The 70804-nt window shown below is 43.2% G+C and overlaps 6 protein-coding genes across 7 annotated transcripts in view; 2 read left to right on the top strand and 4 right to left on the bottom strand.

Moving 5' to 3' along the window:
- LOC107276694 (23 kDa jasmonate-induced protein) overlaps positions 1 to 860 on the bottom strand; it is a 1340-nt gene extending 480 nt beyond the window's left edge. Inside the window, exon 1 of the mRNA XM_015779058.3 lies at positions 232 to 860. Within this exon, the coding sequence (XP_015634544.1) occupies positions 232 to 687 (456 nt within the window). The 5' untranslated portion in view covers positions 688 to 860. The remainder of the gene's footprint in view (positions 1 to 231) is intronic.
- Positions 861 to 1045: 185 nt separating this feature from the next.
- On the top strand, positions 1046 to 2309 carry LOC9267350 (23 kDa jasmonate-induced protein). The gene is made up of 2 exons (XM_015778844.3): positions 1046 to 1661; positions 1916 to 2309. The coding sequence occupies exons 1-2, from the start codon at positions 1212 to 1214 to the stop codon at positions 2096 to 2098; spliced, it is 633 nt and encodes a 210-aa protein (XP_015634330.1). The 5' UTR covers positions 1046 to 1211; the 3' UTR covers positions 2099 to 2309.
- A 9574-nt stretch (positions 2310 to 11883) lies between these two features.
- LOC4335448 (uncharacterized) lies at positions 11884 to 13431 on the bottom strand. The gene is made up of 3 exons (XM_015779123.3): positions 13363 to 13431; positions 12666 to 13270; positions 11884 to 12552 (listed from the first exon to the last, which is right to left on the bottom strand). The coding sequence occupies exons 2-3, from the start codon at positions 13238 to 13240 to the stop codon at positions 12039 to 12041; spliced, it is 1089 nt and encodes a 362-aa protein (XP_015634609.1). The 5' UTR covers positions 13241 to 13270; positions 13363 to 13431; the 3' UTR covers positions 11884 to 12038.
- A 14354-nt stretch (positions 13432 to 27785) lies between these two features.
- LOC4335447 (sucrose synthase 5-like) lies at positions 27786 to 32981 on the bottom strand. The gene is made up of 17 exons (NM_001419235.1): positions 32806 to 32981; positions 32120 to 32252; positions 31873 to 32027; positions 31551 to 31743; positions 31345 to 31463; positions 31045 to 31261; positions 30828 to 30923; positions 30509 to 30685; positions 30302 to 30418; positions 30029 to 30195; positions 29689 to 29913; positions 29220 to 29541; positions 28725 to 28969; positions 28466 to 28604; positions 28275 to 28366; positions 28156 to 28179; positions 27786 to 28032 (listed from the first exon to the last, which is right to left on the bottom strand). Exons 1-17 carry the CDS (start codon positions 32904 to 32906, stop codon positions 27987 to 27989), a joined length of 2568 nt encoding a protein of 855 aa, NP_001406164.1. The 5' UTR covers positions 32907 to 32981; the 3' UTR covers positions 27786 to 27986.
- A 1978-nt stretch (positions 32982 to 34959) lies between these two features.
- On the bottom strand, positions 34960 to 37467 carry LOC4335446 (uncharacterized). Its single transcript, XM_015781418.3, has one exon. The coding sequence runs from the start codon at positions 35786 to 35788 to the stop codon at positions 35159 to 35161; it is 630 nt and encodes a 209-aa protein (XP_015636904.1). The 5' UTR covers positions 35789 to 37467; the 3' UTR covers positions 34960 to 35158.
- A 6168-nt stretch (positions 37468 to 43635) lies between these two features.
- LOC9268902 (uncharacterized) lies at positions 43636 to 52097 on the top strand. 2 transcript variants are annotated; one of them, XM_015781317.3, is made up of 6 exons: positions 43636 to 43971; positions 44054 to 44102; positions 44205 to 44256; positions 49384 to 49538; positions 50857 to 50970; positions 51742 to 52097. In XM_015781317.3, the coding sequence occupies exons 1-6, from the start codon at positions 43664 to 43666 to the stop codon at positions 51892 to 51894; spliced, it is 831 nt and encodes a 276-aa protein (XP_015636803.1). In that variant the 5' UTR covers positions 43636 to 43663; the 3' UTR covers positions 51895 to 52097. The 2 variants fall into 2 exon arrangements, with proteins under 2 accessions (XP_015636803.1, XP_015636802.1); XM_015781316.3 differs by lacking the exons at positions 49384 to 49538; positions 50857 to 50970; positions 51742 to 52097 and having other exon boundaries at positions 44205 to 44835.
- Positions 52098 to 70804: the final 18707 nt, after the last annotated feature.

Raw genomic sequence — 70804 nt, 5'->3', positions numbered from 1 at the left:
TTTTAAGATTTAGATTATTGGTCTATATAAAATAAAACCCCCTCTTTATTAAGCTCGGTTGACCTTATTTAGTTAGTTAATTACTCCCTCAGGTTAAAAGTAATTGTTATTTTGGACATATTAATATTTGATTAGAACAAGATTTTACAAGTGTTTTATTACAATATCAACAATTATTAATGTTGGCATCTTGCGACGATGAGTGGTCATATTTGCTGGTCGTTTTCTTACAGAGTTCTGCGTGGCGCTCCAAGGAAGGGACCATGCGACCATGAAGTCCCGGACCTGGCCGTCGACGTCGCGGCCGCGGAAGACGCGCGCCGCCTCGCAGCCGATCGACTGCGCCGTCGGGTGGGCGTGGAGGAACGCCAGCCACTGGCCGTTCTGGAACGACGCCGGCGGCTGCTCGTGGTAGACGTAGCCGTACCAGTCCATCGACCCGCCCTCCCCGTCGACGAGCTCCAGCGCGGCGCCGGTGGCGTTGTAGACGAGCACCATGGCGGAGACGCCGTCGCCGTAGGAGGCCTTGAGCCCCAGCGCGTGCTGCAGCGCGTCCAGGTTCTTGCCCTCGGCGTGGATGAGGCGCATCGCCTCCCGCGCGCGGTCCACCTGGCTGATGCTCTTCCCGGCGTACCGCGACATCGCCTCCAGCGTCTCGTCGGTGATGGGCACGCCGAATGTGCTCATGCTTTATACTTAGTTACTTTGTAAAGCTAGCTAGCTAGGATCGATGATCTGTTATGCTTAATATCCCAATGTATTTATAGTACTGGATTGCTAGTTAGTGCTCATCTCTTCTGTTTACTAATTGGATTCTCTGTGTGAACTCTTACGTACGTTAATGAATTAAGGAGAAATCAAATGCATGTTAGGTAAGTCTCAGCTTACATGAATCACGTGATCATAGATAGGATCTCACAGACCTGCTGATACTACAAGATAACATAAATTATAGTGAGCCTGTTATTGTTTAATCTATATTGCTTATCACGCCACAACTAATTTAACACGAACAATCAACCTAGATTTTCCCGTTAATGTGGGAGTTCCTAGCTAGTATAGACACTAGCTAGACAGAGATCGTCCTCTTGGGGATAGAGTACTACTAGTACTATATAAGAGGGGGGAGTTGAGTTGGATCATGTAAGCTAATAGATCGAGCTGGATTAGCTAGATCGACCGTATAAGCTAATAGATCGATCGATCGAGAGATGGCGAACTGCTTCGGCGATGTTGTGGACAACTACAAGCTGGACGAGATGGAGAGGTACGTGGGGAAGGCCAAGAGGCAGGAGGACCGTGCACGGGAGGCCATGAACCTGGTGAACGAGGACGGCAAGGACAAGAAGGCGGCCAGCTACGTGCAGGGCGTCAAGGACTGGTACGGCAACGGCGAGTCGACGCTGTGCCTCGTCTACAACGCCACCGGCGCCACCCTCCGCCACGTCGCCGACCACGACTGGTGGGGCTTCATCGGCCGCACCCCGTACCCCACCGAGATCGGCAACGGCCAGTGGGCGGCGTTCCACCACGTCCACAAGTCCGGCGACTCCTCCGGATCCGAGGCCGCCGTCGTGTACCGCGGCACCAACGCCGACGGCGTCGAGCGCGACCTGCTCGTCGCCTGGAGCACGCCATGGAGCTCTTTCTACCGGAACAAGGTATATTCATATCAAATTATTCTTCGGCGCCATTGCTAATTAAAATTGTGTCGCCATTTCGCAGTCGATTTTTCCTCGGTATTTTCCAATTATCTCCAAGATTCATGCTAGTATTCTTCCTGTTCATCTACATCGTATCAGATGTAGAGGTCGGATTTAATATCCATTATCTGGTTTCGGCTGTCGCGGTAGAAAACGAGAATATTAATTAATAAATATATAAACGTATATATGTTTCTCTTTGTTAATGGCAGGCCTACTGCGCTGTTGGAGGTGTGGACAGCTTCCAAGGTGACTGGGAGCAATTGTACGACAAGGTGAATAACGCAGCTTACACATGCAATGCCGACTCGGATGGGTTCAAGATAGATGCCAGTACTGCTACCGGTGACAGCCCCGTCTTCACGGCGACCATCAAAATCCATTTCAGTCAATGAAAAGAAAAACAAGATCGACCACATACTTGCATGGCATTCGCTCATGTTGCACGGGGCAGGCCCGCTACATTCTATTGCTGTATCAGCCAGTCAATGAATGTAATGTTCTTCTCTTTCGCGAAATAATGTAGCTGTTACTATCGATCGTGTGAATCGATCATGTACACCAGCTCTCGTTTTATTACATATTATAATAAATGCGTTCAGCCATGTAATTTGCAGCATTAAAGCAAAAATATCAGTATTTACATCCTTATCTTTACTACTTAAAGAACCTTTTTTTTTTAAAAAAAGGTTTAAAGCAAGGTGATCCTTTATCTTCAATTTCTTCTTTCTATAAAGCTAATGCTCACTAAACACCTAAAGCACAACATGCAAGCATAGTATTTATTAGTACTCCTAAAACCTACATACAAGCATGCCACATTAACCCAAGCACATAAAGCTTAACATGCAAGCATATAGTAATTATTTCTACAATTTATTTCATTCTAAAACTAAACAGACATATGCTAAATCATCATTCTCAAATCATTTTCATAATATTTCAATCCAAATCATTTTATCATTTCTCCAATATCTAACATATATCCCGTAGAAAAGCATGGGGCATCATCTAGTTTTTAATATTATCATAGACATGTTAGCTATCCTAATCAAGCGTTCAAAGGAGGATGAACAAATTGCTGGAGTAGTGCCACATTTGATTGATGATGGTTTATCTATTCTGCAACATCTAGATGATACATTGTTTTTTATGGATCATGACTTTGAGAAAACTAAGAATATGAACCTAATACTTTGTGTTTTTGAAGAGCTCTCTTTTCAGAAAAATGAAATATTCTGCTAAGGTCAAGCTTAAGATAATGAAGAACAATATTCTATTTTGTTTGGGTATTGTTAGGGATATATCTTTTCTGGTTAATTATCTTGGTTTTCCAATACATTTAGGAAGCTGACTAACAAGAATTGGAAATTGTTACGGGAAAGAATTGAGAAAAGCCTAAGTAGCTGGAAAGGTAAACATATGTATGTGGGTAGAAGATTGGTTTATTTAACTTTGTATTAATAAGTCTAATTATGTTTATGATTTTTTTTGTTTGATATTCTTAGAGGAGTGCTTCAAAAGATTCATTATTATAGATCAATTTTCTTTTGGCAACGGATAAACTTAAGAAAAAAAATATAGACTTACAAGATGAGATGTCATCTGTCAACCAAAAGAATAGGGTGGACTTGGGTTTTATAACATAGATATTCAAAACCAATGTCTTCTAAGTAAATGGTTGTTTAAGTTAAAATACGAAGATGGAGTATGACGAGAAATGCCTAGGAGGAAGTACCTTAATAATAAGTCAATAAGTCAAGTAGTGAAGAAAACGAGTGACCCACATTTCTATTCAATCAATGCACTCAACATTAATTTTTAATGGGCATGAGAGAAATAAATTGTTGTGAAAATTAAGATGCCTATCAAATAAAGATTTATGTGGTATTTACTTAAAGGGGTAGTGTTAGCCAAAGATAATTTAGCAAAAAGGAATTGGAATAGTGGTACAAAGTGATGCATTTGTTTGCATGAAGAGACTATCCAATATCTATTCTTTAAATGCCATGCTGCTAAATTTCTCTGGAGAACCGTTTTTATTTCCTTTGGGTTGCAAACACCACATAATTTTCCTCAAATGTTTGGAAATTGGCTGGTAACCATGAATTCTAAGGCCAAGAAATATATTTTGTACGAGCATCTGCTTTATATTGGGCTGCATGGCTAAGTAAAATGACATGTTTTTTTTGTTAAGACTCAAACTAAATGTTTTATGCAGATATTATTCGGAGCAATTTTTTGGCTTCGGATCTAGGGCCAGCTTCAAATGTGAGAAGAGGAAATAAAAGTCATATGTGCTACATGCCATAATTTAGATTCAGTAGTTATGCAAGTTTTCGATAACTTTGGATAGAGAATTAGCAATAGACTTAAACTTTGAATAAGTTTTTATTTTCGCTTGGTTGGTGTAGTTTTATCAGCTTTTTATTTATCTTTGTTTATTTATAGTGTATTTGAGTTTCGTGCCAATAACTTTGTAATAAGTGGCTATAGCTTCAATTGAAGCAAAGGCTAGGTTTATTATCCATTACCAAAAAAAAACTTTTAAAAGCCTAGTACGTGGTGGTTCATCATCTGTCATTTGTCACTCCTAAACATGCGGGCCGGGGCCTACCAGCAGAGTCGTCGCCCCTCTCCACTCCCCCTTGACTGCTAAATCTCCACCAATACAAACCACTGCACCATCTCGAGCATGGCTTCCTCACATGGCAAGCAGGCATGCCTGCAGGCTACCCTGAACAGCACATATTATCTCAACTAATGGTCTAGAACAATATGTTAAATATCTAATGGTTCAAGAACAATAGATGCCACGAATTGAACTTAAGACCTCTCACTTTCAAGTGAGAGACCATTTATCATACAACCTTTTATGCATGTCTAAATGACTTGGCCGGGCTTTCTATTTGAATATTTAATCTCCACTTTCGTTCTCAGAAGTTACCATTTTTCATAATCTTCTACATTACATTTTTACATGTCTCGTTGTATAAGACCATTGAAATTATTTTGCCCAATAATAGTAATAAATGTTTCAGTTCCAGAAGCAATTGAGGATTTAAATAACAATCTACAAGTCCCTTTTAGATGGAGATAACAATTCCAATGGCATGGAGCACATCTCTGCATCATGCGAAACAACGAGATTTTCATGAACATCAACCCTCGCTTTTCAAGTTGACGAGATCGTTTTAGATTTGAGTTTGCCATGGTTATTCATAGGGCATAACGAAAGTTACTTTTCTCACATTACACAATGGTTTGAAAACATGTAATAATATATCATTACACATTGTAAGTGTATATATTTTAGTAATATATTCACTATAAGAGCATTTCCTACTGCATGTAAGTTTAGCCTCATCTCCACATATATTTTATATAAGTGTCCATACAAATCATATCCGGCCTCTATGAATTTTTTGACTATGATAATAGAATATATAAAAACCTTATATTTTGTACATATGGATCTCATCAATATTCTTCTTCGTATTAGTAGCTGGTACTTCATCAGTCCAAAAAAAAAAACCAATCTTGTATTAAGATGTGACACATCCTACTACAGTAAATCTGGACATACTCTATGTTGTTTAGATTTGTTGTACTAGGATATATCATACCCTAGTACAAGATTGGCTTTTTTGGATGGAGGGAGTACAGTAGAGTAGTTGATGTGAGAGATATGTTTATTTATTTACAGCAGGATGACAGGGAAAAGGGCCAGCGCTGCGACGTTGCCTCTCCATCAAGACTACTAATTAAAGCTTCATTTCTAGAGATTTGTATATACATAATGCCAGTGAGAAAAATAATCAACAAAATAACGGGTGAAATCCAATATATCCTATATATTTATAAAGCTCATTCTCTAAGTGTAATTAATGCTATTTCTCTTTTATTTCATTAAGCCACGTCAACTTAATTAGTTTTAGCCCTTGGATGATTAATCTATGGTACAAATTAATTACCTCCTTGTCTTCTCTTATGGAGTCATACCACCTTATTTTTGCCTTTGGATAATTATCTATATTATCTCTTTTCTTTTCCTTCTCTCACTGAGCACAATCACCTTAGTTTGCTTTTGAATGAGCATTGTATGTACAATTTAAATTGTTATAAACAAAATCATCCAAATTTGTTTATACCTTTTTTTCCTCAATGGTCGATTAAAGATGAAAGTTATATAAAGTATATAAAGTTATGTAGTTAAAAAGCTATTTTACATGTGTTATTTCTATTATTATCATATAAAATTCTTGTAGCAATGTGTGGGGTTTCATCTAGTATATAATATTGGTAAAGCCTTTTAAGTGTTCTTACTTGCTGTAATGTAGGTAAGTGGTAAAAACTTCTGGCTCAGTACGATCACTGTATGTCTATCCTCTCTAACATATCACTGCAACAAATATGACATTATATTGATTAATTTCCTTGTGATGACGATGCAAAACGTCATTGGTCCATAAATTTTTTTTAGAAAAGCTTCATAAAGATTAGTTGGTCGATTTTAGTGACGAATCGAAAGAAGGGAAAAGTTGCAAACACATATATAATTAATGTCTTGCAAAATTAAGCTGTCTAACAACTAATACTCTCATAAATTTTAATTTATAGAGTTCACCACCGTAAGGCATAACTCGTGCCCTGAAACCTGCCCATCAATGATATATAATTCAAAGTACGTTTTACACCCATCAACTATGCGTGCAAGGTACCGTTAATCAAGTGTCTATCCTACAAAGAAAAGACCATCATAGAGCGTACAACTATGACAATTGCTAATTAGGATTGTATTTTCTATACATGCAAGAGAAGAATGAGATTGAGGGAGCATTTGGGGGATTTGGGTGTCATTGTAGCTAAAGGGGGAACATGTGACGCGCTGTGATGCGGAGGGGTTGAGCGCAAGAGTGTTGCATGCGTGGTGCGCCATGTTGGCGGTCAGCCATGCTCAAAGGGCGATTGGACCTAATTCACGGGTCTATACATGTAATTTTCAAATTCACGGATCTAAGTGATACCACACCAAATGTCTAGGAACCAGCCATGTATTTCACTCTGAAATCAATAAGGTATTTTAGGTTTGGTAATTAAGGGGGTGCAAGTTCTGATTCATATATAGCTGTGATTCACTGCAATAAATATAAAGCATAGTGATGATTGGAGATCTCGATATGCAATGGTTGCATAGTGCTGACGGTGATGATCGAATTATTTTAGCATGAAAAATATCATCTGATACGTTAATTGTCAGTATTCCTGGCACGTGTACTAAACAATCTTACGTTGTCAGTGTTGATTTAATGATTAACTGATCAGATAATATGCTCGATCGATTAAACTTAATTTATTACATGCCTGAACCGCGTGTTTGAGTAATTTCACCAATAATTAGTACTATTAAATTGAGGAAGCATGATACGTAGCGATAGCATTTTTGCCTCGATTCTCATGCATGGCTTAAAATTGTTCTACTATTACTTATTTTTTTCAACGTACGTTAAACACGATGAGCTGTCTGTCCAAAAAGTTCGCTTGTAATTTTCAATACGAAAAATTGGCAGTTGTACAGTGCGTGTTACGCACGAGTTGTTTATCTTATACCCAGCTAGATTTGAATCTTATAGTTTTGAATGATGAAGATAGCTAGCTGGCCTGCAGTCTTGGTTCTGCCAGTGTGTATACGTTGGAAGTGCTTGCAGATCAGGGCATGGAAATAAACGTTAAAGAATAAAGATGCTCCAGGAACGTCTAAATTAACAAAGATAAATACTCCCTCCGTTTCGAAATGTTTGACGCCGTTGACATTTTAGCACATGTTTAACCGTTCGTCTTATTCAAAAAATTTAAGTAATTATTAATTCTTTTTCTATCATTTGATTTATTGTTAAATATATTTTTATATAGGCATATAATTTTACATATTTCACAAAAGTTTTTGAATAAAACGAACGGTCAAACATGTGCTAAAAAGTCAATGGTGTCAAATATTTCGAAACGGAGGAAGTATGATGTTAATGTCGATGTGGAACTATTTGGACCAACGTAGTACGTCTTGCATTCTCACTCTGATTAAGCACGTCGTTCGATCTTATCAACTCGTATCGTACACAATCATGGTGATCGGAGGTTCACGTGTTTGCGTAATATCACCACACTATATCGGAGGTTCACGTGATCGAATATGCTCGAACGATTAAACTTTACATGCCTGAAGCCGCGTGTTTTAGTAATATCACCAACAATTAATTAGTACTATTAATTTGTCGTTTTGAGGCACCATGATATGTAGAAGATACTTATGCCTCAATCATGGCTTTAAAAATTGTTCTATAGTATTAAATAACTTTTTCAACGGTTAACTGGATTCATGCCATTGCAAATTTATCCATTCAGAAAAATATCATTACGATTAGTCTATTCGTAGCAGTGTCATTTCAATTTTACAAAATTAGAACCGTACCATTATTGTCACGTTGTGCATCCATCTCCTTCCTTTTCCGTCTTCTTCTTTCTTTCTCTCCCATGTTCTTCTCGAAGTCAAGCCGGCGAACCAATCCTCGGAATCCTTGGAGCTCAGAGGAGAGTGAGTTTGCCGGCGAGGTGACCGAACCCAACCATAGTAGGCAGCGACAAGGGGAAGGTGGCATGCTCGGTGTGGATCCAGATAGTTCGCTCTGATCCGCGTACTAAAATATTTTTTAATACAAATATTTTGCTGTCCTACATTACTTGGTTGTAATTGTTTATATTATCAACCCAAACTCGAATCTTATCTGCCAGTGTGTACGCGCCTAAAAAACTATTGTACTATTTAACAATCGAATTAAGGGGTGTAAATTCTGATTTCTAGATTCAAACTATTATAATGGGGGCAAAATGGACTTTTCAGTTTGGCTTGCCAGTGATCAATTGCACAAACATCTCATAAATGGTAAACTAGATCAAGAGGGATATAGTCTTGTATATTGGCTTTTTATTTTTGGCTGAGGATGTATTTCCCTAAGAAAATCAATAAAAGACAAAAGTTATATAAAGTTTACAAAGTTATACAAAGTATATAAAGTTATGTTGCTAAGCTATTTCACGTGTCATCTCTATTACTATCATATAAAATTTTTCAGCAACGTGCAGGGTTTTATCTAGTATATAATAATGGTAAAACTTTTAAGTGGTGTTACTTACTGAAATTTAGGTAAGCGGTAAAAACTTCTGGCTCAGTACTTCACTATATTGATTAATTTCCTTGTGACGGCTATGCAAAACGCCATTGATCTATAAAGCTTTTTTTAAAAAAGTATCATAAAGATTAGTTGGTCAATTTTAGTGATCAATCGAAAGAAGGGAAAAGTTGCAAAAGCATATATAATTAATGTCTTACAAAATTAAGCTTCTAACAACTAATAATCTCATGAATTTTAATTTATAGAGTTCACCACCATAAGGCATAATTTGAGTTCTGAAAACCTGCTGTTGACGGGGGATACCCGTAGACCAGATTACGAGGATATTGGGGTACGTTGGTACGAGGATCTTCTCGATACGACAACAAGCACAAAAAAGACAAGAATTATACTGGTTCATGGCCCTCGTAAGGTAATAACCCAAATCCAGCTTATAAAAAAAGTGATTATTTTAGTGCTTAGCTAATACTATAGTAGTAATTAATTGCATAGACATGGTGTCTAGGTAGTTAGTCTATGTAGTTAATTGCCTGTGTTTGCTGTGTATCCCATAATATGTTAGAGGTTGGTGTAGAGGTGGTAATAGCCCTCGAAATCACTATAGTTCTCCCTGTCCGGGTACGAAGTAGAGCATGTTCTTTTACCAGCGAGCATGCTAGTGCCTGAAGCATAGCGATAGGATTAAAATTAAGCTTTCTAAACATGCCAGTGTCCTAGGATGAAGCTGAAGAAGAGCTAAACACACACATTCCCTATGGAAATTCGATACATTGGAATACTTCCGGGTGAATTGCTATAGCAGTATATCCGTGCGCTTGCTGATTTTATGTGAACGTAAGAAATACCAACAATATTCTAAACGATACTTCCAGGGGAGGATACGATGTCGAGAGAGCCGGCGTCCCCGTCCAAGGGAACCAGGATGTGGCTTTCACCTAAAGAAAACAATGGGAAGATTAGTGAAAAAAGCAACAAAGCCCAAGGGGAATGTGGGGTCCGCAGGCATCGCTGTTGCTGGCACGAAGGTTAGGCTTTCGCCCGAAGTTTTTCTACCCTCCCGCATAATTGAGTGCCTGCTAGGTTCAGCAGCCTCCACCGGCTAAATCCCTTCAACACGTAGCCACCGCGCCAACGCCTTGGCGTCAGCCAACAATCATTAATCTCGACCTCCAGAGCGCTCTAGATCCATCCACATGGGTGGATTGGAGAGGGAGAGGGTGACACAGAATGATGGATCCTCTCTCCCCCACGTGACCATCTTGTGGTGGCGAGATGCCACTGCAAGAGGGCTGATGCCCACCAAATGGCGCTACCATCATCGCCGCCTTGGCCAGGCTGCCCGTGTCATCTATGCAATGGGCCACCTAGCCACTTCATCATGGCCTTGTCGTCCTCCCATAACGGCAACCTTGCTGCCACAACGCTCCAGCCTTCGAGACAGCCTCGTCGCCTCCGTGTCGTACTTGCCAGTAAAATGGGGTTAATGGAGGATAAGGAAGAAGATGACACGCCTGGTTCGGGCATAGGCTCTCACCAGAGAAACTTTCGTGGCGTTGTCAGCTCGTCGGCCTCGTCATGGGCGTGCATGTTCCTGGCAACCCAACAGAGTTTAGCCCGTGCAACTGGGCACTATAGAACGAGGGGCGAGCAAGAGGTTTTTGTGGAAAAATGGGAGGTTAAATGGTGGGCTCTTGTGCGTGGTCCATGGACGGGGTGCAGGGCCTTGTGTTGTCTCTGTCTTCTCGAGCAGCCCAGCGATGGAACGGGACGGCAGGGCATTTCAGGGGCTTTGCTTCCTTTTCGGAAAAAATAATGGAGGAGGAGATTTGGTCGGGGCATGATAATTTTGGAGAATGGTGTGAGGTGGATGATGGGTAGGCCCACTTGCAATGGCTGCTAAGGGCTAGTCTTCACGGAGAAGGCTCGACTTGGCCTGGTGAATAGTCGTGCAGGGTTGTTCTCTACTCCAAAAGAAGATGCGCACCACATGTTTTACAGGGGGGGGGGGGGGGGAGAGGGGAAAGGTGTGGACGCTGGTTGGTTTTTCCTGGGTGGATAGATCGATTATGTGTAGAGCAAGCCATGATGAACAGTCTGATAGAAAGGCAGAAGCAGAAGAGTTATGATTTCACTGTGGTGAATTTTGAAAGAGGGCTAAGTGATAAGAATATATTCCACATTTTCAGCAGTTTGACTGATCTACTTGGGACATCAAATTAGTTGATAAAATAATGCCAATTTAATTAACTCACAGTTTTTCAAAATGTGTACAGTAATTTTGTGAATTTTTCCAGGAGTTTTGTACAAACAAACAAATTATTAAAATTCTTCCAACCTATTTTTAGTGCATATGAATGCAATGATGAATGTCTGCAAAATCCAAAAAGAAGGAAAATAATATTAAAAGACAGAGGAAGTCATTTCACTGATTATAACATGTATTTAAACTTTTAAAATTTTTGGGTCTATTACATTCTGAGTTGCGATTCATGAAAAACTAGATGTAGATTTATTAGTTCATCTGGTAACTCCAATTTGTATGCGACTTTTCCTCGTCGATCTTGGATCTTATATGGGTCGTTATATGTTGGTGCTAACATAGCCTTCATCTGAAATATATGCACTCCTTTCATTAGTGACATGAGATATACAATCTCCAATTTCAAAACTCACGTCCTGTCTTATATTAACCGAATATTCCTTATGTTCACTCTCAGCATAGTCCTGAGTTGTTTCTCGCCAACTTTGGTCCAACTTTAAGGCGTCTTAGCTACACATTTTTCCATATAAATCTTTATAAGGTGTCATTCCTAAATTGATAGCTATTATTATAGGTGAACTCGGCGAATGGCAAACAAATCTCCTATGCTGATCCATACATAAATGTGCAAGCTCTGAGCATAAGATCTGATTTACTCTTTCAATATGTCCTCTAGCCTGTGGATGATAGGCTGATTTGAATACCAATTGAGCACCTTTATAGACATGGATACCAAATCTTGCCTTGTCGATCGGCATTTATTCATTTTATTATAAGTCCATTACCCGACATTATTTAGCCGGTTGCGCACGCTGACAGTTGACAGGAACTACATACTCATGCAATTTTTAAAGAAAATTAAATGATTAACTTGCAACGATTTGCCTAGCCCCTGTGAGAAATGATGTAGGCAAGCTGCATGCCATCGGGCATGGTGGCAGTATGGAACTTGAGATCAGTCACCGGAGGCGCCACATTGCCCCCGGTTCCCATGATGAGGTCCACCAGCACGCCGGCGACGGCGACGAACAGGAGGCCGGCGACGGCGCCGGCGACGAGCCCGGCCATCGACACGACAAAGACGCCGAGCTCGAGGTCCGCGACCGCCTCCGTCACCGCGCCCTCCACCACCACCTGCACCGCGAAGGCGCCCACCTCCGCCAGCGCGTTCAGGCTGTTGCGGAGCACCGCCTCGACGGTGTGCTCCGCCGTGAAGATGTCCCACACCATGAGGCCCGCCGTCGCCAGGAGCACCGCCACCCCCGCCGCCGTCGAGACCATCTCCGTCACCGGCATCTTGGCCCTGCCGGACTCCTCGATGATGCTGTTGTACACCTCTAGCTTCTGCGCGTCCGTCAGATGCTCGAACTCGCCCTCGAATCCCAACTTGTTCTTGTGTCTTCACATCGATCCGATCACATCCGATAATCAAAGATTACAACTAATTCAAGAAGAAGAGGAGATCGAACTGCTATATATATGTATGGTAATTAATTAGCAATAACTTCTTACCGTTTGACAAGGTCGGGGAACTTGATGCCCTCCTGCTTGAGCATCATGGAGAACGCCTTTGACATGGCGCGGGCGGAGCCGCTCCGGAGCCTGTTGCAGTGCTCGAACATGCACTCCTTGAACATGGCCGTGTCCTTGGCCAGCCGCCGGAGGTTGGCGACGTCGTCGGCGTGGAGGCCGGCGAGGTCGGCGACGAGGGAGTCGTAGTGCGCCCTGATCTTGCCGATGCAGTCCACGCGCAGGCAGCAGTTGCGGACGTTCTGCATGCTAATGTTCAGGCCGTACTTGACGTACTCCAGGACGTCCTCCGCGATGCTGGCCTTGGCCTCGCCACCGCCGCCCGCCGCGGCGGCGGCGTACTTGTCCCTGGTGGCCGAGCCGTCGTCGAGGAGGTCGACGGCGTGGTTGTACGCGTGGTTGACGCTGTGGAGGTACTTGACGCGCTCGTTCTGGGACTTGACCGCCTGCGTGATCTGGGCCTCCTCGTTGTTCCTCAGCAGGAGGGCCAGCTTCTTCAGCTGGGATACCTCCATCAGCATAACCAGGTCGCCTCCGTCCCCCATTGGTGCCGCCATCTTCGAGCTTGGATCAACGATTCAGAGGATCTGCACCAAATTAAGAAATTCATGTTATTACTGCTACTAATAATGATTATCCATAAATGCTAGCTTTGGATCGTTGGCCATGTCAGTCTTACACTTCCAACAACTGTTCAAGGGAGGTGAGAGCCCGAAACTATTTGAGTCGATCTACATCAAGATGCTCCCAGGCGACGTCTATTTATGGTTTTAGGCTGCTGTGTTCGTGAGTCGCATAAAACGAATCGTGAGTGGGAGTTGGGAAACTCTCTCCCCAAACACATAAAACGGATCAATAAGATTTTTCTAAAGCAACTTAATTTTGTATAGAAATTTTTTGTAAGACTGAAGATCATCTCCTGTCACACTTGGAGTTTTCCCTTCCCTTAGGTTTCAAATCATTAATAAATGACTTCAAGAATTTACTTTGGTTAACCAGGAGAAAACCCCAGTTAACAATGTATTTAATAATCGGAATTGTCAGGGAGAATTTTTTTACGAATTCTCTTTGCTCTAGAAAATCACTAACAGGACTTAAAGAGTAAATATCAGATCACTGGAGGCAATGTTGCTAAGTTAAAAGTGTCAAGTTAATCTCCTTCCTTCGCCTTTGGTCATGAATTGTGCCCAATTCACTCCCCTCTCAGTCCGCGGTTTTGTTTTGCATGACGAACCGTACCCGTGTCAGTTTGCAGGACCGTTTTCTTTCCATTCCTAAAGCTGCACCGCATTGTTTTCCTTTTTGGGAAGTCCTAGTTCCCTAGTTTTCCTTTTCCCTCCCTCTCTCCCCAGCCGGCCGCGCCCTCCCCCTCCCCTCGCGCGCGTGCCCCTCTTCCCCCTGGAGTCCGACTCCCTCCCCTCCCTCCTAGTTCTACTCCTTCTAGGACTCCTCCTTTCCTAATCCTGTCCACCCCTTTAGAAGTGTTCCTCCCCTAGTTTTTTACGTTTTCCCCGAGTCCTAGCTATCATCGTCCCCGCCGTCGTCACCGTCACGTCGCCGGTAATCTGTTTTCCCTCTTAAATGAATTGGTTAATCCAATGTCAATTATCTCCCGTCTAACCTGGCCGTTGTGTCCTCTCTAGTGCTGCCGTCGTTGTCGATCTTGCCGGACCGCCGCTGCCGTCGTCGTGTTCCCTCGCCGGTTATGCTTCCCGGTGAGAACCTCCCTCCTGTTTTAGGGTTTTGTTTCCGTTGTTAGCCGTGTCGTCGTCGTAGCCCGTGCCGTCCTAGAAGCTGCTATGCTGCCGCGTGGCCGCCGCCGTTGCCGCGCCGCTGCTCGCCGCCACGCCATTGCTGCCGCTGCTTGCTGCCGAGCCACGCCGCCGCTTGCCGAGCCGTGCCGCCGCTTGCCGATCCGCTGTCGTGCGCGCCGCTGCTTGCCAAGCTGCTGTCGTGCGCCGCCACCGCTTACCGAGCCGATGCCGTGTGCCGCTGCTTGCTGCCGAGCCTAGCCGCCGCTTTGTGTCGCCGTGTCGCAGCCGTGTGCCACTTAAACCTACTCGAGTTGTCTAGCCGTAGGTGCAACCCTAGGTTCCTACCGGCCTATCGTTTGTCGTACCGGGGCTTTACAATGAACTGTGTCTAGCCTGCTGGTTTAGTAGCAGCCATTGTTGAGTTGTTCGAACAAGGTGCTCCCCTATGGTTTGTTCGTTCGTCCGTCCCGAGTCGTCCTTTGGTTTAGAGCCGTTCAGAGCCGCTAGTTCCGTTCGCCGGTTTCGGTTGATCATTTGGGTGATCCCATGTGACGTTAAATTGACTCGTTGAGTCGGTATCTTGTGAGGCTCGCTTGCCAGTCAATCCGTCCTTTGATCCTATGTTCCTTTTGGGCTTAAATCCCTGTCAATTGATTAAGGTTTTTTCCGTCAATAGTAATTAACACAGAGCACCTTGTAAAATTCATAACTAAATAATCTGAGCTCCATTTTAACCCATTCAAATTGCAGTAAATTTGTTAGAATGCCAAGAATCCATTAAAATTGGTTTCTTTTGCTGCTTCAGTAGCTTTTTAGCTTGTATTTATTGTGTGCCTTGTCTGTCGTTAGACTCCAGCAGTTCTGTCGCTCCAGTTTATTTTGAAGTGGTTGCCGAGGTCCCGTCAGCTGAAGAGCAAGGCAAGTCATACAAATATCATTGATCATATTGAGCCTATTTGCAAAACCCTTTCTTTTTCTCTCAAAATTGCATTATTTTATAATGTCATGTGAGATGGAATTTACCTGTAAACTCAGCCTTTGTTTACCCTGCTTCATTGATAGCCTGGGTTAATAATTTGACTAGATGATTGGTCTAGGATTGCTTAGCCATGCTTAGATCAACTAGCTCACAATGGGATTCACAATTTTATAGTCCTTATTTTTATGATGATGCTATGCCATCTTGGCATATGGTTAATTAATTAAAATATGATTTACTTGGTGGGTCCTGAGCACATGCATGATGATTTATTTGGTGGTCGTGCCCATGATAATTAAGGACCGGTTCTCGGGAATCCCTGGAAGATATACTTAATTATCGTGCCCATGATTTATTTGGTGGTCGTGCCCAAATGGGCTCCATGCTGTACTCGTAGTAACCAAGCCAGATGGGCTCCAGGCTGAATCTTAAGTATAATCTTTTCTAACTAGCGCACCATTGGGAAGGGTAAGCGTGATGGAGTATGGATGGACCGGGAGGCACTCTATGCTGCTTCCGGATTTACCTAGGCATGAGTGAGGGCTGCCTGCTCCTGGATTTTGGAGTGGGAGCGAAACCGGAGGTGGGTGTGCTGGTTAGGGATGGTTATATGGAGGGTTTTGTCACGATTTCCTCCTTTGCAGTATCGTGGCAGTTGATGTGCACTAGGGTTCCCGATCTTCCGAAAGGTTCTGATAAACAACGATTTGGACGCAGTCGCGACACAAATCGATCCGGCTTCTTGAACGCGCACGCTATTGAGCCCCGCAATCGCAGCACTACGTCTCCTCTGGTTATCACCCGTGTCGAAACGCGGATGACCTCGCCGAGAAGGCTAATCCCTGTTTGCCAATCGAAGAACACAAACAAGAACGAGATAGAAAAACAACCAAAATTGCAGATGAATGATTAAGCTCACGAGTTGGGGTCTTACAAACCGATCTAGCGGCGAAACTGTTCTCGACAGATTAATCTAAGCAAAACCCGACTCTAAACGATGACGGCTACTGAATAAATGTGATTAGCGACATCCTAGGGTTGCCCTAGGGCGCACACCCCCTTGGGCTAAGCCCATGACACAATTACAAGGCCCAAAACCCAAATTAGATTCGGACTGGATGAGGTACGTGGCTTGTTTTGCAGATTCCCGACAGCTCGGTAGGAATTTTGACATGGGACCAAAACCATCTGAAAGTAGACTCCATAAGCTTTCCAACAAGTACTCATGGGCCCCGAAATTCCTTCTAAATCAGCGGCTAGGTACGTTTGATTTTGATGCTGTCAGGAGGCCCGAATCTGAATCCAAAACGTGTACAACTTGATCTCTTGTCTTCTATGGGCCAAAAGTGATATGGTGAGCTAGAAGTATACTTGGAGAAGGTCTTGGTTTGGTCCCCAATCAACTTCTTCAATCATCCATGCATTACTTACGCTCGGTCTCTTTTCTTTCACCCAAGCAAGTACCTCTGCGAACGAAAACACACAAAACTCAATGTGTAGCAATGTTTGTTCAAATATATAACAAGTAAATCTAATATAGAACATATGCACCTTTGGTTGATCAATACATAAGGTGGTCATGGTTATATCTGAACTAGTTGTATCCTCATCATCATCCCTTTCTTGATTGGAAACCATCCTCGGTTTCACCTTGTAATGGAGCATACTGTACTTATCTTTGTCTATCACAACATCCTGTACGGAACATTTCTTGATGGCCATATGATTGGATCCTAAAATCTTTGTAGTCGAAAAACCACAACATTCCCCTTCTTGCAAACCAACCTGTAACTCATTTAAACAACTAGAGGACTGATAGAGAATTACTTATATGCATGCAGTCCTCTAGACAATACATTTCATCATAAAAAGGAGGTATAGTCAAATTCGAACAAATATATACTCGATACACATTATATTCTCCTTTACTATCATAATTGTCAATAATATGAAAAATCACATCAGAAGGGCATGGCAATTCAAACCTTGCAAATAATTTCTTCTCTAAACAGTTGAGTGGACAAAGATCATCAAATTGAATATAACCCCAAGTATTTAAAGAAGATAGCAATTTAAGCTCTTCATTCTCGCTAGCAATGTAAATAACATGTTTAAACTCAACACATAGTGGCTCTACTGTAGAACTAACATGCTCATTCACTAGTTGTGGCATGGATATAAGTGAATCATCGCACAACTCTTCTTTATCACAAGTAACATCAAGCAAATTGTTTTGTGACAAAGGTATTTCAACAATCGGTTCCACTATGGGTTGCTCTAACGTAGCATAAGTAGTGGACATAGTTGGCACATTATAAATATGCATACCTTGAGTAGCTGTAGCACCATTATCATTACCTTTTTTCTCATCTTTAGAAATTATCAGCGCTTGGTGAATTGAACATTCTTCAAGCATGCATGGAGCTATAGATAAGTCTTTTTCCTCTTCGTCTTTCTTCTCTTTCTCATTACCTTGGTTATTCTCAGATGCCTATAAAATATTAGTTTCCAAAACAATAGGCACAACAATATGTTCGTTTTGTAATTCAGACTTAGTTGAAGACATCACAATAGCATCTTTCCTAGTATCTTTGAAAATCTCATCGATTCCAATCTTCATCCTTTCAAGATTATCTTCGAAAATTTCAATAAAACTCATGGGTACCAATTTCATTTTCCGACCATTATGTCTAAATGTGTATGTATTAGCAACAAAATTATGCGATCCATTATTAGCATATACCCATGGTTGACCAAACAACAAAGAACATGCTTGCATAGGAACAAGATCAAAATTGGCAGTATCATGGTAATCTCCAATCGAAAAGTTTATTCTCACAATTCTATTTACCTTAAACTTACCACAAGAGTTGAACTATTTGATGCAATATGGATGAGGATGCGGTTGTGTAGGCAACTCAAGTTTCTCAACCAAATCTGAACTCACAAAGTTATTGCAACTCTCACTATCGATTATAGTACGACATGCTCTATCCTTAACCACAAACTTTGTTTCAAATAATTCGTGGTACTACCATTGCTCCGCTTTCTCCATTTGAGAACTTAGCACTTGTTGCACCAAAGTACGGTCATCACGTGCACCTTGTTGGTATCGCTGATTTTGAGCGCCACTCATACCTGTCATTGCAAACACAAAACAATAGCAAACAATGAAGGTTATCCCTAATAATCTGCTACGCGGTGTAGTGGTGCCCCTCAACAACTCAGCCAAATGGAACACCTTACCAAGCTCTTACAAGTATCTTACTAGCAATGCTAAGGACGGTACAACCGGTGGCTGGTTCGTGACACCTTGAAGGACGTGATGTGGCGATTGCAAGAATCAAAGCGGTGTTGACCAGAAGTATATATGTGGAGCTTGGGAGGCCTAATATATAGTAGCAAAGGGACGCAATTGTGCTAATCAGAAAATACAAAGTTGAATAACAGTTCAAAGTACTAGTCAATGTGCTGGCCTAGCCTAGACTCAACTCTAGCTCAAGCAAGCACCCAACAACACTAAGGACTAGATATGAATCAATGTACAACTGTGCACTCTCAAAACATACTCAGAGAATGAATGATTTTTTTTCTTTCTTGGTGCGGATTTTTTTTAAGCACCTTTCTGCCTTTTTTTCTTTTTTTTTTGGTGCGGCTTTTTCTTTCTTTTTTTTTTCTTTGCACCTTTCTGCCTTTTCTTTCTTTATTTATTTTTTTACTTTTTTTTTCAACAAGAGCTGACCACTGACCTCGAACAGGGACTCAAATGTAAATATCAATATTATAAGGACTCAAATGTAAATATGAATATTACAGGGACTCAAACGCAAAGTGCAAAACTAAAATTGGATCATCTCAAAAATGGATTGCTCATATCATGTAGGTTCCGTTTTTATAAAAATATCTCAAATCCGCTGCATAACAATTCTATAGAGAGAATAATACGGATAGTCACGAATAGATCTGATCTGGAGTCTCTCTTCACGCGCACAGTACTCCTCTCATGCGCACAGTACACGCGCACAGTACGGCAACTCCAAAACGGTTTGATAAAAATCTCTCCAAATCACAAAAACGGAAACCCGACGATGAGACGATTCAATTTTTCAAGGTGCCGGCAACAACTAACGAGATGAAAAACTGGACCCAAAACAGACGTACAACTCACATACTTGAGTGATGAACCCTAGACCTAAAAGATGAATAGATGTAATACTCAAAACTAAAAATTAAATCTAAAACTAAACCAGCACTCGACACGACGATGCAACCTAGAATTCAACAAAGCAAAATCTAATAGAACAATGCAACGGCTCAAATTGTCTAGGTAAAGAATAAATATTTTTGTGTGGCAATTTTCTGGTTATGGGAAGATAAATTACCTAATGGGCAACTGCGCTCTGAAACCAACTAATGAGGGAGTTAGGTCCGTTTGAAGTTGATGCTGTCAGGAGGCCCGAATCCGAATCCAAAACGTGTACAACTTGATCTCTTGTCTTCTATAGGCCAAAAGTGACGTGGTGAGGTAGAAGTATACTTGGAGAAGGTCTTGGTTTGGTCCCCAATCAACTTCTTCAATCATCCATGCATTCCTTACGCTCGGTCTCTTTTCTTTCACCCAAGCAAGTACCTCTGCGAACGAAAACACACAAAACTCAATGTGTAGCAATGTTTGTTCAAATATATAACAAGTAAATCTAATATAGAACATATGCACCTTTGGTTGATCAATACATAAGGTGGTCATGGTTATATCCGAACTAGTTGTGTCCTCATCAGCAGTACTTCGGGGCATGGTTTCATGTGTGGAATCATGTCTTGTCGGTAAAATTGTACACCTCTGATCAAAGTAAAACTATTCGAATAGCCGTGCCCGCGGTTATTGGGCGGTCAACCAGCTCACTGTGATTAGTCTCACCTTAATAATCTGCCTTAATGAACTGGTGTAGTTCAGTTGGTTTTGGGTTGGGCCTGTCGCAACGTGGTTTTGCGTTGGACAGTGATGATGATAATACTTCTTAATTATCTAATGTTTTGCTACTTTCAACTTATGATTTGCAAATGTTGCTTTTACTGCAAAATATCCTATGAGCCAATCCTTTGATTATCCTTGCATCATACCTTCCCCTTGGTATGACTTGTTGAGTACGGTGGTTGTACTTAGTCTTGCTTTATTTTTCCTAATCCCCCAGAAGCAAAAGTTGGTTCAGATAGTGAGTTCTATGAAGATTAGGCTTGTGCCAGCCGACAAGAGTTTGCCTGTGGAGTTGTGGAGGAAGCTTCGCTTTGCTGAGAAGATAAAGTCTAGTTCTTTAGTTTTTCCGTTGCGTTTGAGTTTTATTTTGTTATTTTTATAAGTCGTGGAACTGTATCAAATTGTCATCTATGTACTCTGGTTGATGCCTGGACAGAGGTTAAATGCACAGGTAGCCGGTGATTCGGGTTGTCGAATCCCCGGGCGCGACAAGTTGGTATCAGAGCCGACCTTGACCGTAGGACAAGCCAAACGGAAAACCCATAGAGCCCTCTGAAATTCTTTTCTTCCTCCCGAAAATCTCTTCTTTCCCCATTTTCAAGTGGTCTAGTGAGTCCAGATAAATGAGTTTGCTCTCAAGTTTCTGAGTTTCGTCAAAAAAAATATTTTTTTCTTTGTGCCTCTTTGACTTTCAAAAAAAAAGAAAAATTTTGTTTTCGGCATTGAAAAAAAAGAGTTTTGGTAAAAAAAAGGTGTTTTCGGGATTTCAAAAAGAAAAGGAGTTTCGGTATCATAAAAAAAGAGGGGTTTTCGGTATTAAAAAATTTTGGCCAAAAATAGTATCGTAAAAAAAAATATTTTGCTCTAGTCTTTTGGTTTTATTTAGTGTCTTTTCTTTCTTTTTGTTTCCAGTTTAATGCCAGCATCTCGTTTCTGATCGAAGTCAGTTTTTTATCCTTCTATCATTTCTTCGATGGAACAGCTTATCGTTATCATCCCAGCCGTTCAGCAGGAGGCACTACCAGTTCTTTTAGTTCAGCTTCAAGGGAGAATGGTTCTACTTTTGGTCGCATGAGGACAATGATGGGAGCGCTTGATAAGATGCACGCGGATCTTCACCGAGCCTCGAAGACGCTGAACGACAAGAAGCTCATTCAAATAGCTCGTTTGTAAGATGAGGTTGATCGTCTCAAGGTCGAGAATACAATACTCCAGGGTTGTCCAGCACCAAGCAGGGTCAGAGTCTGTGTGATGCCAAGGATGAAGAGGTGGTGATGAAGAAGACGATGCCATCTCTGCCGTTCATAGGAGCCGTTCCGAGCATTAGACTTGTTGCCCTAGTTTCCCGTTTTGTTTAGTCGTTGCTTGGTAGATTTTTGTGTTCAAGTTTGTTTGCTTGTGGGGTTTAGCTCACGGTCGATACCATGTGCCGATGGTATGACGGTCTATTTAAGGATCTTTAAGTGTGTTTTTAAGTGTGTTTTAAGCAAGAGCAGAACAATTACAGTTGATTAATAAAAGCAAGAGTAAAGAGGTTCCTTAGTAACTGTTTTTCTCCTTCCCTATTTCTCCTCCCGTCTTCTACTTCAAATGGTGACAACGAGGACTACCCGTTCTGGAAGCAATGTCAATTAGGAACAACCGTCAGGAAATGGTTCAGGAGATTTGCCAGAGAATGGACTTGCCATGCAATGAAAAAGACATTCGGCTCTTCCAAGCATGTACTGAAATTCAAGTCAGAAATGGAAAAAAAAAACATTCTTTTGGAAGGACAACTGGCTCTATGGGTTTTGCTCAAAGGACATAGCACCAAACCTCTTCAAGCTGGCAAAGAGAAAGAACCGAAATGCTGGAACTGAGCTCACAAATGATGAATGGTTACACTCTCTAAGACAAATTACAAGCTTCGAAGAGATCCAGGAGCTCATTCAACTAGGAGGACTCTTGAGCCGGGTCACGTTGCTAAATGAAATAGAAGACATAGTCTTATGGAAAAGGAGCAATGTGACCACATATTCGGCAAAGAGTGCCTATCTCTTTCAATTCATCGGCTCTCAGCAAGACAAGGTTTTTCTGTTGAATTGGAAGGCGTTGGCACTTCCAAAGCAAAAATTCTTAGGATGGCTCATTCTGCACCAAAAGATTCTAACAGCCGAAAACATGTTGATTCAACACTGGGAGTGCAACTGGATTTGCCCCTTATGTAGAGGAGTCTTCAAGGATACTGATCACTTATTTCGACAATGTGATTTCTGTAAAGAAACATGGAATCGTGTCTCTGCTGTACAAGGTATTCAAAATAACCAGACTTTCTCCTCTCTGAAAGATTGTATGACATACATCATGCAGAACGAAAGCAAAACGGAAGTGAGGAGAAAGGCGGGTGTTCTTGTCAAAACTTGGTGGCATATTTGGCTACAAAGGAACGCAAAGATCTTTAGAGGAGAAGAACCGGATGTGCAAAGGACTTCACACCAGATCATCCAAGATATCCAAGAAAGTAGCTTTCAATTTCAACCGCCAAGAGTGTATCCCTTCTCTTACAAAATCAAGATGTATGGTCCTGGAACGTTTCTAAGTTGTTTTTTACATTGATTCGTGTAATCCTAATCATGTAAACCGTACTTTTTCCCTCCCTCTAATATATTCGGCAATGCTCTTACCGCTTTCCTTTTCAAAAAAAAAAAGATTTGCCAGAGAATCCTACGCTTGCCAGGCAATAGCAAGACAGACTCAGATGATGACAGCCATGATGAATCAGATGCAACAGCAGTATCATCAGATGATGCAGCATATGGTGCAACAACAGCAACAGAATCAACAGCAGCAAAACCAGCAGCACAATGGTCCCCCTCAGTCTAAATTGCCAGAGTTTCTAGATGTTCGTCCACCGACTTTCTCAAGCACAACTAACCCAATGGAGGCTAACGATTGGTTGTACGCCATTGAGAAGAGACTTAACCTACTTCAGTGCACTGACCAGGAGAAGGTAGCGTTTGCCACACATTAGTTGCAAGGTCCAGCTTCAGCTTGGTTGGATAATTACATGGTTACCCGTCCAGCCGGAACAGAGGTTACTTGGGATGAGTTTTGTCGTGTTTTCAGGAAAGCCCAGGTTCCCAATGGAATTGTTGCATAGAAGAAGTGAGAGTTTAGGACTCTACATCAAGGAAACAGGATTGTTACTGAGTATCTGCATGAGTTTAGTCGTCTAGCACGTTATACCCCTGAGAATGTGCGTACCGATGCCGAGAGACGGGAGAAGTTCTTAGCAGGTTTGGATGACGAGTTAACTAACCAGTTAATTTCTGGAGATTATGCTGATTTTGAGAGACTTGTGGGCAAAGCCATTCGTCAGGAAGACTAGCGCAATAAGATGGATCGCAAGAGGAAAACTATACAGTTCAGGAGTCAGCAAGGTGGACAGTAGAAGCCCCGCTTCGGTCCAGGACAGCGCAGTGGTCCTACAATGATGATTGTTCGACAGCACAGGCCGTATTAGCCAGGAAATTTCAGCCAAGGCAATTGTGGAAACCAGAACAACCGTAATCCCTTTCCGCGCCCGCCAATGGCACAGTCTCAAGCTTCGCAGCCCCAACAGCCAAAGAAGGAGTCAGGATGAAAGCCCCTCACATGTTTCAATTGTGGAGAACCCAGACATTTTGCAGATAAGTGTCCTAAGCCAAAGCGCAATGGACCCAAGATTGTTCAAGCTCGTGTTAATCACGTGTCTATGGAAGAAGCTCAAGCAGCGCCAGAAGTGGTTTTGGGTACGTTCCCTGTGAACTCAATTCCTGCTACAGTTTTATTGGATTCTAGTGCTACGTATTCATTTACATCCAAAAGATTTGTTGGGGCACACGGGTTCAGAAAAGTGGAACTGAGTAATCCCATGAAAGTTAATACACCTGGTAATAGCTCAACATCAGTTAGTTTTTGTCCCTCAATGAGGATAGAGATCCAAGGGTCACCTTTTCTAGCCTATCTTATCCTTCTGGAGTGTAAAGACCTAGATGTCATACTTGGAATGGATTGGTTGACAAGACATAAAGCAGTTATTGATTGCGCAACTGGTGGTAATTCAGTCTCCATTAACTCAGAAGAAAGGAGTAAGTTTGAATCATGTGGAAAGTGAACAACAGGATAAGGTCATGAAAGATGTTCCGAATTTGGAGGACATTCCCGTAGTCTGTGAGTAACCTGAAGTTTTTCCGGAAGAGTTAAAAGCTATGCCGCCTAAGAGAGACATCGAGTTTTGTATCGATTTTGTACCATGTACAGCTCCCATTTTCAATGCTTCTTTTAAACAATTTTGCAATGAAAAATGTCTTGAGCATGAATTTTCTTCTCCTCGTATTCCTCAACAAAACGGTGTTGTTGAAAGAAAGAATCGGTCTTTGGTTGAGATGGCTAGAATGATGTTGGATGATTATCACACTCCTAGAAAATTTTGGGCTGAAGCGGTTAACACTGCATGCTATATTTCAAATTGGGTTTTCTTGAGATCAAAACTTGGAAAAACTTCCTATGAGCTTCGATTTGGACGCCAACCCAAAGTTTCACATTTGTGTTTTTTTTTTGTTGCAAGTGCTTTGTCTTGAAATTTGGAAATTTAGATAAGTTTGAAGCACGCTCTACCGATGGAATGTTTCTTGGTTACCCCGCACATTCTCGTGGCTATCGCGTACTTGTTTTGGAAACTAACAAAATTATTGAGACTTGTGAAGTTACTTTTGATGAGGCTAGTCCAGGTACTAGACCAGAAACTGCAGGTACATTGTCACAGGTTCAAGGGGAGGATGGTCGTATTTTCGAAGATGAGAGCGACGACGAGGTCGGCTTGGCCGGTCAGACCGGGCGCCAGGCCGATCAGACCACCGACACACCTCCGGTCAGATCAGCACAGGATGTCTGGTTAGACCGGCCAGGGTCGTCGGGTTACGATTATGTTCATGCTGATCGGGATGGTCCTCCAGAGGCTACAACTTCGACCAGTGAGGGTACAAAACGTGAAACAACTTTAGAAGTCGCCACTCCTTTGCATATTCAACGACAACGTTCGCCGAAACAAATCATTGGTAATATAGGTGAGGGGACTACAAGGTCTATGGTAATGACTCATGATGTTTGTACAAATTCTGCATTTGTTGCTTCTATTGAACCCAAAGATGTTACTCATGCATTAACTGATGAATCGTGGATTAATGTCATGCATTAAGAACTTGAAAATTTTGAGAGAAACAAAGTTTGGACTTTAGTTGAACCACCTTCTAGACATAATATTATTGGAACCAAGAAGGTTTTCAAAAATAAACAAGATGAGGATGGTTTAATTGTGAGAAATAAAGCTAGACTTGTTGCTCAAGGTTTTACTCAGGTGGAAGGTTTGGATTTTAATGAAACTTTTGCTCCTGTTGATAGAATTGAGGCAATTAGACTTTTGTTAGCTTTTACTGCTTCAAAAGGTTTTAAATTGTATCAAATGGATGTGAAAAGTGCTTTTCTAAATGGTTTTATACAGGAGAAAGTTTATGTCAAACAACCACCAGGTTTTGAAAATCCTGATTTTTGTAACCATATTTTAAAATTGTCTAAAGCTTTGTCTGACTTGAAACAAGCACCTAGAGCATGGTATGATAGGCTCAAGAACTTTTTACTTGTGAAAGGTTTTCAAATGGGAAAGATTTATAAAGCGCTTTTTGTTCTTAAGCATGCTGATAATCAACTTTTTGTTCAGATTTATGTGGATGATATCATCTTTGGTTGTTAAACTCACGCTTTGGTTGTGCAGTTTGCTGAGACTATGCACAGGGAATTTGAAATGAGCATGATGTGTGAGTTATCGTACTTTTTGGGATTGCAAATTAAGCAAATACCTCAACGCACATTTGTGCATCAAATGAAGTATACGAAGGAGCTTTTGAGACGGTTCAAGCTGGAGAATTGCAAAGCCGATATCAACACCAATTGGTTCTATAGGTGTGTTGGATCCTGTTGAAGATGGTGAAGCTATTGATCAAAAGGAGTACAGAAGTATGATTGGATCTTTGTTGTATCTAACTGCTTCAAGGCCAGACATACAATTTGTTGTATGTTTGTGTGCACGCTTTCAAGCATCTCCTCGTGCTTCACATCGTCAAGCGATCAAGTGAATAATGAGGTATTTGAATCAAACACTTGAGTTTGGAATTTGGTATTTTACTTCATCTTCTATATGCTTGAATGGATATTCCGATGCTGATTTTGCTGGTTGTAGAATTGATAGGAAAAGTACTATTGGAACATGTTATTTTCTTGGTACATCATTGATTACATAGTCTTCTAGGAAATAGTCTAGTGTAGCTCAATCAACTCCTGAATCAGAATATGTTGTTGCTGGTAGTTGTTGTTCTTAGATTCTTTGGCTAATATCAACTTTAAAAGATTATGGTCTTACTTTTGAGAAAGTGCCTCTATTTTCTGGGAATACTAGTGCTATTAACATTGCTAAGAATCATGTACAACACTCACACACAAAGCGCATTGATATTCGCTTTCACTTTTTGAGGGATCACGCGCAAAGCGCATTGATATTCGCTTTCACTTTTTGAGGGATCATGTTGAGAAGAGAGATGTTAAATTAACATTTTTGATACAAAATTGCAACTTGCTGATATTTTCACCAAACAATTGGATTCTTCTCGCTTTGCTTTTCTTGAGAGTTCGGAATATTCCTCCTTTTAGCATGATTTGAGGGGGAGTTTTGTACTCTTGATTTTATCGAGCAACATTTGACAATTAAAAAAATTGAGAAAAGAGAGCTTTGTTTAATACATATGGTATATTCTTGTGCATGCTAGCAATACTATGAAAGTTTCTTTATCTCTAACATAGCTTGTATGTATTCTAGTCCTTTTATGAGGCTTAATATTGCTTTTAATGGAGATGATACATGACACTTCAAATTATGTACTTGAATTAAGCAAATGCAGTATTGATGCTAGCGCATGGTTTGATTGATAAATGCTTATGTATATGATTTATTGAATTGTTATTCCTCAAATAGCTTTTTAATTGCTCATTGTACATGAGAATAAAAAATATCTAGGAGAGAAAAAAAATGAATACTAAATCCTTGAAAACAGTCTTGACGACAAGGACGTATTCGATGTGAGCAAAAGTAATGGGTGACTTATCCTTGAAAACAGTCTTTGACGACAAGGACATACCCGGAATAATTGAGGGAAAAAATGAGCAAAGAGGCTCAAATAAAATTTAAAAATTCTCTCAATTATTTTGTGTTAGAGCTAATTTGAGAAAGAGTGATAAATGCATTTAATGATATATATATATATATATATATATATATATATATATATATATATATATATAGTTTATTTTTCAACCTATGTGCTTGAAAGGATGTTGCATTGTAAATCAATAAACAATCGTATGTACATATTGCCAATCAATAATAAACACACCATATATATGATTACACATTGTACACAAATCTCACGCAAGTAGTAGTTAGTATTTCATACATCGGTATCAATGGAATAAATTGAGCTGCGATGTGGGCTGGTTTCGGTGTTGTCTTGGTCGGAAGATGCTCTCTACTCAGAAACTGGAGGCTTCTGCCCGGCTAACCTGGTTAAGATCCTGAGCACACACGGAGCAGAGCATTCAAGTGGATTAGTTATTTTGTTCATTTCTTCACAGCTAATTAATTAAGTACTAAATCGATAGAGATATTGCGAAAAATAAGAAGACGCATGCATTCACCTTTGCATCCGAGTCTGCGGCTTTCTGCAGCATCCAAATTCCAAACAACAAATTAACGGGTCAGTCAGTTGCTTGCCCGGTCTTTCTTCAGTAAATTTCGTAATAGCGGGCACACTTGCCTTTCTTTGGGTCTAACTACGATCTCACTAGGCGCCACGCCTGTTGTGGTTTGCCGAGCCTGTTGATCCCCTGCTCTTGCCATAGCCTTTGCCTGTGATATTAGACATTGTACACTTGATCAGACTGACATCCCTTCGATAAAGAATATACTATACTACTCAGATTGATGCATGTATATATTCATACTAACCAGGTTCCTATACTGAACATTGTAGAATATCTGCAGGTAACGTTGTTTGGCTTGTCTTTCCTCCTTGTTTAGTGTCTTCCAGAAGGAATATGTAGATCCCATGTTTAGCACTCTAGTTGCATAAATCTTCCATGTGTAGCTGCCATCATGGATTTAGTTAGTGCCATATATATAGGAGGATTGATCTAAGTTGTGCACAAAAACAAAAACAAAAAAAAAAAGAACAGGACGCATGCAAGGATATAGGACCCTCACTCACCACTCGCAGATCCGCTGAAGCCCAGCAGTGGACACCTTGTTCCAGTAACTTGGGTCTTCCTTGCATTTCTGGAAGAAATCTGCAATCTTGATTCCTGCCTCCCTGTCGTTGATGGGGTTTACGTGGAAACCAGAGACACCGTCGATGATTATCTCAGCTGGTCCGCCCTGGTTCGTTGCGAAGGTTGGCAACCCGCAGTTCATCGCCTCGATGACCGTTAGCCCGAATGCTTCATACAGTGCAGGCTGCAGTCAACGAATGCAAGGTCAAGGTTAGAGTTGAGTTACTTCTGTTGATCCAATTAATTAAACTGTTACTACTTCTGTTGTGTAAGTACCAATGTTTTAAATAGCGGGCTAAGACATTTAGCGGTTAGCTTCCCAAATAGTATTAGCGGGCTAAATAAAGCTATAGCGGCTAAATTGTACATTAGAGCAAATAGCTAAAACCCTTCTCAAACAGCTATAGCGGGAGATTTAAAACCCTGGTATGTACCTGAACAAATGCACCCTTTGTATCTGCAATGCAACGGTACAGCTCACCGTTGCGGACACGGTCAGTCTGTGCCTTGATCCAGCGGATCTGTCCTTTGAGCTGGTACCTGTCCATCAGGTTGTGCATCTTGTTTATCTCCTCGATCTCCTCTCGATCCTTGGACTGCGAAGCATCCAGGAGCCCCGCGACGACGACGAGATTGACGAGGTCCCTCAGCTTCTTGTTCTGGCCATACCACTCCACAAGCCCAGTTATGTTTTTTACCTTATCAAGCCTTGCCATCGAGAAGATGATTGGTTTGTTCCTGTCTGCCAGATACCCTCTGGTTTAAATTAAAAAAAGGTGAAGAGCAGCAATTAGCACTTAATTAGCCAACTTAAGTTGTCTGATCTGATCTAACAGTAAAAGAGAAGTTAATTTGTAGCTAGGTACGTTTCCAAGGAGCCTGGCCGTCCGGGTAGTAGCTTACATGTGTTCATCAGTGTCATCCTTGCTGTACAGCAGTTCGTCTATCTGTGGGTGTAAATCTGTCAGCCGCTTCTGCTTCTGCGTGAAGGGGAAGTAGATGGACTGGTCTGCACCAGGTGCAGCAATGTTGAACTTTGGGTCGAATACATTAATGCCTGTGGCGTAGCGGCATAGTCCCGGCATTGTGAATGCGTAGTGGTGCTCATATTGGCCAGGCTTCTCTTTGCTGCATCAGATGTTCGATCTTGTTAATTTCTAGGCTAAGCAATTAACACTTAATAATTTGAGTGTCCTTGAAGCACTAGATTTATAGAGAGACTATTTCAGCCTTAGCTACCGACCTCCCAGCAATTTCTTGGTAAGTGCTAGTGATGATGAAGTCGCTGGTGTTCATGGAAATCATATCGGCGGTAAATTGGCAAGAGAAATGGTACTTCTGGTCCATCTCTCTCCACTTAACATCTGAATCCTCGTACTTTGTCTTCTCCAGAGCGTGTGCAATTGTTCCCTGTCATCAAGATCATGCATTTTTCATGTCATACCAAATCATGGTAACGTTGGTCCTAAAAAGGGATAACCACCGTACGTGCAGCCATTTGACAAGCCGGTTTCACCTGAGTGACACATAGTTTGTTAGACAAGAGGGATGCCACCAAGTTGCCATCGGTGTAGTTGCCAATTATCAAGTCCGGTTTGCCCTCCAAAATGTCGAGAATTTTGGCACAAGAGTCCTGAAATTACGTTGGATGGAAACTTACTATAAAGATCACAGGCCCGCGCAAAGGGTATCAGTAACTCATAGTAATTCATAGCTGACAAACCTGCGCATATCTCTCTAGATAAGGATAGATGTCAAACCGGGACACCCACTGGCGCAAATCCTTGCCATCTTCAGTCTTGAATGGCACACGTAGTATATGTGAGTATTTTGTATTTTCAACTGGTTCAAGCTCCACATTGCATTTTGTGCCTTTGGCATCTGGTATCAGTCTTGTAAGCTGCAGGAATATATATAGTGCCCACTGGTTTAGCTAATCTATTCGTCATTCATATCATCTCATTTATATATATATACCTATTCGTCATTCACTATATTTCATTGTACAGGAATATATATATCGTGAAATCAATGAAATTTACCACAAGAATTTTCGGTGTTACGTGCAGACCCTGCTGCTTGATTCTTTGAAGCAGCTCCTCTTCCATGGCTCTGACTTGATCCAATATGTAGACAACCTATATATTTCACGAAACCATTCTTTAGAGTTTTGTTAACCGATAATTAAGTTGTGACCATATTTTTAAGAGTTATAATGATTATGCGCGAGAGATTCCAGAAAACCGGTAAGTTGGGTACCTGACCACCGGTATCCGGCAATCCAAGAACCTTTTCTTGGCCGAAGTAACCATGAATAGAGAAGATGACAATGTTGAATATGGATGGAACCCTGCTGAAGAACTTCTCCATGTTTGTAGGATCTGGTGCCTGTAGCACTTCAGACAGACAATTTAGTGTTTCTTTGCACCTCTCCGCAGTGTCACCCCATCCCCTCTCTAACCCCCACTCCTGAAATCTGCAAGAACACATAATAGAGAAAACTTAAGCATGATTACAATTTTTTTTGTCTATCTACAACTTCAGATTAAAGTACTTCACCTTTGTTCAAACTTCAAGTAAGGCGTGTATTTTGGCAGCCCACTAACGAAAACCTCTGCAAGTAGCAGTGCTGTCTGAAGCTTGCTCACAGTGTCGATGGTGTCATTAATCATCAACTTCTACATGATCATAAGATAAAAAGTATCATTCAGCGGGGTACGTTGGCCACCTGATAATAATGGCACAGCTGAATGATCTCGCGGTACCTCGCCACGGTAATTCAAGGTAAGTAAATAGTCCAACAGAGGCTTCATGCTTTCAGGTTTGCCACCCAGCTTTGAGGACATGAATTTGGAGACAAACTGAAGCCCATTCCCTATTGACGAGGGCAGTGTCAAATGGGGTGTTGAGAGGTCAAGGGCACCGAAATCAACTTCCAGTGAGTTGTCATCCTTGGCCCTGAAATGCACATGGTCAGATCGACCATTTTTTTTTCAAGTTTCAGGCTCCTGTTCTTCTTCAATCTGTATATGGAAATGTTCGCATTAGCTACTACGTACTGGATTAGTGGATCATGGATATGCATACCATTTTTCATCGTATAAGGTCTCCTTGAACTTGAGATACTCCGACGGTGTGATTCCTTCGACAGAAAGATCATCAGAGTGAACTTTGACGTACTCCCAGATACCAGGATTCATTCTGACAGCGAATGCCACAAACGGTGGGAGTACTACTGCTTCCTGCAAACAAAATCGTTGCTTAATGTAATGAGCTCCAGTTTATCACCGTTTACTTTGTCTGAAAACAGATTATGATTTTAAAGTGAAATCACCTGTGTCGAACAAATGATGTAACCGAGAAAGCCTTCGACAAGCTTCTCCTTCTCAACTTTGTCATCTAGTGACTTTTCCAGCTCTTCCATGAGCTGCTGGTTCTTCAAGAGCCTCTTACCCTTTGATACGTACCTAGAACATTTTTATCCTAGACTTGAGAATCATGTGCAAGATATTCAAACCAGTGTTTTAAAAAGGGTCTACAAGGCCATATACAAGAGGAACATGTGTACCAACCTTGTCCTGCCTATGCCGCGTAAGCAGCTGATTATATCGCATAAGCGGCCGATAATGCCACATAAGCACTACAAGGTGAGGTGGCCACCCCAAACCGCTTACCGCTTTTTAAAACATCGATTCAGACTACGTTCAGGTGCTTACACTATTTGATTAGTCTCTAGCTAATTTAGATATGCTTTACATGTTTTTATGCAGCATCGTCCTAATTACAAATGTATGAATGTTCTTTCTTATTAGTTCTTATAATGGAAATGCATAAGGGCCATTAATTAAGTACCCCCTTATTAGAATATGCTGGTATGGACTGATGCATCAACCTATTTCCATTGAAAATAAAAAAGCAAGTCTCAACCACAGGAATAAAATTCCTCTGCCAGGCTTTGGCTGACACGGACAAAAAACTGAAATGCATTCCATCAAAGATTTAATTCACAATTTACGGTACCTTTGGAAGCATCTCTTCATCTGGTACCGGCTTTGTCGTAGGGCATCTGGCATTGTCTCGGCAATGCTGTCCATTCGCTTGAAACTCAGCTTGGATGCCATGGCAAAAGAGACCACCAGACTTGGAAGTAGATGGAGAAGGCACAAGAACAAAGCAGGGAAAGAAAATTAGGAAAGAATGCTTGTGAAGTTGTGAATGGCTGGGTGTTGATGAACATGAATTTATAGATGAGAACATAAGCTTGCCTCCACGGACAAAGATTTCTTTTGCTGACATAGTTGGAGATGGAAAATAGAGGAGAAAGAACATTTGCCAGGGAGAAGTTATGCTTAAGAAACATGGAAGGCAAGAAAGGCATGAACACCATCATACCACTGTAAGATTCCTTTCTTCCACCCTTCGTGAACTTGCAACTTTTTTTTTCGGAAAATAATGTGACCTAGCTAGCTTGAGCTACCTGTGTTCCCTACCCTTTGAATTCCTTGAAAACTATAGCTTTTCTTTTTGCACTGGACTGGACGGAGCAAGGTCCCTGAGGACGATGTAGTATCTTTTGACTTAGTACGATTATGCGTTGTTAACAAAATTGGAAAACCAATGTAAAATTTGGATAGGACGATGGCTCTGGGGACTTGGGCGACCTCTGAGATAGCTTGAATATCAATTATGGCTATACTACATACCGAATCCCATAAGAAAAGTAGTATATACTGCTTCAACAAGTGATTCAGTATACTGGATCGATATACTTGAAAAATGCAGTAAATACTACCTAACCGAGAGAATTAATATATACTGGTACTTGAAAATTCAGTACATATTCCTTAACCAATCGATTCCGTTGGAACGGGATACCCTTCTATGATACTTGTGATACCTGTTACCTGGTATCTGTGATACCTAGGACCTGATACCTGTGATACTCGTGCAAGAGAACAGTTAATATGTCTATCCCGTTGCAACGAGATCCCGTTTTGTAGCAGTTCTCGGATGAAAAATAGTATATCGACTAATATACTGAATACTAAAAAATCCTTACATACCGGATACTTAAAAAAACAGTACATACTCCTTTAACGATGAATTTAGTATATACGGCTATAGATGATATTTAGTATATACTGGATGAAAAATAGTATATCGACTAATATACCGAATACTAAAAAAATCCTTACATACCGGATGCTTAAAAAACCAAACCAGTACATACTCCTTCAACGATGGATTTAGTATATATGGCTAGAGATGAGATTTAGTATATATATATATATACCGGATGAAAAATAGTATATCGACTAATATACTGAATACTAAAAAATCCTTACCTATCGGATACTTAAAAAACAGTACATACTCCTTCAACGATGGATTTAGTATATACGGCTAGAGATGAGATTTAGTATATATATACCGGATGAAAAATAGTATATCGACTAATATACTGAATACTAAAAAATCCTTACCTATCGGATACTTAAAAAACAGTACATACTCCTTCAACTATGGATTTAGTATATACAATTAGAGAAAAGGCAGTAAATACCCGTGTAAAAAAAAGGAGAGATACCATTCTTAAGAAATAGTATATACTTCTACAAGATAAAGAAGCATATACCATTCCCTAGCAAAGGACGTGATATTCAAAAAGTAAGTACATACTAGTACTAGTACTACTTTCTGAAGAAGAAAAATAAGTATATGGTATAATCATTTTGAACCAGAGAAGCGTGCGCTCCACCGCCTCCACGTGTTTAGATCGATCAGTTACGTGCATTTAAAATTTGAAACACATGCACTCCGTCAGATGTGTACTAAAACAAAACTAAAACAAAAAACAAGGAAAATACATTCTTTAAAAAAATCTGACTCACCGTGGCCCTATCAGATGCTAATGGATAATCGGGGGGAGTATATACACCTCTATATACTCTCTCTCTCTCTCTCTTCTCTCTCTATATATATATACATACACATACATACTAAACTCACATAGACTTAGGTTGTGTAATAGCTAAAATGCTCCCCCTCACACCCACCCCCATACACCCCACCCCCCCTCCCGTGCACCCATCCCCCCGCATCCCCTCCTCCCACGCTTAACGGAGTAAATTTTTTACTATCAACTCTATCTGCTAACTATGGCCATGTTTGGTTTCGGAGGGCTATTAAATAGCGCTCCGGAATCTTGCTATTTAAGAGTATTAAACATAGATTACTGATAAAACCTATTCCATAACTTCTAGGCTATTTTATGAGACGAATCTAACGAGGTATATTAATCCATGATTTGCTACAGTGATTCTATAGTAATCAGCCGTTAATTATGGATTAGTTAATAGCCCGGAGCCGCTAATTATGGATTAGTTAATAGCCGGAGTATCCAAACAGGCCTATATTTACTCCCTCCCTCTCCCTCGTAGAAACCGTTCACCCACTTTCCCCTCCATCTCCACTTTTTACGGATCGGCAGCGACGATGAAGGCCTGCGGGTGCGACAGGCGGTTGAGCGGCGATTGCAGGTCGGCGGCGGGCGGTCGCCGGCTTGGGCCTCCTCGGTGTGCCGGGCGGCAGGCGGCGGGGTCCCTCCAGCTTCCTCCAACGACGGGCGACGGCGACGGCCTGCGCCAGCAGCGAGCGACGACGATGGCCTGCGCCAACGGCGGGCGACGGGCTCGGCGGGGCTGTCCCTCGCCCGATCCGGCGACGGCGGTCGTCCTCCGCCTGGATCCAGCGGCGGGGGTTTGAGGTAGAGCTGGCTTCGACGCCGCCGAGATGACCCTCCCCGTCCACATCGGCGTCCCCCTTGTGCCGCCACCTCCCCCGTCCACGCAGCGCCGCCACCATCGCCCCCTACTCCCGTCGCTGTCCACCCCTTTTTTTTAGGATCGGCGAATGGCGGGCGAGATCCGGGCTGGTTGTCGGCGTTGGAGGTGTGGCGGCGCGTCGTCCAGTTGTGAGTTGGCAATAGGACGGTGGCCGCCATCCAACCATCAGGCGCCACCCTTGCCCCCTTCCTGTCCTCATCGCCGGATGTGACGAGGACCTCGGCAGTGCCGACGCGGAGGTCTGCCTCAACAGATCGAGCGGCGGCATCGACCTCGACGGCAACGTGGATTGGGCTACATCCTCGGCGGCGGATCGAGCGCACATCAATGCAGCTCCTCTCTAAGCGATAGCGGCAACAACTGGATCAGGAGGCCTCTCCATCGTCCGCCCGGCCGTCCACCTTCGGCATCAGCTTCGTCGAACAGGAGGCGGCAGCCTAGGCGGCGGCGCGGCAGGGGGGCGACCACCTCATCGCGTGCCTGTGATCCCCCGCCGCCGGATCCAGGCGTCGCCGCCGGCATGGTCGAGGCAGCGAGGCGTTCTTGGTATCGATGGTGGTGGACTAGATCTTAATCATGTGGTCAGCTTGCACCTCCTTCCTTCCTCAGATCTGAACTAATGGCCGCCTGGGAGGTTCTCGTTTTATTGATGCAGCGCCATGTCGGTTCTTGGTGGATGCCGAATCCTTCAAGATACTCCTTCCCCGTTCCATGTTCACCGAGGACAAGGTCACCTTGCTCAAGCCCTTTTTCCTCATTTTGATAACGCTTGTTGGTGCTGTGTAGTTGCTTGTGTGCAGGTTCTAGACAAACAACACCATGAGCGATTCCATTCGCCCAGCATCACCTCCAGCTTCGATATGTTCTGCTCCCTTTCTCCTGTTCTTCTTTCTTTTCTACACTTCTTTCACGCCCATGGTTTTCGCAGTGATCAAAACCATGGTTGCATGATCAGGTCTATTGATAGTGTTGTTTTCACGATGCAATCAGCACCCCCTTCTTTGCTCCCATCTGAATTTTCTTTTGATTCGTGAATTCACTTTATTATGTTCAGGAAGCTGGGAAAAGGAACAGGAGGATATATTGCATACAGTTAAGTGATCGAGGTCCTAATGGATGCCAGTGGTGATGGCGCCACAGGAATGCTGTCTTGTTCGCCGTCCTTAATCTGGCCTGAAATGCATGAACTGAACTGTAGGTAGGCGGTCTGATTCAGATGCTTTTCCAGTGGCGATGCACTCTAGTTAGTTAAAGGAACTAACAGCAATTATGTAATTAGCCTGTGCAAGGGGCTGGGCTCATATCAGTAGATTTTTTTCCATTGTCTTTTTATTTGTGATTGTCTTTTTCTAATATTTTTACTGTACGATGGTGAAATGCGCAAAATACCCTGTTGTGCCCTGTGTCACGACTCACGCCTCTCTGCAGCACCTTCTCGCCGACATGGTCGCAGCAAGGAAGCGGATACACTTGAGCACAAGGTGCGGGACAGATACGATCTACAATACCTGACGGTGACGAGAGGTACGCACCCACTTGATTTCTGCGTCCTCAGCGGAATAAAAGATGGACCGAGAATTTTCGTTCAGAGAAATTATATTCAGAGCCCTGAGTGTCATGTTCTCTCGATTTGCATGTGCAGCCCTTTTCATATTTTTTTAGTTTGATCGGCTGGACAATTTGATACTTACAGTTGTGTCAAAAGCTCTGAAACGTTACGAAAATTATGGTGCTTATAGACATCATGCTCTAAATGTCAATTAGAAATATGCCATTTGCAATTTTGCATGTGTGCAGTATTCTCAGAAATATGCTCCCATCTGAATTTTCATTTGTTCACTCATTCACGTGTCTAATGTTCGGACAACTACCAATATCTGTTGGGATACGCGTAGGCTACGGGCCTGTTTGGTACAGCTCCAACTCCTAAATTTAACTCCAGGAGTTGAGTCTGGAGTGGAGTTGTGGAGCTGCCTAAACCCAGCTCCACAACTCTAGTTCATTTTGTGAGAGAGCTCCACCTAGCTCCACTCCCAGTTTTGGTGGAGCCGAAACTGTTTGGCTGAGCTCCAGCTCCAGAAGGGGTGAAGCTGGAGCTGGAGCTGTGCCAAACAGGCCCTACGATAGCATAAATCAAAATTTTCTATCGCGTAAACCAGGAACCATGAAAGTATTAGATCATAGATCGCTACCACTCGACACGCTGTGTAGCGGAAGAAGACGCTGAGAAGTCGAAGGAACTCTCGCGAAGTAGCGCACGTCGATGTAGAGGAAGTAGTCGATCGCACCGGCTCGGCCTTCTCCTCCTCGTGCGTTCTCCTCGTCGTACTCCCACGCCGATCAGCACCGCAAACCAGCGGTGCCTCTACCGGTATCCACATGTACAGGGACGGAACACCACGCGCGCAGCTAGGGTTTGCTCGGGGAGGGAAGTGGCGGCTAGGGTTTCTCACGTGATGCAATGCCTCCGCCGGTCACACCCCTCACGAATATATAGGATCCATCACTCGGGCCTCCAAGGCCCGTAGAACTCCTATTCGGATCCCTATCCAAATTAAGCTCATATTGGATCTCTATCCAATCCCCTTATTCTGGCCCATTAAGCGTGCGAACCTGTAGGTTCATATATACTCGGCTGTAACCCGAAAACTCCTTTTCGGTCCACGCGTCAACAGCGGCCCCTAGCAGAACGTATTGACCCACCGGGCATACATAAAGATCATATCGGCTGAACCTCTAGTATATACTTGTATGAACCCCTTTGCCTCACGATATCGATTAAGCTCAAGGCTAGATATGTGCCATCCTCTAATAGCTCAATCATTCACTCGAACCTGTTGATAGATTATATAACTTGTGATTGACTCCTCAATCACCTTTGGCATGGCCATACACTTCCATAATCTACAACATCGAGGGGCCCAGAGATATCTCTCCATAGGAGGGGCAAATCCCATCTTGATTATTCATATCTCACTACATGTTTCATATCATACCCGAAAACTACTTTTATAACTACCCAATTACGGAGTAGCGTTTAGCAGTCCCTAAGTAAGCTACTACACATGTTGATAACCATGATAATCTCAGGTATAAGGATTTAACAGCAACACTCAATGAGATCACTGATGACAGAACACATATGGCTCTTGCAGTGTCTCATGTTGGTTACAATTTTCTTGATTTTTTTTATCAAAATGAATATGTGTACGTCTGTCTCCTGTTTATAATTGTTATCGCAAATTTTGCTACAGGACACTACTATTGTGTGATTTTAGCCCTAGGACACCGTCTAAACTCACTTTTGGGGGAAAACACTCTATAAACGTGGTAATTTACCGGTGGACACTGCGTCGATTAAAATAATAATTTCCGGTTGAAGAGGAGAGAGAAATCATGTGAAATATCAAAAATGCCCTTGGGCCATATGCCAGCTCTTCCATCTTTGGTCAATCCCCATCACAACCTCTCCCCCCTTTCTGATCTCTCACGATCTCCTTCGGCCGGCTGCCACCGCCGTCCGTCTTCGCTCCGTCGTCGTCGCCGCCGCCGCTGCCACATTCGCCGTCGCCATGCTGACGCGGCCGCCATGGCCGACTGTGGCCGTCACCTGCATGCAGCGCCACCGCCGTCGTCAAAGCCGCCGCAACTAAGCGCCACCGCCGCCACTGCCGCCGTCGCCACCACTGTCGCCGTCTCACGCCAGGATCTTGATCTCGGGGCCGTCCGCCGCCGCCTCCCAGTCGTAGTCCTCACCCTCCGCCACCGCCACCCCACGCGGTGAAGGCGTACTCACCGCCGCGCCGCTAGTTGCCGTAGCCACCATCGCTGCGCGTTGTCGTGGTCGTCGTCTGCGTCGCCGCCCCCGCAACCGGGACCGTCACCGCCACCACCGCTTCCGCCACTGCCGCCGCCGCACGTCTCCGAGCACTCCCGGTTGTTGCACTCCACCACCGCCGCTGCACGACTCCCGACGCTCCACTTTGTGGACAACGGCGCTCCTGGTGGAAGAGAGATGGAAGATATGATATGTGGGCCCAAGGGCCTTTTAGAACTTTTATATGATTTCTCTCTCCTCTTCAACCGAAAATTATTATTTTAATCGACACGGTCTCCACTGGCAAATTACCATGTTTATGGAGTGTTTTCCCTTAAAAATAAGTTTGGGCAATATCCTAGGGCTAAAACCACACAATAGCAGTGTCCTGTAGCAAAATTTGCCAAATTTTATTGGTCATGTGATATAACCAGCCTACAATTTTCATGGAGTAAAATGTTTACTCACACTGTAATATTGTATTCATGCTGTGGAGGCTAATTTGGAAAAAGAAAAATACTCTTCTCATGTCATCGTCCAATAAAACATTTACTATGCGCTAATAAGCGTTCGTGAAAAAAATACTAATAGATCGATACATAGCATTAAAAATAAAAAGAACACTTGGTAGTACTACGACAAATAAGGCACCGAGCTACTGAAAATAACTTAAAAAAATAAAGATATTATTACAGGTGACTAGGTAATAAAAATATTACTAATAGTAGAAGGGTTTATTTAACTAAATAGTAAAATCATTACTAATATTAAGGAACTAATCAAATGATATATTTGCAAGTAACTGATTTTCTGACAGAGCCTCCAACGTAACTAAAATCCAATAATTCATTTACTAAATGAAGGTTGGTTGGGTGCAGAAGTAATCTGTTAATAATTTTTTTATCAATGGTTATGTGAGCGAAGCAAAACAACACGAAAGTAAACTGTTAATATATTTGTTTTATCAATGGTTATGTGAGGGAAGCAAGACAACACGAGTGCACGAGAAAAAAAAAAAAGAGGGAACGGAAGGAGCACGGACGGTTGAAGAAAAAAAAGGAAAAACTTGGGGGTGGGATGGGGTGGGGGGAGGAGGTTACATGAGGGGAGCGGTTAAGTTATATATATAATTGTTACATGACACCCTGCATGTCACCTAGTTAAGTAGCATCTATAGTCCAGCGTGCTACTGTAGTAACTTTTTTTTTTACTGCTATACGAGCACTATCCATTTTCCGTAAATGCTGATTGGATTGGGAACCTAAACTTGTGAACAGAGCCTTGGTGTGAGTGTTTATACCGTCCATAAGCATTCGTCTGACCGTATCCTACCATTCCTCTCTTCCTTACTCAGTTTTTTCCGGATGCACAGTAGCATCAATAATCGAGGAGATTTCCGGCATAAATTGGTGAGGCTACGGGAGAAAGCGACCACAAGCTCCTCCGGCTACATGAGGGCTGGACGGCGGCGACGAGGACACTGAGAATATGCAGGTCCGACGGATATGAAGGATGGCGATGAGGGAGTGCAGTAACACTGAGAACATATATATCACGGAAGTGTAGTAACTATAGAAAATACGTTCTTACTGCAGTTTTTTAGTAACATCAGGATAGAAATGGCAGTAGCAGACAACATATGGTGGAAATAATACTGCTATTGTACTTCTGCTTATGGAGAGCTAAAAATTTGAAATTTGCAATCTTAAGAGAAAACTATCATTATATATTGTTTTTCTTGACCATTCGCACCACAATGTTCGTAAAAAAAAATATAACAAAACTAGATCTATCATGAATATATTTTAACGTCGTTACAATATTTATTAACATCATAGAAGTGCGGTAACATGTCATGTTACTGCAGAACATATTTTTGGCAGTAACATCGTCGTGAAATCGTAGTATTATTAGTAACGGTACTGCTATAAAACTATCGTTTGTCAAGAATTAAATTTTAAAAATGGTAATCATGTACTTGTGATATTATAGTACTATTAGAGATGCATGGCCACAAATTGACACAAGTGCTAAAAGTACTTCTCTTTGCACACACAAATATACATGGTAGCAAGCTAAGTAGATCCGTTTGGAATTCAAATATTTAAATAATGATATCTCTCACATCACATATTAAATTTTCGAACCATACGCATCATAATGCTTTTAAAAAAGAACTTTACAAAACTAAATTCGTTATCACTATATTCTAATGACGTTACTGCAAGGAATTGATCCTGTTATTACACGATGATCATTTGTTACTGTACGGTTCCTGTGAAGATTCCTAAGCAGTCCTGTTTTGGCCCCATATGTTATATGAGCTGGGTCAATTGGTAGATGGGTCGACCCCGACCCACTCCACGTGCATGTGCATCAAGTTGGGATTTGTATATTTGGTTTTACGGTTGAGGTACGTGGACAAAACCCAACCCGTCGAAGGACACAAAGTGAACTTTTTGCTAAACGGTCGGAACTACCAGTGCCCCGTCGTGGAATAAGTTCACTCTAGGTCCCTCAATTTGTCGCCCAATCTGATTTTCGTCCTCAGTCCGCAAAACCAGATACAAAACATCCCTCAACTTACAAAACCATGCAAATGAGATCCCTCGGCAGTATTGGTCTCTGGTTTTGACTGACGTGGCATTGACGTGGCGCTTACGTGGCAATTAGATCTAGAAAAAGCTCATACGGCCCACATGTCAGCTACGCACAACAATAATAATAAATGGTGGGGCCCATTGGCCCCATACGTCATCCTCAATATCTCTCTTTCTCCTCTCGCTGGAGTCAGAGGCTCACAGCAAAGGCAGGCGGCGACCGGAGCTGAGCGGACGGCAGCTCCGACCGCCAGAGCAAGCTACAAAGCGGAGCGGGGTGGCCGGAGCGGGCGACGGGTTGAGCGGCGGCGACCGGCGACCGCTCCCGACTCATCGCTCCCTTCCCCTTTTCGGCATGTGGGCGGCGAAGGACGGAGCGGCGGGGCTGGACGGCTGGCAGCGGAGCGGGGCGTGAGGCCGAAGCAGCGACGGCGGGCAGAGTAGGCCGGCGGTGCGGAGCGGGACGGGTGGAGCGGCGGCAACCGCTCTCTACTCCTTTGTCCTCTCTCCCTTCCCTTTTTGTCATGTGGGCGGCGGCCGACCTCGACTCCATTGCCGCCTCCCTCGACAACGGCGTGCTCACCGTCCGCTTCTGGAAGTTGGCGCCCGACGCCGACGCCCTCCTCCACGGTGCCGCTTGCGCCCTGTGGCCCCGCGCGCCGCCGACGCCCTCCTTGACGCCGCCACCAGTTGCGTTGGCCCCCAAGATTGTCACGCCGGTGCCCGCGCCCAAGGCTGCCGCCACCCCGACGCTCACGCCGGTCGCCGCCACTACGACGCCCAACGCCGCTGTATCTCCTAGCCCAGGCTGCCCAGCTCCGACATGTCGCCCTCACTTGCCGCCGAGCCCCCAGCCACGACGGCCCGACTGGGTAGGAGGAAGGTGGAGGTGGGGAGGATGCGGGAGAGGGAGGTGATGATGGGGCGGCGGAGGATTGGAGCCAGGGGTCGAGCGGCTGGTAGGTGACCGGCGACGACGAGGACCTGTGACGACGTTGCTTGCCGCCTTGATGAGTCACTGCACGACGGGGACCTCGCCGATGGGGATTGACCACCGGAGGAACGCGGCGGCTTGAAGGTGGAGTGCGACGGTGGCGCGCGAGGTCGCCGAGGGCGCCTCCTCGCTCGCCTGCGGGAAGCCGGGAAGGGAAGTTGAAGAGAAGGGAGAGGGAAGAAGAGAGAGGAAAGAGAGAGGGGATAGGGAAGAAGGGAGGTGAGGCTGACATATGGGGCCCACGTGAGCCCCACCATTTTTAATTATTTTGTGTTTGTTGCTGATATGTGGGGCCACGGGTTTATTATTTTTGGATTCAAATTGCCACATAAGCTCCACGTCAAATGCCACGTGGGACAAAGACTAAGTTAAACTAGCCACGTTGGCGTCACGTCAGCCAAAACCGCCTTCCAAACCGCCAATGGACTTGGTTTGCACTGGTTTTGATAGTTGAGGGACCTGTTGTATCTGGTTTTTTGGTTGAAGGACGAAAGTCGGATTTGTTGACAAGTTGAGGGACCTCGGATGAACTTATTTCCCCCGTCGTAGGCCTTCTACCAAGTAGATAAGCCCACTACCAACCCGTCCAAAACCGCAGAAAATCAGCAGTCCTCACCACCCTATGGCGTCCGCCGCCGTTGCCGCCGCGGCCGCGCCGCTGCGGCGTTCGCTCCTTCCCTCCCTCAACCCGAGCTGTCTCTTCTCCTCCCTCGCGTCCTCCTCGCACCGCCTATCTCTACCGCGCGCCCTCCGCCCCGCGGGCCCTTTGCCCTCCGATGTCGAAGACTCGGACGATTCGAATGCCGGAGACGGCGCCGGCGAGGCCCTCAGGAAGAGCCGCAACGACCTGAAACGGGAGGCTCGTCGCGCCGTGCAGTGGGGTATGGACCTCGCTAAGTTCTCCCCTCCCCAGATCAAGCGCATCCTCAGGTGCCTATCCAGCCTACCTTCACATCCGATTCTTGGTAGTACTTCGTTGGAGGGCACCTAGTATGTGATTCTTGTTTCTCAGGGCTGCGTCGCTAGATCGCGAGGTGTTCGACGCTCTCATGCTCGTGAAGGTACATCCTTTGTTCTGGTAATAGCTTGTATATCCGTTGTTCTTGTAATAGCTTGTATATTTGATTGCAAATCACGTTTTTGTCTGTTTTCTTGTTTTGTAGAGATTTGGATCAGATGTGCGGGAAGGAAAAAGGAGGCAGTTCAACTATATCGGTATCTTTACTTACTGGGTTAATTGGATTCATGCCACTGCAAATATGTCAATTCAAAAAAATGTCACTACTATTCAGTATATCGGCTACGTGGCACTGAAAATTGTGGAAATTGGATCCATGCCACTCCATCACGTTTTCCGTCAAAAATCTTTATTAGCCCCCAGCTGCACGTGGGCCCCACCTCCCTTCCCTCTCTTCTCTTTCCTCTTCCTCTCTCTCCACCACCGTAGATGCGGCAGGAGGTGTCGTCTCCGTCGTCTCCATCATTGTCTTAGAGAGGTCGGGCCAGGCTGCGCCTGCGTCGTCGTTGTTGTCGAGCACCTCGTCTCGGAGCCGGTGAGCCACGCGGTCTCTGTCACCGTTCAAGGGAGGAGGAGGTGGTGGTGGAGGAGGCATCACCGACGACTGAGTACCCATCCTTGCCACCGTTGCCGAGGACCTCCATGATGCGCGGCTAAGGCAGCGGCAGCTAGAGGGGTGCGCTATCAGCAAGGACCCTCTCCTCAATTAATCCATCGCTAGTACGCTGCTCTGATGGCTCGCTTCGCCGTCGTCGCCATCATCGTCACCCTCCTCGCCGTCACGGCCGCTGTGCAGGCCCCGGGAGTGGCCCCCATCCCGGCACCCAAGATGGCCCCGCTGCCTGCTCCCCCGACGAGGTCCCCGGCCACCGCTTCCTCCATCCCGGCAAAGGACAAGAGTCCATGGTGCAACAGTCACAACAATGGCAGAGCAAGCAACAGTAGTCGCGGCACGAGCAATTTCGGTGGCGGTGGCAAAAGCTCATCGTGATAGTGGCGAGGTCTCAGTCCATCGTCATTTTTGGCTTGATGGGACAAGCAGCACTGCATCAGTCGGCATGGTGGACAAGCAGCAGTCACAATAACGACCGGGGACCTCGTCGGCATGGTGGGCTAAACTAAGCCCTTTGGTTTGAGAAAAACCGATCCTTGTTTCACCGAGGAAAAGAGAGAAATTCTGTATAAATTGACAATGCTGACTTGAATTGACTAATTCAGTTCCGCCTATTCCACATTAATGGGAGTACATTTATGTTTCTGCTTCACGAATATAATATTTTTTGGGCATTTCTAATAATAGCAAGCCTTATTCCTATTTTAGCATTTTGGATTTCAGCACTTTTAAGCTCCGGTTCGTGAAGGACCAGAGAAGCTTTCTAGTTATGAATCGGGTATAGAACCCATGGGGGGGGGCTTGGTTACAATTCTGAATACGCTATTACATGTTTGCGCTAGTTTTTGTTGTTTTTGATGTGGAAACGGTCTTTCTCTACCCTTGGGCAATGAGTTTCGACGTATTGGGTATATCCGTTTTTATCGAAGCTTTCATTTTTGTGCTTATCCTAGTTGTTGGTTTAGTTTATGCATGGCGAAAAGGAGCCTTGGAATGGTCTTAACTGAATATTCAGACAAAAAAAAAAGAAGGATTGCTTCTCTTCCAGGGAAGTTTCATTTTCCCAGAATGTATCCTAATTTTTGGCCTAATTCTGATGATCGATTTAATCTCTGATCAAAAAGATAGACCTTGGTTCTATTTCATCTCTTCAACAAGTTTAGTAATAAGCATAACGGCCCTATTGTTCCGATGGAGAGAAGAACCTATAATTAGCTTTTCGGGAAATTTCCAAACGAACAATTTCAACGAAATCTTTCAATTTCTTATTTTATTATGTTCAACTTTATGTATTCCTCTATCAGTAGAGTACATTGAATGTACAGAAATGGCAGCAGTCTCCTCCGACTCCGCCCACTGATGCCCTAGACACCAATGCTCCCTCCGCCCTTGCCTTGTCTGCGGTCACCCCCACCGCCTCTGCAGTCTGCACCGACCGGCGCTCCCACCGGCGCCCCCGCGAGCTCCTCTGCATTCACCACCACCGGTGCTCCCATCGCGGGGATGAAGGAAGAGATGGGGAAGAAAGAAGAGGAATAATGGAGGAAGATAGAACTGACATGTGGGTCCCACGTCCAGGAGGGTGACGGAAAACGTGATGGAGTGGCACGGTTCAAAATTTTCAAATTTCTAGTGGCGATAAGGGATCGCCCAGGATCGGGTGGAAGGTCGGAGAAGCCAGTCTTCAGGTCCATATTTTTGGAAAAACTGTGATGTCTGGAGTTGGTAATGATATAGGTCCTAGAAATTTGGCTGGCTACGTTACTTATAACCGCAGAACGAGCAATGAATCCCCAACGACAAACGAACGTGCAACAATTCCTGCACCCGCAACTCCATCCTGCAAGTTCAGTGCTCCATCAGTGTTCAGTTTCATCCATCCCAAAGCAGGTCGAGCCCACTTCTGAACCACAGCCGATGGCCTGAACGACACCTTCTGCAGACTCTACTGGTGGTATTCCCCGAGGCGACCTATATCCCCACCAATGTGATCTCCATTACAGATGGACAAATCTGTTTGGAAACAGAGCTCTTTTATCGCGGAATTAGACCTGCTATTAACGTTGGATTATCCGTCAGTCGCGTCGGGTCTGCCGCTTAGTTGAAAGCTATGAAACAAGTCTGCGGTAGTTCAAAACTGGGTACCTCAAAGTTTATAGTTCTAAGCTGAAGAAATAGCCTGAGTCAATTTATCTTCTTTACAACCTCCAAACAAACAGAAAGACTAACGCCGAAAGATATGTTTTGAAGAGAGCTCCATCGGGTTGAAGCCGAATTGCAGAGAATCAAGATCTTCTACCTTTGCGGAGGGACTTGAATTATTACTTCTATTTACTTGATTTGCTGGGGAAGAAAATCATTAAAATACCACTAAGTAAGGCCGGGCAAGTGCAAGTCCCGATAACGGGAAGAAATGCCTACCAAGTGAAAGAAAGAGATCGCAATGGTCTAAGATATAGTCAGTGAACAATAACTCAGGGTAGCCGATATACTGAATAGTAGTGGTATTTTTTCTAATTGTCATATTTGCAGTGGCATAGATCCAATTAACCCTTACTTCTTTCGTTGATGCTACAGTTATTCCCATCCATTCTTTTAGTTGCCAACTAGACATTGTTATCTTTTTTAAATGAATTATTTATGAGATTTTGTCATCTTGTAATACATATGTAATGTCTTCTGGTAGTGTAAGTTGGAAAAATTAGTGGCATATATGAGAATGGACATTCATTAGTGGCAAAACCAAACTTTCCCCTAATATGTCCGAAGTCTAAAAGGGATCAAATTTATTTGATGGTTTGTTTCAGATCTCAAGTGCTTTTGTACACTGCTTGATCTATATTTGCTGTGTACTGCATTAATGTCCTATGATATTAGGGAGTGATTTCTTTAGTGCTTTTGCAACAGTACTGACTTGGACACCGGGTGTTGCAACAGAAAACAAATTGAATTTATAGCTTATTTAATCAATTAATAAGCATTTATTTAGTTCTAGTAATTTTTCTTATTGAACGAGTAGGTGATTTTTAAAATTTGGGGGAGCCAATAGTGAAATGGAGGACATGTTGAAAAGTGGTGTAAATAGTATAAATTGTGGGCCCCCAGATGTCAGTAGTAGGGGTGGTGTGGGGATGGACACTGCGACTACTAACATCATTATTTTAGAAAGATTGTTAAAAATATAACTAAAAATATATGTGCTCAGACTGTTGCCAAATAACCAGCCTTTTACACATGCTCAGGTTTTGGCATAAGGACATGCACACATCCTTTGGTCAAATTATACTTATCCTGAGTTTCTGAATACACAAGAACTTATTCTTGAATAGGACTTCCTTTTTTTTTTTTTAAATATCCTTGCTGATATTATCATCCTAGCATTGGAAGTTGTCATGACCAGGCTGCACATATGAGCTTTTTCTCTGACTGCTCTCAAGTTCAGCTCCTGCTATTCACAGCAATCAACCAACAAATTAAATAGCAAGTCTTACAAAAAACTCCCACCAAAACAACCAAGCTGGTCTCTTATAAACTGAAGGAAAATCAAGAAAATAAGCACCACTCTTGATTCCAGGAAGCCAAAAACCAGAAATTTCCTCAAGAATAAGCACCACTCTTGATTCCAGGAAGGTGACTTGCTGATGTCCTCCAAAACAACCAAGCTAGTCTTTTATAGGGCTTGTTTGGTACAGTCCAACTCCTACATTTATCTCCATGAGTTGGGTCTGGAGTGGAGTTGTGGAGCTACCTAAACCCAGCTCCACAACTGTAGTTTATTTTGTGAGAGAGCTCCACCCAGCTCCACTCCCATTTTTAGTGGAGTTAAAACTATTTGGCTGAGCTCCAGCTCTAGGAGGGGTGGAGCTGGAGCTGGAGTTGTGCCAAACAGGCCCATAGTCTGCATGGTCTTTTTGGCAGCTGCTAAAAGGTGTTCTGTGTTATGTTAGTTCCAAACCATGGTGTTTAAATGAAAAGTCCACTAAACCTGGTTCTTGTTATTGCATTAGCCCCTAAAGATGGTGCTTCTGCTTTTTGAAATTTCAACATGTCAAATTGTACCTAAGCAAAGGGATTTCATTGAACTTGATATTGATTTGCCTACAAATAATATGATTTTTACGATATAAGGTTGTCGTCGAAAAGAAACAACGGGATAGGTTCTAGCATCATCATATCATTCAGACTGCCACACTATATTTGGGTTAGTGATGATAATATCCTATTGATCGGCTTTTGCATTTTTCTAGCGTCACTGATTGCCTAGAAGGCCACGTCTTCCCTGCTCTAGTGCTTAGGCTGAAACCTTTATTCTATGGCAGCACTTGTGTCATTTGGACTACTAGCGATCCATCTAGGCTTGAGCAATTGAAGGAAATTGCTGTTGGTGCATTGTTTGTAATGTCTAAGTCAAGAGTTTACTATTGATCTCAATATGTGCCATCCAAGCTTGATGTTGCAGATTTCATCACCAAAGCTTGGGCTTGAGAACATCTCTTCAATTACTCTAACTCAATGCCTTAGGTCTTCCTATCTCCAAACTCACATGCATGTAGGCCCATAGTAATAAGCTCCAGACTTCTTCAAAAAGGGAAACTCTGTAAAGAACCAACCTTTTCTGAATGTTATGTTTTTGCATTCATGTATTCACCTAGATCAAGTAACCCTTGGATTCATATATTTGATATTTATTTTATGTTATTATTTCTTTCAGGAAGACTTCTGCGTGGTGCACAACCCGAATTGATGGACACTCTAATCCAGTATTCGAAGGATGGCGATGATAACAGGTTACTTGCATTAATGAGTGAAAATACATTCTTGATGGAAGATGAGGAAATAGAGGACTTGCCTTGCAATGAAGAAGAGGTGCATCTTATTTCTTGTCCCTCAACTTTAGACCTGTTTATTTTTGTGCCTCAGTTCCAAAACCAGCTAAATTTCGTCCCTCAAATCTGAAAACCAAGAAAAACATGTCCGTCTAACCAATAGACCTTGTTTTGTATCACATGAGTCCACCTTGGATCCTACTTATATGGTTAACCTAACTCACTGTTTCTTGCTCGTTCCTCTTTCTTGCTCTTGCTATCTTCAGCAAGCATCCTGTTCTTCCTTGCCCAAGTGACCAGTTAGGACGCCCAGATCTAGCCATGGCAGGCCCATATTGTGTGGTCCCACTATGTCCAGGCAAGCTCACTCTAGGAAGTTGGACAGGACTTCAACAATCTCCTCATTCTTTGTGATGCGCATTTCACATCGTTTCAGCTGAACCGGACCCAAAATAAAATCCATACAATACTGATGCGACCATGCCACCCTGACACCGATAGGATGGATTCCATAGGAAACCTGATAATTTGATGGCACTGTGCAGTAGGAGGATCTCCAAGCGGTTTTGGTTTGCCTTGTATGCAGCATTGCACAGCAGTTCTGCTCTATCTGTGCCACCTGATCTTGTAGGTTCTCCAATTGCAGGGAAGCGATCGTCACTTTAGAGCAGCATCGCGTCCTATTGTGGTTAAGGCATGTGACAAGTGTCACAGGTCTTGCTTCTATCAGCTGTATGAATTGAGTAGCAGGGCACATCTCCTTGGTATGGATGATGTCCCTTTTAGTGGCGTATTGGCCAACTAGATTAAGAACAGCAGAAAGAACACTGAGAAGGAAAAGGAGGCTGACTGATAGGATTCCATTGCTGTCCTAGAAACACAAGAGCATAGTTAGATACTCCCTCAGTCCCATTTTAAGCGCAGCTGTGGGTTTTTGTATTCAACATTTGACCGTCTGTTTTATTTGAAATTATTTTATGATTAGTAATTTTATTGTTATTAGATGATAAAGCATGAATAGTACTTTATGTAGGACTTTTTTTAAAAAAAAGTTCATAAAATTTTCAAATAAAATAGATGATCAAATGTTGGACACTTGGATACATAAACTCATGACTGCACTTAAAATGGGACAAAAATGGGACAGAGGGAGTACTAGTAGATGCCTAATTGGTTAAAACCAAGTGAGTTTTTTTGAGGAAGCAGGGACATATTCTCTTTGGTTTTGGTATTGGGATGAGTTTTATCCTTTTTTATAGTTCTGGACAAAAAACAAGACCACTTCGAAAGTGGAGCGACTAGAAATAGACTTTGCTATAGTTTAATATTACATGCTAACGATTTGAAATTTTGAACAGGGTGACAAAGAGCATATTGAAATTGCAGATAGATGGTTTGAGGGCCTCCTTTCCAAAGACATTTCAGTTACTAATGAAATTTATGCGATACATAATGTTGAGTTTGATCGTCAGGTATTCTCTACACTTGTTTAAACTTTTCATTGTACTATTTTACTCGACATATAAGATATTTGCTTAGTCAACAGTTAGATAAGATGGTGATGATCCGTTTGGCATCACATAATACTCTTGTATAATCACCTTAATAGTGTTTTTTTTAGAATACATGCATAATTGGTGTTTTCTAAATAAACTAAAATTTTGCCTGTAATATCTAGAAAAGCTTCACTGGAATGTAGCAAGTTGGAACCCCATTGTAGGGCAGCCATAGGTCTGCTAGTTAGTGGAAGGCAATTGCATAGTTGTAAAGGAGATCAGTAAACTGAATTAGTACCAACACAAACTGACTAAAATAAAAGAGATCAGGCCATCCTTTTTGTTTTCTTTTTCTGAATTGCCTAATTGATAATTTTTCAGTGCCTGCTAATAATAAGCCACTGCATCTTAGATTTCTCCAGTACATATTAAACCTTAAGAGCAATCAAGGAGCAGGTGGTTATATATGTAATGTTTCACGGCTGTGTTAATAAGCCCTATTGCATTCATGTTAAACATTGAATGCTCAACCTTATATATGTACCATCCAAACTATATACTCTATCTGTCCCAAAATATAAGGGATTCTAGATGGATGTGACACATTCTAACACTACAAATCTGTACAGCGAACCTGTCCAGATTCATAGTACTAGGATATGTCACATCAACCCAAAATCCCTTATATTTTGGAGAATGGAGGGAGTATATATTAGTTGAAGAAATTAACTGATGTTATGTTAACAGGAACTGCGGAAGCTCGTGAGGACAGTCCACATGGTCCAAGATAATATAGAAAATGAACATGAAGAGGAATCTACCATGAAGCTTTTGGGAGCAAAGAAACAACTTTTGTGCTTCCTTCGCTCCATTGCTAAGGAGGCATACGTCAAATCATAGATTTACTCACTTCTCTTCTAGATGGTTCTAAAATGCTTTGTTATTCAGTTGTAGAAATATTGGCCCAAATGGCCCTGCTTTTTTTTAGACTCATGTACTTTATTTAAAGTAAGGGCGCACTGTGTATGTCAGAGGGAAAGTTAACATGAAGAATTACCATATTGCAGAAAAGCACCTAAGAAATGGGCAAATTAACCTTACAACGCTGTAGAGATTATGGATATCCCATACCCACACGGCATGTATATCCGACTGGGTATGGGGTTGGGGTGAAAATGGTATGGAAAGTTCCCGACTGTACCGATACCGTTTCCGCAAAACTAATATAATAATAATATTTTTTACCGATGTTACCGTTTTCAAAATGTAGTTTTTTTTTAATTTCTGTCAGCGTTGCATTGAAGTTGGCACTAAATAGATAAATTCCTGAATATGGAAATTTCCTTACCGTTTCCGTTCGTTTTCAAAAAAAATAATAAAATACTGTACCGTTTCCGACCATTTCCGACCGTTTTCATCCCTAGGGTTCCATATATGGATAGAATATATTTAGTAAAGGACTCGGTTGTTATATTAACTTATATACCGAGGAAATATCCGGAAGTCCTAGTCGGTTGCGATTGTAATTTATCTCTACATACCTAGTCCGTAAGGAACATGGATTGTATCTTGTAATCCCAGCTCCTTCCCCTATATAAGGAGGGGTCCGGGTGACATGGATTGTATCTTGTAATCCCGGCTCCTTCCCCTATATAAGGAGGGGTCCGGGTGCCTCTAGGGGAATAACTTTTCATCCAGATCATACAGGAGTAGGGTATTACTTCTCATCGAGAAGGCCTGAACTTGTATAAACCTTATGTCTCCTAACCCATCCACTTTTCCTGCTTGATAGCCACCCTCTTTTTTTTTTGACCGGGTAGCCACCCTCTTTTAGTATTGCCGAAATATTGTTTCGACAGTTGGCACGCCAGGTAGGGGTTGCGTCAAGCTTTTCATCGACAAGCGCGATGGGATCCGTTTCAGGCATCGATGACTTCGCCTTCCCTCCCGGGCAGGCATACCGATTCGGCAGCCTTAACTTCATCACCGACAACTTCGGCAAGATTTCTCTTCTCGACTTGGATTTAAACTAGTCGGGAGTAGATGCCATCTCCGCCCCGTTCGGCCTCCTGGACTCGGCCGAGATCTACTCCAAGACTATCTTGTCCGAGTTGGATTCAAACCACTCGGACGAGATCTCATCTACTTCTTCACAACCAGATCAAGACAAGGCGACTTATCCATCGATCCTAATGAAGCTGCCCGACGATTTGGCTGCTGTCTTTACTACAAGAGCGTCTTCTCCCCATAGGTCCAGATTGAATCCGGCCTCGACCTCAATTCAATCTGGCTCTAGGGAAGTCGGCGTGATACTTCAACCACTTAGGATAGTTTCCACGGAAGAATTAGATGGCTACCTTAGCTCTCTCGGTGTCGACTCTCGTCAACCCACCGAGATCCTCGACTACGACGACTTCGGCTACTACTATGACTTCAACAACCTCGACGATTTTGACGACCTTGATGAAGACTATGAAGACAACTACACTCCTCTCTTTTTCGGTGTTTTTATGGCCGATAACGAGAAGCTGCTGAGCAGCGTGCACGACAGGAAGCCGAGCGCCTTCGGCTGGAGCAAGAGCGACAAGCCCAAGAGCAAGCCCGACTGCAGCGTGAGCAGTAGGAGCGCGAGCGATTGGCATGGGAAGTTGAGGAGCGACGACAGTGCGCCTTGGCATCAGGACGTCGAGCACGAGATCTAATTGGACAGCAAGATGTTGAAGCCACGTCAGTTTTTCGCACTCCACAACAAAACGCAGTTGCGACGATCACACTCTTGGATATCCTCCTCATAGAAGATCCACCCAACCATGTTCTTAACATAATCAACCAGACAAAGACAATGATTGCAGCGTCAGTTCCTGTCAACTCGGAGAGCATCCGGACGCCAACTGGCAGCTGAGTTCCACCTCTCCGATCTCAAGATTATCACCAACCGAGCCTTAGCATAGCGGGATCAAGATCTAATCGCGAGGGCAGGGATCATGAAGAACGCATGAACAGAGAGCGCCGCGCTGAACAGCCTCGATCGCCACGTCACCGACAGCCCGTCGACCTACGTGACACAATCAATCACCGCCGAGCAGAAAGAGGCAATCGATGACACCGTACACCGGACCGCTACGACGATGATGAAGATGGAGTGGCAGCTGTCACAAGCAACCTGCGTCGAGTGGATTGGCCGGCCGGCTTTAAACCGACTGGTATCGAGAAGTATGATGGAAAGACAAACCCCGAATCGTGGCTCACCGTCTACAGTCTCGCAATTCACGCAGCAGGACTAAGGCTAGTACTCTGAAACCTATCCAGCACATCTACAGCAATTTTCTCCGCAGTTTTCTAGGCATCATTAATCAGATAAAGTGCATCTTCTTCACTTGTCCTTGCTGCAAAGCCGTCAATGGCGTCAACATCAATTTTGGGGTACAGAGACTTGGTCATAGCCAATGCCATGCTTGCTCCCATATTCCTAGCCTCTTTGATATTCTTGAAGTACACATCTGGAGCAGTTCTTAACTTATTAAAGATTTCTACTACATCTAAGGAGCTCGTACCACTACTGCTCAGATACATGGCTTGAATAATTGGGGTTGTAGTGTTGGCGACTTCGTCTCTAGCTTTTTCAGCAACTTCGACTTTGTTGATCAAGAAGTTGAACTGTGCCTTTGTTTTCCCCTTATGATCTGCGTACAGTACAAGTCAAGGAATTTAGCTGCAACGAAATTGGCTAAACTCCATTTATGATTAGTCAGAAGAGCTACCTTCAAATTCTTTGACTGCCAAATCTCTCTCCTTGGATAAAGCGGCTTTGTCATTTTCTAAGACTTTGATTCGCCTTTCCAGCTCAGAGATTTTGGCAGCTTGAACTGCAGTGCACACAAAGCTTATACCGTCACTGAGATTAAGACTGAACAAGTTGAGCAAGAATAATGTTTACCTTTCGAGGAAACACTCAATTCAAAGTTGGCATCCTGGAGCTCGGCAATCTGATCCCTGAGCGCATGTTCTGTTCTTCTGGCCTCTTCTTTGGTTGCATGCAGTTTAGCTCTAGTTTCCTCCAGAGTATCAAGATGAGGAACCAGTCTCTCAAGGGTAGCGGTTTTTGCTTCATTCCGATGATGAATTCTCTGCACAATATTATAATTCACCTCAACAAGTTCAATGAATGATCAAGTGTGACTAAGGTGGAGTACTTACATTTACAAGACGAGTGGCCTGGTTGAGAGTTTTTGTCAGTAAAGCCACTTCTTCGTATTCTTTCTTCTTGTTAATTACAATGCCCTACGGCTCCATCTCGTCATCCCACCATTTAACTAAAATAGGTGCCTGAGAATCTTCAGTTGACTTAATTCGAAGAATTTCTTCTTCGTCGCCAATCATTGGGCCTTCATTTATATGAAAAGCAATGAAACAGCAAGAGGAGTTTATCTTGATATAAATTTACTAGGAAGGGCATTACCTGTGATAATTTTTGGTGGTGGCCACGCAGGTCCTTCTACTTTGTCAAAAGTGCTGGCTTCAGGTCCAGCATCTGTATTTTGATTCAAAGGAGGACTGCTTGCATGCTCCTCTGTCTCAGGGATATCTTTATCCTCATCCCAATGTGGCCGCTGAGGGTCCTCCGTACCTTCACCCGGCTGGTTTCCAGTCAGGGGCTCTTGGTTTGTGCTTGTCTCGGCAGATGCCGACTGGTTTCCAGTTGGGAGCTCGTTGTCAGCATCAGCTTCACCAGTAGCCGACTGACTGCCAGTTGGAGGTTTTTCCTTGGAGGTATCAGCCTTGGTAGCATCAGTAGAGCCAGTCTTTTCTTCCCCAGCCGTTTCTGAATTAGCAGCTGGGTCAGTGCCCTTACCGGTCGGATCAATGTACGATGGTTTCCTGAGGTACAAGATGATATTATTAATTGATTTCAGTAAACATGATTATGAATATTATGACAAGTTTATACCTGAAAGACCTTCGGATCTTTGGCATTGGGCGCTGGATGTCTTCTTCTTCTTCGCGGGAGCAGCCCTTTTAGGTTGTTTGCCGGCTGACTCATGGTCACTGTCATCATCATCGCTTAAGATCATCTTCCTCTTTCGAGAACCTGTTTGACCAGTCGGGCCGGCAGTGCTTCCTCAGGCATCGAGCTGGATTTTTGGGCCCCCGGCAGCCTGGCTTTGTTGTCGCCGAGGAGAACGACGTAGAGCAGTCGGAGGATCGGATTTCATCAAAGCATTTTCCTAAGGAACAACAATTTTGAGTTTATTTCCAGGAACAACAAACATGACAAAGAATCAAGCATTCAGCTGCTTACCACTGGGGGAGGATTAAAGGCGTTGTATGGCACGACTAGAAGAAGATGTGAGAAGCTAAGCACAATACCATATGAGAAGACTTTATACATCCTCTCCTTCATGATCTTGTATTCGATGGAGTCGGGGTCTTCTTGGTTCTGGTCATTCTTTCCATCATATTCAAAGGCCGTGCGAGACCACTCTTTAATAAGAGCCAGTCGGCATTTTATAAAATGCTGAGTGATTTGCTCTCCCTGAAGACCTTGTTCCTTCAACTTCAGTAGTCTATCCAGTAATTCAAGGGCTTGAGCAGATTCCTCGCCCATAGGAAGGGAATTCCATATATCTTGGTATTTGTGTGGGCAGCATGAATATTCAGGTAAGGCAGGATCTGGGTTCTGGATGTAAAACCAGCTAGCATGCCAGCCCTTGTTGGAGGTTTTTAAAGGAAGAGTAAAATACTTCTGGCATAGGGTGCCATGAAGCTGAAAGCTAGATCCCCCAACGATGCAAGGCTTATTTTTGTTAGGTTGGGGCTTCAAGAAGAAGATTCGGCGAATCAAGGCGAAGTGTGGCCGAATGCCTAGAAAAGCTTCAAAAAGATGAACAAAATTTGCAATGTGAACAATGGAGTTGGGGTTGAGATGATAAATATTAATCCCGTAAAATTCAAGGATTCCCCTAAAGAACTTAGTGGTTGGAAGAGCAAAGTCGCCGTAGAAGAAATGGGTGAAAACCACAATCTCATGAGTATACCCCATGCGCCAGCATCTCCTTGAGTGTTTCCTCTATGACATCGGATGACGCCCATTGGCTCTGGAAATTTTCTCTTTCTTCCACCATGGATGAAAATGGTCCGGGGAGATTTAGGGTGTGGGTTGCGAGAATGGACGGGGAAATTAGGAGCGGAGGTTGTGTGGAGGATTTGTGGTCGAAGGGAGATAATCTGGAGGAGGCGAATTGTGGCGCAGCTGCGAACCCTAGTTTTTTGGCAGTGCAAGTTTGTTACTATAGCACAAAATGGGGAATGAAGCAACTGTTACGGCGAAGAAGACGAAGGGATTCCTTCGGCGCGATTTTATCGTCGAGTATCGATAAATGCTAATGGGCCTGGGCCTGTACGGTATTTTCAGCCCAAGTACACTTTCGGTGTGGCTGATTGTGGTATCATAGGACTTAGGCGTATTTTTGCTTAGGCAAAATTGTCCACAATAGATAAAGCCCGATACCGTTAAAATCCTTTTTATGCAGTTAGCAAATTCCTTGGAATTACTACGATGCGTACAAAAAGGTGCCCAGTTATTTTTGTTGATCCTTTTTATAAGGTCACAAGGCTGTTAGGTTAAATCAGGACGACAGGTTTATAAAGCTGTTGTTCCTTTTGAGCATTATATGCTGTATTTTTTAATAACAGACTAAAGTTACAGCTTAGGCTGGTTAAACTTATTAGCCGTTATTTATTTAGCAGTTGATAAATCCTTTATGAGTTTTTACTCGGGTGTTTTATCAAAAATGCTGTGTTTAGCTCTAGAATAGATGATGGATCCTAAGAGTGCTTTTATTACTCAGATCTTTATATATCCTCTATATTTCATAGTGAGCTTAATAATTTATCTAAAAGCAGTAGGCTAAATCTTCGGACAGAAGTCGCATATGCTTTAATATTTAATTACTTCGGTAATATTATTCATAAAACCACTCAGCTGGTTACTTATCTTGACCTTGACTATATGTTTAGTTTGGCTTAACTAATCACATAGTCGGGGGCTACACCTAATTAGGTGCATCTAGTTGATGCACCTAATTTTTTATTTTTTAGCCCTTCACAGCCTAATGATTCAAGTACACGGGAGACCAAGGCAGAGATAATCGAAGCACTCGGGATTTTCGTGTAAAGGCTCAAGAGAAGATTATTTCGTCGACTATGAAGGTCTCAGGGGCTACTGTGGAGATTATGGATACCTCATACCCACACGGCATGTATATCCGACTGGGTATGGGGGTACCATATATGGATAGAATATCTTTAGTAATAGACTTGGTTGTTATATTAACTTGTATACCAAGGAAATACCTAGAAGTCCTAGTCGGTTACAATTGTAATTTATCTCTACATACCTGGTCTGTAAGGAACATGGATTGCATCTTGTAATCCCGACTCCTTCCCCTATATAAGGAGGGGCCCGGGTGACTCTAGGGGCATAACTTTTCACCCAGATCATACGAGCAATAACACACTCAGCGGATCAATGCCCGGACAGGAGTAGGTTATTACTTCTCATCGAGAAGGCTTGAACCTGTATAAACCTTGTGTCTCCTAACCCATCCACTTTTCCTACTTGATAGCCACCCCCTTTTAGTATTGCCGAAATATTATTTCGACAAACGCAAAGTATGCACAAGAGGACCTAAAAAGAAGCTTAAAAAGCAATCGGGTCCTTCTGCTTCTTCCATTGGAACAGCAAGCCATCTTGTGCCGACGATGGTGGGGAGGATGATTCCATGGCTAGTTGCAAGTCAGGGCCTTCGTAGTGGAGGTTGAAGCTACCTTGGCCAAACAAGTAAACCATAGCTTTCCCTAGAAGACTTGAACCTGAAGACCAAGGAAAAGAACACCATTCTTCTGTGATGAGGACATCAACACCATCGATACATCCACGTCCTCCCATGTACAGCATGATGGTCCTATTACCCGCGCTCGTGCATGTCAACTAAATTATAAGGTGAGTTCTTTCTTGAGTTCATATTCCTCGTCTTTATACCCCGGAGACGCGTGCACTCGTGTTTTACTCAGGAACGATGGAGAGGATCCAAAGGGAAGAGGATTCGCGCGGGGTGGATTCGGACTGCAGGGCAGCGCCAACTTCTGACGGCCGCCACGACTTCATGCGAACTCCGATTTGGGTGTGCAAGTACTTCATGGAAAGCTTATCAAGTCTACTTTCAAATGGATCCAGCCACATATCTATATCTGTTCTGGAGCGGCCGCAATTGTCATTTTACTCCCGACTATTTTCTGCCCATGGTGCTGCGTCACCTCTTTTGGCCCAATGGGCTGTGTATCCAAGTTGGGCCCATTAGGGGCGCGTCCTAGGGTTGGAGCACGACCCTATGGTCGTTCTTCCCCTCTTCTTATACCTCTAGTCACCGCCAAGAACAGGCGGGTTTTGATGATAGAGATAGCTTCTTGCTACCGGCTCGCAGCGCGCGTGTTGGCTAAACCGCCCGTCTGCCTGTAATCGGAACCCCACCATATTGTGTTTGATAGTGAAACTTTCATCTTTATCTAGCAATTTCAGTGCTTGTCCTACTTGTTCTTACTTGTTCTTCGATTGCTTGCAGGACGAGTGCCCTCGTGGCCGGGTTGACGCGCCCCACAAGTTCGCGGCGACCATTGGAGACGGTGTATCAGTTGCTAAGGCGCAGCGTCTTTGGACCGTTGTAGTCGGGCTGTGAACGTCGACTTCATCTAATCGAGTTATCCCTTACCTCTCATCGAAAGATCGGGCCACAAACCCTAGCGTGTTCGCATCAGGTGGTATCAGAGCGTGGTTCATCGGTGAGAGAATTTACCCTTCCCTTCGCCATTAATTTTTTTTTCCTATAGTCCAGAAAAGACCAACAAAAAAAAATAGTAGATTAGTTTTCCCGTGATCCTATAGACCATTGTGCCTTTTTACTAGTACTGCTTAGTTAAGGCTTGTTGAGTTTTCGATTGCATCGGTTGTGTTAATTTGCTGGTCTTAGTGTTAGGCGATTAGAGTTTCGAGTTCTTGCCACCACCGCACATCGCCACCTTCATCAATTTTGCCGTCATCACCACCGTCACCACCGTCGCAGTCACCCACCAAATCACTTTCTATTTGTGTTTGATCTGTTGCCGATAGCTTTTGTGAGTTGCCTTGTATCCTGCCGCCACTAGAAAGGAAATAGAACCCTGATTCGAGTGACATTCCTTAAAACAGTCATATCTTTTTCATACGGACTTGAAATTAGGCTTATAATATATCCACGGACATCTACAAAAAAAGTTACATCCGATTCTCCCCCGCTTCGCCGGGTTCGGCACATTTAAAATCGCCAAATTCCTCTTGCAAAATTCTGTTTTTGTGGCGAGAAGCTTCGGGACCTATTCGCATAGAACTTTGAAAAAATTCTACAAGCTTCATACTTTGTCCGTTTGAGATAAGATTTTCTATGGTTGGTTCTAGTGTGCTCTGGTTGTGAAAAAAATATCAAAAAAAATAATAAAAAAAAAAGTTGTGCCTCTCTCCTCAGCACTAGAGAGAGCAAGCAAAAAAAAAAAAGAGGATCCAGCGAGCACACCCCACCATTCCCCCTTTGTCACCACCTTCCACCACCGGTTCTTGTTTTCGTTGCTGTTTGGGTTTGTGTTTTGTGGCGTCCTTTGTGGTTAGGCTCGCGTCTTTACTTCGACTAGCCTAGGACCAGCACTGTACACTATACCCTTGAGCGATTATTCAATTTGCTTTGGCTAACGTGGTTTCTAGTTTTCTCTTGAGCATTGCTTTCAGCCCACCAACAGCTCCACCACAAACCCGACTACAGCTTGACAGGTCTTGTTGCTACAGCACCGATACACCTCGTTCCACGGTTGCTAACTTGTGGGTTGCTGTCCCCCTCCTGTGGGCAAGGTAAGAACTGGTAAGAGCTTGTGAGACAAGCTGCGAGTGAAGTGAGAGTGAGCGTCTTGCAAAAGCTACATCCCAATAGTTGTGTAGGGCTTACATTACATCCTCCATTGTTTTGTTGTCCTTCATTTCTAAACCATGGCAGGTCCAGAGGATAAAGATGAGGAGGGTGCATCTCATTCCCCACGCACCAAAGGCATCATCCAATACTTTACAAGGCAAGTGAAGCAGCACACAGAAGGACTTGATACAGATTTGCAGGTGACAAATGAGAAGATTGGACAATTGGAGTCCACGCAGATCTCCACCAACACTAAGCTTACAGGGCTGGAGACAGCGGTCGCCCGCATTGACACTAGCCTTGCTGCTCTTGTGAGGCATTTTGATGCTCTCAATGCTGGAGGCAATGGTGGGGGTAATGACGATGACATTGACGGAGAGTACGTCGAGGATAATTTGGAGGATGAATATATTGCTGACACTGAACAAGATGATCGAGATGCTCGAGATCGTCGACGGCTACACAACAATCGACGAGGTATGGGTGGTCGCCGCCGACGCGAGGTACGCAATAATGATGATGCTTTTTCTAAAATTAAATTTAAGATTCCTCCTTTTGATGGAAAATATGATCCTGATGCGTACCTCTCTTGGGAGATTGCTGTTGACCAAAAATTTGCATGCCATGAGTTTCCTGAGAGCACTAGAGTTAGAGCTGCTACGAGTGAGTTCACCGATTTTGCTTCGGTATGGTGGATAGAACATGGCAAGAAAAATCCTAATAACATGCCACAAACTTGGGATGCTTTGAAACGGGTCATGCGGGCTAGATTTGTTCCTTCTTACTATGCACGTGACTTGCTGAATAGGTTGCAACAATTGAGACAGGGTGCGAAAAGTGTAGAGGAATATTATTAGGAGTTACAAATGGGCTTGCTTCGTTGTAATTTAGAGGAAACTGAGGACACTGCCATGGCTAGATTTTTGGGTGGGTTAAACCGCGAGATTTATGACATCGTAGACTATAAAGATTACACTAATATGACCCGATTGTTTCATCTTGCTTGTAAGGCTGAAAGGGAAGTGCAGGGACGACGTGCTAGTGCCAAGGCTAATTTTTCTGCAGGTAAAACTTCATCATGGCAGACACGCACCACTCCTCCGGCCGGCCGTACTGTTTCTCCATCTTCCACACCCACAACCAGTCGAGCAGCACCTCCTCCATCTAGTGACAAGTCAGCGACAAAGGCTGCTCAGCCAGCACCGAGTGCTTCTTCAATGGCATCCACAGGCCGAATGAGAGATGTTCAGTGCCACCGTTGCAAGGGCTTTGGGCATGTGCAGCGTGACTGCCCTAGCAAGCGAGTTTTGGTAGTCAAAAACGATGGTGAGTACTCCTCTGCTATTGATTTCGATGATGATACACTTGCTTTGCTTGCGGCTGACCATGCAGATAATGAGCCACCGGAAGAGCACATTGGGGCTGCATTTGCGGATCACTATGAGAGCCTCATTATGCAGCATGTCCTTAGCGCACAAATGGAGAAGGCGGAGCAAAATCAGCGACACACGTTGTTCCAAACAAAGTGTGTCGTCAAAGAGCGTTGTTGCCGCATGATCATTGATGGAGGTAGCTGCAACAACTTGGCTAGCAGCGAGATGGTGGAGAAGCTTGCACTTAGCACCAAACCGCACCCACATCCATACTACATCCAATGGCTGAACAACAGTGGTAAGGCGAAGGTAACAAAACTGGTGCACATTAATTTTGCAATTGGAAATTACCATGATGTTGTTGAATGTGATGTTGTGCCCATGCAAGCATGTAATATTCTGCTAGGTAGACCATGGCAATTTGATAGGGATTCTATGCATCATGGTAAGAAAATTGTGTTGCATCCCATGTCTCCTGAAGATATTTTGCGTGATGATGTTGCTAAGGCTGCCAAATCCAAATGTGAGAGTGATAAAAAAGCCCAATCTGATGGCAAGAAACCTGAGACAATCAATTTGAAACCCAAATGCTTACTTGCTACTAAATCTGATATTAATGAGTTGATTGCATCACCTTCAGTTGCCTATGCTTTGGTATGTAAAGATGCTTTGATTTCACTTCACGATATGCAGCATTCTTTGCCCCCTGCTGTTGCTAATATTTTGCAGGAGTACTCTGATGTGTTTCCCAAGGAAGTGCCACCGGGGCTGCCACCGGTGCGCGGCATTGAGCATCAAATCGACTTGATCCCAGGTGCTTCCCTACCGAACCGTGCGCCATACCGAACCAACCCTGAGGAAACCAAGGAGATTCAGCGTCAAGTTCATGAGTTGCTTGATAAAGGGTATGTACGCGAGTCTCTTAGTCCATGTGCGGTTCTGGTAATTTTGGTACCAAAGAAAGATGGTTCATGGCGTATGTGTGTTGATTGTAGAGCTATTAATAACATTACCATTCGATATCGTCATCCTATTCCTAGGTTAGATGATATGCTTGATGAATTGAGTGGCTCTATTGTGTTCTCCAAAGTTGATTTGCGTAGTGGTTACCACCAGATTCGTATGAACTTAGGTGATGAATGGAAAACAGCATTTAAAACGAAGTTTGGGTTGTATGAGTGGTTAGTGATGCCTTTTGGTTTAACTAATGCACCCACCACTTTCATGAGGTTGATGAATGAGGTTTTGCGTCCTTTCATTGGAAAATTTGTGGTGGTCTACTTTGATGATATCTTGATTTACAGCAAGTCTATGGGTGAACATTTTAATCATTTACGTGCTGTTTTTAATGCTCTTCGTGATGCACGTTTATTTGGTAACCTTGAGAAGTGCACCTTTTGCACAGATAGAGTTTCTTTTCTTGGCTATGTTGTAACTCCGCAGGGGATTGAGGTTGATCAAGCCAAGGTTGAGGCAATTCAGAGTTGGCCGACTCCTAAAACGGTCTCACAAGTGCGGAGCTTTCTAGGACTCGCGGGGTTCTATCGCCGCTTTGTGCAGGATTTCAGCACCATTGCTGCACCATTGAATGCGCTTACAAAGAAGGGAGTGCCTTTCACTTGGGGCACATCACAAGAGAACGCCTTCCACATGTTGAAAGATAAGTTGACCCATGCACCTCTCCTTCAACTTCCCGATTTTAATAAGACTTTTGAACTTGAATGTGATGCTAGTGGGATTGGATTGGGTGGTGTTTTGCTACAAGAAGGAAAACCTGTTGCATATTTTAGTGAAAAGTTGAGTGGGCCTGTTCTGAATTATTCTACTTATGATAAGGAATTGTATGCTCTTGTGCGAACTTTAGAAACATGGCAGCATTATTTGTGGCCCAAGGAATTTGTCATACATTCTGATCATGAGTCTTTGAAGCATATTCATAGTCAAGGGAAGCTGAACCGTAGACATGCTAAATGGGTTGAATTTATTGAATCTTTTCCTTATGTTATCAAACACAAGAAAGGGAAGGAGAACATCATTGCTGATGCTTTGTCTAGAAGATACACTTTGTTGACACAACTTGACTATAAGATTTTTGGCCTGGAAACAATCAAAGACCAATATGTGCATGATGCTGATTTTAATGATGTGTTGCTGCATTGTAAGGATGGAAGAACATAGAACAAATTCGTCATCAATGATGGGTTTGTTTTCAGAGCTAACAAGCTATGCATTCCAGCTAGCTCCGTTCGCTTGTTGTTGTTGCAGGAAGCGCATGGAGGCGGTTTGATGGGACATTTTGGTGCCAAGAAGACACATGACATCCTTGCTAGTCATTTCTTTTGGCCACAGATGCGAAGAGATGTTGGCAGGTTCGTTGCTCGCTGCGCTACATGTCAAAAGGCTAAGTCACGCTTACATCCACATGGTTTGTATATGCCTCTTCCTGTTCCTACTGTTCCTTGGGAAGATATTTCAATGGATTTTGTGTTAGGATTGCCTAGGACCAAGAGGGGGCGTGATAGCATTTTTGTGGTTGTGGATAGATTTTCTAAAATGGCACATTTCATACCATGTCATAAAACTGATGATGCTTCTCATATCGCTGATTTGTTCTTTCGAGAAATTGTTCGCTTGCATGGTGTGCCAACCACAATTGTTTCTGATCGTGACACAAAATTTCTTAGCCATTTTTGGAGAACTTTGTGGGCTAAATTGGGGACTAAACTTTTGTTTTCTACTACTTGTCATCCCCAAACTGATGGACAAACTGAAGTGGTGAATAGAACCTTGTCTACTATGCTTAGGGCTGTTTTGAAGAAAAATATCAAGATGTGGGAAGAATGCTTGCCTCATATTGAATTTGCTTATAATCGTTCCTTGCATTCTACTACAAAAATGTGCCCATTTCAGATTGTGTATGGTTTGTTGCCTCGTGCTCCAATTGATTTGATGCCTTTACCATCTTCTGAAAAACTGAATTTTGATGCTAAGCAACGTGCTGAGTTGATGTTAAAACTGCATGAGACAACTAAAGAAAACATAGAGCGCATGAATGCTAAGTATAAGTTTGCTGGTGACAAAGGTAGAAGGGAATTGAATTTTGAACCTGGAGATTTGGTTTGGTTGCATTTGCGAAAAGAACGATTTCCTGATTTGAGAAAGTCTAAATTGATGCCTAGAGCTGATGGACCATTTAAAGTGTTAGCAAAGATTAATGAGAATGCATATAAGATTGATTTGCCTGCAGATTTCGGGGTTAGTCTCACATTTAACGTTGCAGATTTGAAGCCGTATTTGGGAGAAGAAGATGAGTTTGAGTCGAGGACGACTCAAATGCAAGAAGGGGAGGATGATGAGGACATCAACACCATCGATACATCCATGTCCTCCCATGTACAGCATGATGGTCCTATTACCCGCGCTCGTGAACGTCAACTAAATTATCAGGTGAGTTCTTTCTTGAGTTCATATTCCTCGTCTTTATACCCCAGAGACGCGTGCACTCGTGTTTTACTCAGGAACGATGGAGAGGATCCAAAGGGAAGAGGATTCGCGCGGGGTGGATTCGGATTGCAGGGCAGCGCCAACTTCTGACGGCCGCCACGACTTCATGCGAACTCCGATTTGGGTGTGCAAGTACTTCATGGAAAGCTTATCAAGTCTACTTTCAAATGGATCCAGCCACATGTCCATATCTGTTCTGGAGCGGCCGCAATTGTCATTTTACTCCCGACTATTTTCTGTCCATGGTGCTGCGTCACCTCTTTTGGCCCAATGGGCTGTGTATCCAAGTTGGGCCCATTAGGGGCGCGTCCTAGGGTTGGAGCACGACCCTATGGTCGTTCTTCCCCTCTTCTTATACCTCTAGTCGCCGCCAAGAACAGGCGGGTTTTGATGATAGAGATAGCTTCTTGCTACCGGCTCGCAGCGCGCGTGTTGGCTAAACCGCCCGTCTGCCTGTAATCGGAACCCCACCATATTGTGTTTGATAGTGAAACTTTCATCTTTATCTAGCAATTTCAGTGCTTGTCCTACTTGTTCTTGCTTGTTCTTCGATTGCTTGCAGGACGAGTGCCCTCGTGGCCGGGTTGACGCGCACCACAAATTCGCGGCGACCATTGGAGACGGTGTATCGGTTGCTAAGGCGCAGCGTCTTTGGACAGTTGTAGTCGGGCCGTGAACGTCGACTTCATCTAATTGAGTTATCCCTTACCTCTCATCGAAAGATCGGGCCACAAACCCTAGCGGGTTCGCATCATTCTGAATGTAGTTGCCCAAGAAGAGTTGGACAAGCCGGCACAACCTCTTCGCATGCAAATTTGGAGAATTGGAAGCTAAACACACTAAAGAGTAGGGCGTCTAGTACTTTCCCGATGAGTACTGGTGGAATAGGGAGTACTGAAACTTGAGTAGGGTGTCTAGTACTTACCTGATGAGTACTGGTGGAATAGGGAGTACTGAAACAGGTTTCAGCAACTCCATCCATGGCTAAGCACCTCTAGGACGAAGGAGCATGACACAACTTCTTCTACTGAATTGCACAAACTGTGGGTAAAACTTGACAGTGGGACAAGCCCGACCACTCGTCGGACCCCCATCCCCTAACTGGTGATGGTGACTTCGGAGACAGAGAGGACAAAGGGTCCGATGAGCAAAGGAAAGAAAGAACTGGAGAGCTCTCTTGCACTGTTCAAGCAAGGAGAGAGAAAGAAAGGATCTTTCATCCTTGTGTTGACGTGTAGAATCAAATGTCCTTGCTTGCTGTTTATTTTCTAGCATATACACCATAGGTCATAGCCAACGCCACGAAGTGCACGCTGCGCCAACTGATGCTTGATTGTAGTGGTTAGCCTAGCAACGCTGGAAGGCGAAGAGTTCGACCACTCCTGGAACGCTGCTTCCCTCAAGCGTTTCTATGTCTAAACGGGTGGCACCCAAATCGCCAACTTATAAAAATGTACATATTTGCTATGTAAGCCTTTCGGCACTATGTAAGCCCTTCGAGAAGAAGATGGGAGAAAGAAAGAAGAAGACGGAAAAGGAAGGAGATGAATGTTAAACATGACGGCAATGGCACGATTCTAATTTTGTAAAATTACAATGACACGGCTACGAATAGATGAATTGTAATGGTAATTTTGTAAATAGGCAAATTTGCAATTACATTTCTCAAAATCAAAGCGCTTTTGTCCGCAAAAGGGCAATTCACGACAACTTCCTTTATGTGCAAAACATGGTAAAGCTGCTCCACAGGACAAAAAAACAAAGCCTGTTCATCAAGATAGACATTGCGAAGGCTTTTGACACCGTGAATTGGTCCTACCTCCTAGAGATTCTTCGACAATTTGGTTTTGGAAACCGATGGTTAAATTGGATCACTAATCTTTTCTCCACCTCCTCATCCCAGGTGCTCTTAAATGGGTCCCCGGGGCAAAAAATCAACCATGCTAGGGGCCTACGACAAGGTGATCCACTATCCCCAATGCTTTTCATCCTGGCTATGAAGCCTTTTCATCGAATCCTAAAAGAAGCAGAAAATGTCAATGTCCTTGCTCCCCTTGGGGTAAGAAATGGGAGATTCAGGTGCTCGCTATATGCTGACGATGTTGCGGTTTTTGCAAACCCGAAACAAGAAGAGTTGACAGCTCTTTCTCATATACTGGCATGCTTTGCACAAGCTTCTGGGCTACACACAAATATCAACAAAACTGAAATCTACCCCATCAGATGCGAAGGCATCGATCTGCAAAATCTTCTTGCTGGATGGCCGGGCCAAACAAAATATTTCCCCTGCAAATATCTTGGACTACCTCTTCATTTCAGAAAACTAAGGAAAATTGACTTCCTTCCTTTAATAGACAAGATTGGGTCTAGGCTACCAGGTTGGAAAGGGCGTTTTTTCACTTCTGCGGGACGTCAAGCCCTAGTATCATCTGTTCTAAGTGCTATGCCAACTCATCATCTTACTGTCCTACAAGCTCCAAAGTGGGTTTTCAAAAGAATCGATCGTTTCAGAAGATCTTTCCTATGGAAGGGTGAAGATCCCGACCATTCAAACCCGGGAGATAGTCTGATCAACTGGTAAACCGTCTGTAAACCAAAGGCCTTGGGAGGTGCTGGTCTCCTGGAACTAGAGCGTTTTTCCAGGGCATTGCGCCTTCGTTGGTTATGGTTTAATTGGAAGGAGGAAGAAAAGCCATGGGTGGGCATGAGCCTGCCTTGTGATGAATCTGACCATAGACTTTTCCAAGCTGCAACGACTATTTCGGTTGGAAATGGCGCAAAAACAAGATTTTGGCATGACAACTGGCTTCAAAATCGCTGTCCAAAAGACATTGCACCAAGATGTTTTAGTCTGGCAAACAGAAAACAAAGATCGGTGCAAGTTGAACTCACAAATAATAAATGGCTAACCTCTTTCAGACAATTTACTTCAGTGGAGGAAATTCACGAGTTATTGCAGCTAGGAGCCAAAAGTGCGTATCTTTACCAGTTTACTTCATCTGGTTACGCTTTCCCAAGAACCGGATAACATTACCTGGAATTGGACTGATTCAGGTACCTACACAGCCAAAAGTGCGTATCTTTACCAGTTTGTAGGGTCCTTTGCTTAGTTCGACTACCTTTCACTTTGGAAGGCCCCGGCAGAACCCAAAATGAGATTCTTCGGATGGCTAGTCCTTCATCAAAAAACTCTCACTGCACAAAATTTACTTCGAAGACATTGGCCATGTAATTAGATTTGCTGCCTGTGCACTTGCGCCTTTGAAGACACGAATCATCTGTTCAGTGAATGCGTTTTTACTAGACAAACTTGGAGTCTAATCTGTCAGTTCCAAAACCTGACTCCTTTAACCTCGTCCCATTCCCCTGACGTCGAAACTTGGTGGAATGGAACCAACCATGTCGGAAGCAAAGTTCAAATGCAGGTTATTAGAGGCTCGTTACTAACTACTTGGTGGAACATAAAGAAACAGAAGAATTTTCCAAAATTCTTGCCTCTCAGTAAATGAAGTAGCACACCTTATCAAGCAAGATTTAGATTTGCGAAAATTAGCTTTTAAGCCCCCCTGATTTATTTTACTCTCTAAGTTGTATTTCACCTCTTTTTCAGTCCATGTAAACTCTTTGCTGGGCCTCGGCCTTTTCCCTAATTTAAATCGTCGTTCTTTAAAAAAAAATTAATCCAATTAACCCTTAAAAAAATTATTTAATACGATAGAACAATTTTTAAAGCTATGGATCGAGGCATATATAAATGTCTTCTACATATCGTGCTTCCACGAAATGACAAATTAATAGTACTAATTGTTGGTGATATTACTAAGACGCGCGCGCGCGATTCAGGCATGCATGTAATTAAAGTTTAATCGATCGAGCATATTCTCTAAGCAATCAATTACTCCGTATCAGCGTGAATGGGTATACCTCGGATTTAGTATTTTAGTGTGGGGATATTACTCATACACGTGAACCTCCGATCGCCATGATTGTGTACGATACGAGCGGATAAGATCGAACGCAAGACGTACTACGTTAGTCCAAATTGTTCCACTTCACATTAACATGATTTTTTTAGCATATTTATCTTTGTTAATTTAGACGTTCCTACAGCATCTTTAACGTTTATTTCCATGCCCTAATCAGTTCCAACATATACACACTGGCAGAACTAAGGCCAGCTATCTTCATTATTCAAAAGGGTGAATAGTCAATACGGTCCCTAAAGTTTCGCTTCGGGCTCAGTTTAGTCCTCGATGTTTCAAATCATCCAAACGAGTCCTCCAAATTAATCATTTGGGTTAATATAGTCCTTGGAAAAAAAAGTGCCACGTGAGCACGCCAAGTCATCCTCGCATGCAGCGATATGAATAAAATGACCATTCTACCCTTATATATCATATAGAAAAGAAAGAAAAGACAAAAAAAAAAAAGCCAGCCCAGGCATAGCATTGTTACGGATGGGTGGCCTACAAAGGAATTACACGATCAATGCTTGGCTACAGCAATCATAAGTGAAAATTCTCAAACGATCATACACATGTGAAACATTTATCTTTTTTTTCTTTCTTTTATATGTGGTATATAAGGGTAGAATGGTCCATTTCATTCATACCTCTGTATGCGAGGATAATTTGGCGTGCTCGTGTGGCACTTTTTATGGGTCCAAGGACTATATTAACCCAAATGATTAATTTGAAGGACTTGTTTAGACTATTTAAAATCTCAAGGACTAAACTGAGCCTAAAGCGAAACTTTAGGGACCGCATTAGCTATTCACCCTATTCAAAACTATATAAGAGATTCACATCTGGCTAGATAAGATAAACAACTCATGCGCAACACGCACTGTAGAATAGCCAATTTTTCGTATTGAAAATTACAAGCGAACTTTTTGGACAGACAGCCCATCATGTTTAACGTACGTTGAAAAAAAATATTCAA

The sequence above is a fragment of the Oryza sativa genome, chromosome 4 (assembly GCF_034140825.1).
Source record: "Oryza sativa Japonica Group chromosome 4, ASM3414082v1".
NCBI classification, from domain to species: Eukaryota; Viridiplantae; Streptophyta; class Magnoliopsida; order Poales; family Poaceae; genus Oryza; species Oryza sativa.
Note: the sequence above shows the minus strand (reverse complement) of the source record. Positions and strands in the feature narration are given on the sequence as shown.

Coding starts and splice junctions, on each gene's coding strand:
- LOC4335447 (NM_001419235.1), bottom strand. CDS start 32,906: ATGGCATCCAAGCTGAGTTTCAAGCGAATGGACAGCATTGCCGAGACA. Junction 32,028..32,119: donor ACATCATTTGTTCGACACAG/GTGATTTCACTT, acceptor TTTTGTTTGCAG/GAAGCAGTAGTACTCCCACC. Junction 30,196..30,301: donor ACAAACTATGTGTCACTCAG/GTGAAACCGGCT, acceptor TCTTGATGACAG/GGAACAATTGCACACGCTCT.
- LOC9267350 (XM_015778844.3), top strand. CDS start 1,212: ATGGCGAACTGCTTCGGCGATGTTGTGGACAACTACAAGCTGGACGAG. Junction 1,662..1,915: donor GCTCTTTCTACCGGAACAAG/GTATATTCATAT, acceptor TGTTAATGGCAG/GCCTACTGCGCTGTTGGAGG.
- LOC4335448 (XM_015779123.3), bottom strand. CDS start 13,240: ATGGCGGCACCAATGGGGGACGGAGGCGACCTGGTTATGCTGATGGAG. Junction 12,553..12,665: donor TTCCCCGACCTTGTCAAACG/GTAAGAAGTTAT, acceptor ATCGATGTGAAG/ACACAAGAACAAGTTGGGAT.
- LOC4335446 (XM_015781418.3), bottom strand. CDS start 35,788: ATGGCGGCCACCGTCCTATTGCCAACTCACAACTGGACGACGCGCCGC.
- LOC9268902 (XM_015781316.3), top strand. CDS start 43,664: ATGGCGTCCGCCGCCGTTGCCGCCGCGGCCGCGCCGCTGCGGCGTTCG. Junction 43,972..44,053: donor CAGATCAAGCGCATCCTCAG/GTGCCTATCCAG, acceptor CTTGTTTCTCAG/GGCTGCGTCGCTAGATCGCG. Junction 44,103..44,204: donor ACGCTCTCATGCTCGTGAAG/GTACATCCTTTG, acceptor CTTGTTTTGTAG/AGATTTGGATCAGATGTGCG.